Source organism: Onychomys torridus, chromosome 8, assembly GCF_903995425.1.
Source record: "Onychomys torridus chromosome 8, mOncTor1.1, whole genome shotgun sequence".
Taxonomy (NCBI): domain Eukaryota; kingdom Metazoa; phylum Chordata; class Mammalia; order Rodentia; family Cricetidae; genus Onychomys; species Onychomys torridus.
In genome coordinates this window covers 71,860,098-71,932,002 of record NC_050450.1, presented here as the reverse complement: position 1 = coordinate 71,932,002, position 71,905 = coordinate 71,860,098, and the positions used below count along the sequence as shown (strand labels likewise).

The following is a 71,905-nucleotide window of genomic DNA, read 5'->3' as shown; positions in this document are numbered from 1 at the left end:
CTCTGTGTTTGCATGAAGATCAAAATGCTTACTTTTTAAAGTTTGGTTGTCTTCAATGTCTGTCTTATCTGGGAAGGTATTTCTGCCTGGAATTTCCTGGGCTTTTTTTTTTTTTTTTAATCTCTTGGAAGGATGGAGAGAACGTGAGGGCAGGGATGTAGGGGAGGGCTGCTTTCACTCTTATTGTTCTGGGTTTTTTGTTTGTTTGTTTGTTTCCCCAAAACAACAATTGTCGATTATTTTTCACCTCTTGGTGTTCTCTGGACAGTTGGGATCTTACAATGGTCATAGCTCTCTTGCTTGACCTAACCCAAATCCTGCCTTGCTTAGACTATGGCCTTGATTCTGCCTTTATGTTTTTCTTTTGAATTATGATTTACACACATTGAAAAGTTCACACACACACACACAGCGTTCGTGTGGAGGACAGAAGACGACTTGGGGGCCAGTTCCTGCCTGCTACCACGTGGATCCTGAAGATCAGACTCAGGCCCTGTGGTTTGGTAGCAAGCGTCTGTACTCAGTGAGCCATGCCACTGGCCCATTACACATATATTACTACTTCATTTGTATCTTCAAGTTCATAGCCATCTGCTCTGGGCTTTTCCAAGGGTAGGCACAGGCTAGGGAGGAGGTAGACCTTCCATATGACATGGCAGTAGCAAGATCCCAATCCGAAGGGCCTACTCTGTCACCGCACCTGTACTCCAGCTGTTAGGAAAACGCTGGCAGGTACGTGGTACTTGGGTTCTTGGCGGCGCTCTGTCGGGAAAGGTGCGCTACTGAATGGGCTGGAGGGTTTCTACTTAATCATTACACTGCTGACATCAATGAAAAGCAAGGAATGTGAGTCCCCAGCATAGGGCCCACAATGAGTGGAAAGAAGGACAGATTCTGAGTAAGAGGGTGGTGGGGGTGAGCAGAGGCTGGGGAAGCAGTGTGGCGTGAACTTACCTGCAGTCGTCTGTCATGGTTAAAGGTTGCCAGTGGCCCCGGCTATTTCAAAACCCCAGCAGGAGAGCGGAGGTGTGCTTCCCGCCATCAAGAGGGTGAGCAGGACTCAAGGCAGCCTTGAGAGCAAACACATCTTTCCTCCAAATAGGAAGCCAGTTATTTACTTATGCTTACAGAATGCTATAAAAAGGCTGTATAAGCAGTCATGGCTCCTGAGCTTTGGACTGACCCCTAGGTATGTTTCCAGGGGAAGGAAGGAGAATGCTGGGCTCTTGGGTTGAGTGCTGGTCCAACTAGTTAAGTGGAAGTGGCCCAGCAAATGACGCAAGATCTGCTTTCTTACGTGGGTGATAAGTACATTTGGGGGCCTGGAAAACTTCAAAATTACCAGCCTGAAGTGACCCAGGCAAAGCAGAGGCTACTATAATCTAGCTTCAAAATTCATTTTGTGACATGTTAAAAACTGGACAGGGGGGCTGGAGAGATGGCTCAGTGGTGATGAGTACTGGCTGCTCTTCTAGAGAATCAAGATCAATTCCCAGCACCCACATGGTGACTTACAATGGTCTATAACTCCAGTTCCAGGAGATCCAATGCCCTCTTCTGACCTCCGAGGGCACCAACATGTACTTGGTGCACAGACATACATGCAGACAAAACATTATGAAAAACAAACAAACAAACAAGCTGTCCAGTAGCACCATGGAAGCAGAAGTAGTCAGATCTCTGTGAGTTCAAGGCGAGCCTGGTCTACACAGTGAGTTCAAGGACAGCCAAGGCAGTTACACAGAGAAACCCTGTCTTGAAAAACCAAACCAAATCAAACCAAACCAAACCAAACAAAAGAACAACAAAACCCAAAAACTATTTATTCAGCCAACAACACTGAGTAGGATGTGGCAATGTGAGGTGCCTAGGGATGTGCAGTGTGCTGGCATAAGGGCCCACGGTTGGGAGTTTAAAGTGAGAGCAGCCTGCACAGATCTTGTTCAGCTAGCCACATGGGTGAGGTGTAAGGGGGGGAGTGAGGCTTAACAAGGATGGTGCACTGTGCTGAAGGAAAGGGCTAGAGGGTTGAAACATGACACCCAAAAGATGTGATCTGACCTCCACATGTGTCAAATATCACACATAGGAAGGAAGGAGGGAGGGAGGGAGGAAAAGGAGGGAGGGAGGAAGGAAGGAAGGGTGATCATGGTGTTTAAAAGTAACCTTTAATCCTTTTTTAATTTTAAAAGTTGTGTGTGTGTGTGTGTGTGTGTGTGTGTGTGTGTGCCCTCATGTCACAAGTTTTGTGTGGAGGTCAGAGGACAATTTGCAGGAGTCATTTCTCTCCTTCTCCTGGGTCATCAGGCTGGGCAGCAAGTGCCTTTACCTGCTGAGCCATCGGGTCAACCCCAACCTCTTTTTTTCTCTCTTTTTAAATGAGCACTAGCCTTGCATTCTGGTCCTGGCATGGCTGCTTCTCAGTCAGAGGAGAAGCCAGTCCTGCTTCCTCTTGGTCCTCCATCATCTCTTTAAGATGAAGGGCCTGGAACAAAGAGATGGTCTGTGTGGATCTGTCCAGATGAGTGCTACAGAGTCCCCCCTCTGCTGAAGTCCATGTATCTGTGATTCTTCTTGGGGTCCCCACAGCTGGGTGGACAGGTCCCTGAAGTGTCAAGAACCTGAAGAGAAACACTCCCATGACATCTGGTCTCTGCTGTGTGTGCCTCAGATCGCAGTTTTTGATCTTGTAGGTCGAAAAGTGTAAAAAGGACTCCTCAGCTGGCTGAGGAGGAAGGAAGACATCAGACGGGGCGTTAGACCCGGGTTCTAACCCAAGCAGGGTCACTAATCTTCCCATTCAGTTGTCAGTTTCCTCATCTGTGTGCAGGGTGGATGCAAACTCACTCAACTGGAAAAACAATTCTTATTTATTTTATGTGTATGTGAGCATATGCTTGTGTGTGTGTGTGTATGTGAATTGTATATGTGCAAGAGTCTACAGATGTCAGAAGAGGCATTGGATCCCTGAAATTGGAGATAAAGATGGTTGTGAGCCACTATGTTAGTGTTGGGAACCAAACCCGTGTCCTCTGTAACATCAGTAAGTGCTCTTGGCCGCTGCACAACTCTCCAGCCTCTCAACTTTTTTTTTTTATAACCATTAAAAATTTACTTGTGTAAACTGTGTGTGTATGTGGGGGAGGGCATGCCATGGCATGTGTGTAGATGTCTAAGAACAACTTGCACAAGTTCTGTCTTTCCCCCATGTGGGTGCCAGGGATCGAACTCAGGTCATCAGGCTTGACTGCAAGCACCTTTACCTGCTGAGCCAGTTTGCTGGCCTTCCACTTGGATCTGGCTTTCACTGTTTCCCTGAACTGGTGGCCGTCTTTTGTCCCCTTTAACTTGCCCAGCCTGTTTCAGACTCAGGACTGGCACAGGCCTGACAACTTTATGGGTTTACAGACCCCGGAATGTAAACACACGGTGAAGACACCAAAGATGATCGTGGACAAACACCTAGTTCTTGGACAAGGGGGCCCTTTGGGGCTTTAAGAGGAATGGAAAGGTGCTGGCAGTAGAAACATCTGTCCCCAAGTTTGAAACCAGGTGGGCAAGTGAACTGCGCTCTCCAGGATGCTGGGTTTGCACGGCAGGTGGGTGAATCACTAAAAAATAACCCCAAATCTGCAGTGAGGAGCTCAGGCTTTCTGAGACTGTAGGCGTGTGTTGCTGAAATGTTTTAGTGACTCCTTACGCATCTCATCGGCCTCTTCCTCTCCACAAACCCAGGCTTGCCTTCTGCGAGAGGAGGAAACAGGGGCCCTGTGCAGAAGCCTTACCACGCTACCATTCTATAATATCATTTTGTGTTACTAAGTTTGTTTTTGTGGTTACTTCTAATTAATGGCAAGTAATATCATCTTTTTATTCCATTTAGAATAGTTTAAAAGTCCTTTTGAATACACATTCAAGTTAAAACACAACAACAACAACAACAAAGTCTTGCTGGGGGTGGTGAAGCACACCTTTAATCTCTGTACTTGGGAGGCAGAGGTAGGAGGATCTCTGAGTTTGAGGCCAGCCTGGTTTACAGAGCAAGTTCCAGGATAGCCAAGGCTGTTACACAGAGAATAACAAACAAACAAACAAACAAACAAACAAACAAAAGCAACGTCTCTCTATAAAAATGTTAATAATGTAGGTTCTTCACAGATATTACAAATGCTTCCTGGAGTCTGGAAGACAGCAGTGGTGGCACTCCCTAACACGGGTAGACCAGTTAGCTCCACTGGGTCCTGACACTTCCCAGTAACTCAGCTCTTGATCTTTTAAGATAATTTCCTTATCACTTAGGAATACAGAAAAGTATTAGCATATGGAGGAAATGTAGACAAATATGTAGATGAGAAAGACAAAAATAGGGGCTGGACAGTTGGCTCAGTAGTTAAAAGCACTAAATTAAATCGGGCATAGTGGTGCACACCTTTTATCCCAGCACTTGAGAAGGAAGTACAGGTGGATCTCTGTGAGCCAATTTGGTCTATATAATGAGGTCCAGGCCAGCCAAGGCTACATAATGAGATCCTGTCTCAAAATATAAAAAAGAGCATTGGCTGCTCTTGCAGAGGACCCGGCATCCACATAGTGGCTTATGATCACCTGTAGCTCCAGTCCCAGGGCCTCTGATGGTGTCTTCTGGACTTCATGGACTTGCACACAGTGTACATATACACACTCAGGCAAACACCCATACACATACCATTTTAAAAAGAAAGACAAAAATCACTCGTTGTCTCTGCTCTCAGAAATAACCACTTCTAATATGTTGGGGAAAAATATCTTTGTGTCAGAGTTGTTGTTACTATATGCATGTAAATGTGTGTGTGTATGTGTGTGTGTGTGTGTGTGTGTGTGTGTGTTGTTCTATTTCCTTAACATTATAGTCCAAGCATATTCCATATTTTTAAAAATCTGTTTGTTTATTATTTTATTTAGAGACACAGTCTATGTAGGCCTGTCTGTCCTGGAATCCACTATATATATCCAGGCTGCTCTTGGACTCAGAGATCCTGCCTGCCTCTGCCTCCAGAGTGCTGAGATTTAAGGTATACACTACCATGCCTGGCAATTTACAAGTTTTTCTTTTTTTCTAAATAGTTCTAACATATTTAAAGTAGAGAAACCTCATAAGGAGTTTAACCTCAGCTGTTGGACTGTCTTTGATTTCATCCACTTAAACGTCATGAAGTGTGTGTTCACACAAACTTCTCTGTCTTCATTTCTGGAAGATGCTGGAAGAAGTGTTTCTGGGTGAAAGGATGTATTTTTTAAGCATTGGGATGCATGTTGGCAGGCTTTTCTCAGAAGTAATGGGACCTGAGGTTCCTCAGACCTGAAGGTCACGGTAGGAAACATTCTGTGTGCTGGTGGGGCTGGTGCTGAACGTGGCTCAGACCCTGTAGTTTTGGCCCATCCATCACCTTCACCATCTCCTGCTGGTGCAAAACCAACACCACCACCCCTTCTCAGAAGTCCTGGAGTGAGTGTGCTCCCTTCTCATAGCTGGAAAGTGCATGAGCCATCAGCCACACTTGGGGAAACTTTCCCTTCATGTAAAGGGGTCAAAAGGATCTTCTGGAAAGGAACCTGCCATGGCCCAAGATGCTTCGGTGTCAGCTGATGGTGGCGGAGGAGGGAGGTTTGAAAAGCCTCCCATTTGAGGGGGAAAGTTCAAAAAGATCTCACACTGGCTGATGCTCACTGTGCAAGTGTCAGGGGCTGGAGCTGTGCCAACTGGACTCTACTTAGTGGCCTAGCAGTCTCCAAGCAGCTCCCCTGCCCTGTGTTATAGAGATAATTATCTCAGGACACAAATTAGACATCTCAGAGAGACAGAGGCAACACAGAGACACACATGGAAAGAGACGGGGCAAGACAGAGACAGACAGAGACAGAGAGACAGAGGCAAAACAGAGACACACACAGAGAAACAGACAGACACAGTCAGACAGACAAATGGACACAGAAAGAGTTGCTTGGAAAAGATTGTGGGTACGATCCCTTGGATTCATATGGCAGAAGGAGAGAGCCATCTCCTATATGTTGTCATCCGACCTGTGCAGGCATGCTGTGCCCACCCCCTCCATAGCCAAGTAAAATTGATATTAACAAGCATTATGATTTAAGAAATAGTCCCACCCCAAGTGTCTGGAATTTACTCCTCATCTAAACCCCACCCAAGCAGCCGGGGCATTTGCTCCATTTCCCAGTCCCACTTCCACCTGCACTGCCCTCAAAGCTAAGGACAAACCACTCTTGGAACTTCAAGGAGAGAGCAGTAGGCCTTGGCATTAAGGAGCATGCGTCTTGACAGTGATCTGATAATGTTACTCAGAAGTTTCCCAATCTGTGAGGCATGGAACAGGAAAGGAATATTTGCCCTCCCTGTGAAAATTTGTTTTCACATGATGCCATGTTAGTGAAACTGCCTCATATATAGAAGACAGTCACAAAATGACCCAGTAATCCATGAGCATCCCTCCCAGATGACCAGGATTCACTCTCCTGCTTCTTCCCCCTTTCTTCCCAATACTATTGTCTTTCTATGCTTGTGAGGTGGGCTAAAAGCTCAAGTGATTCTTCTGGTACCTTCTCTAGCACCTTACCCACAACCCTTTATCAAGGAATTAAACTTAACCAAGCCTTTGGGCATTGCTCCTTTTCTTCTGTGACACCCACCCCAGGGTGTGCAGATTGCTGAACTCTGTCTCACTGCTTGAGAGACACCTTGACCTATAGGTCTCGTGGCCACCTCAAATCCTGCCTTTCAGAACCAGAGCTCCCTGGGCCCATGCCCCCTATAACCTAGAGGAATGGTTCTCCACTGTGGATGTCTTAGCCCTCCAGAGGACATTTTGGAAGGTGTGAGACTCTTTGGGTTGTCACAGCTGAGGGGCAGGGGTTCTTACCTGCTTCTGGTAGGTCAGAGGTCTGAGATGTTGTCGGGTCTCCCACAATGCATCACAAGGAGCCAACCTGCCCCAGGTGTCACTGGTGCCATGACTGAAAACCTTGACTTAGAGAGCCTTCCATAAGGAGGGGTCTGGTCACGGCAAACTCTGCTTACTGCCCATGGTTCCCATGTTTCTCCTCTTCATGGTGGGGGACAAGGCCAGTAGGGTCCCACACCCCAGCTGTCATGCTCACCCTCTCCTTGGCCCTCCTTCCCATCTGCAGCTCTGCTCTTCTGCCTGCTGTCCCTCCAACATGTCCCATGTGCTCTACATGCCATCTGCCTGTACCATTCTTCTGTGGTCACCCCCAAGTTCATTTCCTGCCTGTCTCTGCTCAAAGATCGTCTTCCCAGGGAGGCCTTCCCTAACACATCAACCTGCTATAATCTGCCCAGAGCTTTCCAACCTCCCTTGATCTGTTTTTCCATGGCTCTGATCCCTTGACACCCCCAGTTCACTGATGGTGTTATTTTATTGTCTTGCTGAAGTGTGAGATCTGCAGGGAGGGATTTTTTTGAGGAGGGGTCTTGTTTTCTGATATTTTCACCTGCCTGGTTCTCATGATATATTTATTAAATTCTTCTGGTATCTTCTTCTCCAGTGAATGAATGAATGAATGAATGAATGAATGAATGAGTGAGTGAGTGAGTGAGTGAAAATCACACTGTTCCCCAGCTGCTCTTTTGACCATGTTTCTTTATCAAGTCATGGTTGTCTGACACCTAAGTATCATGTGAGTACAGTTGCCCTCAGAGTCCAGAAGAGGGCCCTGGATCCCCTGGAGCTGACGTGACAGGTGGCTTTGAGCCACTGTACATGGGTGCTGGGAACCCAGTTCAGGTACTTCCCCCTTTCATCCCCAACACCTGTTTCGCCTAGGCCCAGGCAACCGCTTATCTGTTTCCGCCTGTGGGGCTTGCCATTTCTGAACTTCTCATGTAAATGAAAACCTACAATATATGTGACAGGCTTCTTTGACTTAGCATTTCAGGGCCCACCCATGATGTGGAGTACATTAGTATTTCACCTTTTCTATAGTCTAATAATATTCCATTGAGCAGACACGCAACACGCCATTCTCCAGTCATCAGCGGGCCAGCTGTTTCTAGTTTGGGGCTGGCCGACACGATGCTTGCTATGGGCATTCTGTACTTGCTCACATCCTCACTTCTTGGGGTGTCACTTGGAGTTGCTAAGCCACATGGTGACTGTGTGCAAACTTCGGGTGCCACTGCCAGCTGCGCTTTCCCCCTAGCTTCATGAATCCACACCCAGCCAAGGGCTGGGCTTCTTCAGTCCATGCTGCCTGTGGCTCCACCTAACCTCTTCTGCATTGCCCATCTGGGAGGCTCCTGTGCCTTTTGAGGGGATCCCTCTATGGCCAACACCTCACAAGGGAGGAGGTTTCAATATCCCAGGGCTCAGCCACACCTGCAGCAGGTGACAGGCATTCCCTTAGGGTGGGACTGGGCACAGGAACTTCCTCACACCTTGTGTGATTTTTGCAACCTCAGCTGGGAACCCTCTTCTCCTCCCTTCTGTCCACGCTCCATCTGCTACCTGGGTGTTTCCTAGAGCAAATCTGTCCGGGGTACTTCTAGAAAGCCTCCCCAACATCGCCATGACCTCTACCCTCTCACCAAGCCAGCACCACACACTAACCTAGCGGAGCCTATCTGCTAGGCCACTTGCCTCCTCCTTGCCTTGCACCCTCAGGCAGGAAGAACTGCCTGACTGACTGCCTCTCCTACTCAGTCCTGTGCTGGTCTCTGTCCCGCCCTCACTGCCCTCATCTGGGAGTGCCTCTTGCCTTGAACTGGCTTAACATTCACTGTTGAATCTGCAAAACCCTGCATCTGCCTGGTTTTCAGCAGGTGATTCTTGCTGTGCATTGGGGGAGGGGCGGAGGGAGACACATGAAGGGATGAAGTGTCTTCCACTGCTTGGGTATGGGTACGAGAGGGGCCATCGATTCCCAGCACCCACATGGCAGCTCACAACCACCTGTAACTCAAGTTCCAGGGGATCCAATGGCCTTTTGTGGCCTCTGTGTACACTGCATACATGTGGCACACAGTCACACAGAAAGCAAAACACCCATACACGTAAAATAAAGTGTGTGTGTGTGTGTGTGTGTGTGTGTGTGTGTGTGTGTGTCCCTCTCAAGGTTTGCTTTATGATGACAGGAGGCAGGAGAGACTGGGATGACCCAGGAGGCTGGGCTCAACTTCACTGGCTTTATTTCAGCACTAACCTTTGTGACAGCTTTAATCTCAGGTCCCGAGTGCTCAGAAGAGCCCTGTTTGGGAAGACCATAGTTAGATGTGGCAAAAACAAAAAGAAAGCCCCAAGCTTGGAAACTGTGTTCTTTGTATGCTGAATTCCCTTGTGAACCTGGTCACAGGGGCCACCATTTCCCGCTCTGAGGCCTCAGTGCTCATCTGTACAAGGGGATATTTGATGTCTTTCCAATTCACTCAACAGACTTCCCAGAGCCTGTTTGATGCCTGGCTGGGCTGGTCAGGCAAGAAAAGCCATCAAGACATGAAGTGACAGATATCCAGATGAATAAACACACCAGGGTGGTAAAGGATGTTCTTAAAGATGGGAACTGGAGGTAGAGAGAAGAGTATGTTTTCCCCTCAGTTGGGAAGAGTGACTTTGCAAGCCAACACTGAATGTTCAGTGACAACTACCTCAGTGGGTATTTCCAAGCAGGACGGGCTCTGGGAAGGTAAGGATGTGATTTGGAGCAAGGGGCGTTCCACTAGACCAGTGGTATGGGGACAATCAGTGAGGTGCTTAGAAACTTGGTTACATTTCTACCTCAGACCAGTGTATGGAAAGAGCCAAATGCCTACTGAAGAGTCATATAGCTGGGTGTGCAGCTGGAGATCCTAATACAGGGGAGGCTAAGGCAGGAGGGTCATGAACTTAAATCCAGCCTGTGCACACAATGACACACCATCTCAAAACAAAAACAACCCCTCCCCCCGCCAAAAAAAAAAAATCCAAAGCCGGGGGCTGGAGAGGTGGCTCAGTAGTTAAGAGCACTTGCTGTTCTTGCAGAGGACCTGGGTTTGGTTCCCAGCACCCAAATCAGATGGCTCCCAATGCCTGTAATTTCAATTTCAGAGGATCCAACACCCTCTTCTGGCCTCCTCGGGTATGTGCACATATAAGCAGGTACACACACATAAAATAAACAGGAAAGTAAAAGTTTTTAGATAATGTTTTTTTTTTTTTTAAAAAAAAACAAACCAAATTAAATGACACTACCAAAAATTCTCCCCACAAATGACAAAAAAACAGAGTTATGTGTAAATCACCCCGAGGTTGGAAAATAGCATCCCACCGGAAGAATCTGGTTAAATGACTGTGTTTCGGAGCAGAGGACTTCAGGCTAGTCTTTAAAGTCATGTTTTAGAAGAATCACTGATGCTCACTGCCTGGTAAGCAAAACATAACACTGTAAACAATATATTGTGAATCCCCAGTTGTGGACATTAGTTATCCACAGTGTATACAGGATCACGTGCACATGCACACACACGTATCCTCAAACAAGCCTGTAATAAAATGTATCAAAATGAGAGTCATGATGGCCTCAGCATTTTTACCTCCAGCCCTCTGATTTTGTCTTTTCCACACGAAGATTTGTCACTTTTGAAATGTGGAAGGCAATAGATGTTATTTGGAAATTAAGTTATAATGGCTGTAATATAAAAATAATGCACACACTTTTGTACAAGGAAGTGAAGATATAAGCCTTGGGGAGCAGAGCCCATAAAGACTGGGAGGTCACTGGGCTGAGCTATCTGGTTTCCCTGTAACACTCCATCACAGGGCGACAAACAAGGTACCACAGAGGAAAGCTTGTGGCACTTGGGTGGCACAAGGTGGTCCAGGCTTGCCAGACTGCTCATATCTCCATTTCCAGGGGGAAAATAAAGCTGCTAATTTTTTCTTTCTTTTTCTTTTTCTTTCTTTCTTTTTTTTTCTCCGAGACAGGGTTTCTCTGTGTAGCTTTGGAGCCTGTCTTGGATCTCGCTCTGTAGACCAGGCTGGCCTCAAACTCACAGAGATCCACCTGCCTCTATCTCCAAGTGCTGGGATTAAAGGCGTGTGCCACCGCCGCCCAGCCTAACTTTTCTTTATCAAAAATTTCCCATATGATGTTGTTGGGGGCTGGGGAGACATCTCTGTGATAGAAGATTTCCTCAGCATGTGTGAGAACCTGGCTTCCATCCTCAGCACCACAGGGAAAAACTTCTTGTTAAATATCATAGTCACTGTCCTATATAGGAAGCTCGTGTGGGAATGAGGTTAGTACAAACTACATTTTTTTTCTTTAATTTTTTGTTGTTAACGAAATTCTTATTTATTTATTTGTACACAGGGTCTCACTATGTAACCTTGGCTGGCCTGGAACTTGTTATAGAGAACCCACTGGCCTTGAATTGAGAGATCCACCTGCCTCTGCCTTCTGAGTGCTGGGGTCATAGACCCAGCCTGATTATGTTGTTAACTCAGGTTTACTATATCATCATTTTAGAATACACTGATTTTTGAGGACAAAGACTACCACAGCCAGGGTTTCATAAGACATCCAGAAGATAATGTAACACACCAACTTGAGACCTGCCATTGTTGCATGTTCTGAAGTCTTAGACTTTGCTGGAAGTAGAGGCAATAATACAGCCAAACAAAAACTCCCAAAGGCAACGTCATGTATACCTCAGACCACTAAACTCAGAATCTGTGGACTGTCATGTTATTAAAGTTGTCCCAGGTGATTTCAATGTAAAGTCGGGCCACGCCATTGTTTCTAAGGAGAGCAACCTGATACCCACTCCCACCCAATCCCCACATCTAAATGACTTTGTGTTCTCTGTCTCCATCTGCTGGCCATTACTCTAAACTGCAGGTGTTCAACTGTGCACTTTGTATACATTTCATGTATATTTGCTAAATACTTCTTTAAAAAAATTATTTTCGAGACAGGATTCTTTATGTAGCCCTGACTGTCTGTCCTGGAACTCAATTTGTAGATCAGGCTGGTCTGGAACTCAGAGATCTTCCTGCTCTTGCCTCCTGAGTTCTGGATTAAGGCATGTGCCACTACCACCGGCTGCTATCTGTACTTTAAAAAAAAATTTGCTGAATGGATAAAAAACAAAACAAAACAAAACAAAACAAAACAAAACAACAACAACAACAAAACAGAGTCAAAAGTCTTAAGTAATAAAAATATGTACAAATCATATCCTTTCCTATAATGAGGTTGTCTAAGTTTTTAAATACATTAGTCTGGGGAGTATTTGGAAAATAAAAAGCAGCCAGTAAGTGCCACTCAACTGCCATTATAATTAGGCATGAGTTATGCTCCCTCTGTTGGGTACCAGCGATTCTTTTTCAGTGAATTGTTTTAATGCATTCAAAGTATATTTAGTCCTATTTTGCCTGATATATTGCTGGTTATGGGTACTTTGTGGTGAGGGGTGGTGGTAAATACAGGTCTTGGAGCTGTAGAGATGGCTTAGTGGTTAAAAGCATGTGTTGCTCTTGCAGAGGACCCAGGTTTAGTTCCCGGCCTCCACACAGCAGCTCACAACCTCTTGTAACTTCTATCCGAGGGGCAAATCTGATGCCCTCTTCTGGCTGCTGCAGGCACTGCAATACTATGCACGGCATACAAGTGGGCAAACACCCACACACATACAGAACAAAATGGGGGTGTGTGATCTAATTTGGGTGGCTGGGGAGATGGCTCAGGGAGTAAGAGCACTTGCTATGCAAGCTTGAGGATCTGAGTTCAGATCCCCAGCACACATAGTCAAGTGCATGTAACCCCAGTGCTGTGAGGAGTGGAAACTGGAGGAGGATCACTTTAGGTTCAGCGAGAGGCTCAGTTTCAAAGGAATAATGCAGAGAATGAGTGGAGAACGCCTTTCTCTGACCAACGTCTACAGGTGCACGCCCCCCCCTTACCACACACATACACCACACACACACACACACACACACACACCTACCAATAAAGACACCCACAGATACACTACCGCACACATACACAACCACACAATACATACCTACCAATACACATACCCACAGACACACCTACCACACACAGACACATCTACCACACACACAGACACACCCACTACATACACATACACAGACACCCACAGATACACCTACCACACACACACACAACCACCACACACAAACCTACTACATACACACAGACACATGCCTACCACACACACATACACAGACACCTACAGACACACCTACCACACACATACACAACCACCACACACACACACACACACACACACACACCTACAACACACATATACAGACACACCTACCACACACATTTACCACATATACACAACCACCACACGCACCTGACACACACACCACCACCACCACACACACAACAAAGATATGCACACAAAAAAAATCTAATTTTGATGCTGATAAAAATATAAATTTATAGATTTTTTTTATACTATTGAGTTCTTCAGCCTGGGAACATGATATATTTTCTCTTGTGTTTTCTTTTATGACCTTCAGGAACATTTTTTATTTCCATCATAAAATATATACAAAGCTTTCATTGTATTATTTCTTGGTATTTTATTATTCATGTTACCACTGTGAATGTCAATCTAAAATATCAAATTGCCGATATATAGAAAGGCTACAGATTTTGGCATATTTTTTAGCCAGCTACCTTATGAGCCCTTTTATATTTTCTTGGTTGTCTGCATATGTTGTATCTCAGGCTGGCTTTATACAAGAAACGATTATTTAGAATCTTTTGTAAAATGTTTTTTAGATGTTATTTTGTTTTAATCACATTGGCCATTAATTCTTTTTGTTTGTTTTGTTTTGTTTATTTGTTTGTTTTGAGACAGGGTTTCTTTTGTGTTTTTTGTAGACAGAGTGTCACAATGCAGTCCTGAATGGCCTGGAACTCACTCTGTAGACCAGGCTGGCCTCAAACTCACAGAGATCTGCCTGCCTCTGCCTCCTGAGTGCTGGGATTAGAGGCATGCACCACCATACCCAGCTAATGGACTACTTTTTTTTTTTTTTTTTTTTTGAGCTGAGGATTGAACCCAGGGCCTTGCACTTGCTAGGCAAGCACTCTACCACTGAGCTAAATCCCCAACCCCTGGACTACCTTTTAATCCTTCCTATCTTTATATATATTAAAAATAGATTCCAACTGAAAATTTAAATTGCATGTATGTGTGTGTGTATGTGTGTATGTGTGTGTGTGTGTGTGTGTGTGTGTGTGTGTGTGTGTGCACGTGTGCAAGAGTTACAGAGCCAGAAAAGAGTACTGAATTCATCTCCTGGAGCTGCAGTTACAGGAGGCTGTGAACTGTCAGATGTGGGTGCTGGGAACCGAACTCATGTTCTCTACAAGAACACACAGTATTCCCGCCTAAGTCGTCTCTCCAATCCCTCCTCTCTAGTTTTGAAGAGGAATTTTAAGTGGAAAAGGACTCTGCACTTTACTGATTTAGCACCCACAAAGATGAGTGTTTGGTTTCTCCTTCTTGCCATGCTAATATGGTAATATTCACTGAGAGAATATGTCTGCATTCCCACAGTAACACCTCATTGCCATGTCTTAGACCAGTACAAGAGTCCACATGAATCTGCCCCAGAGCTGTGTCCCACCATAGCTCCCCTCTTCTCACCCCTTCCATGGGCCACTGTCTCCGACAGCCATGTTGTGGTCCTCAGCTGTGTGAACAGAGATGGCAAAACCATGAGCATTCATTACTGGAGACTCAGTCCAATCATCCCTAGTGTTATGTCCTCGTCTACTGGAGCTGAGGTGCCCTTTAGAGGCTGGAAGACTGGAGGAGGACTGTGAGAACCGGAGGAGTGGAGGACTGGAGGAGTGGAGGAGTGGAGGAGTGGAGGAGTGGAAGGACTGGAGGAGTGGAGGAGTGGAGGAGTGGAGGAGTGGAGGAGTGGAGGAGTGGAGGAGTGGAAGGACTGGAGGACTGGAGGACTGGAGGACTGGAGGACTGGAGGATGGGAGGATGGGAGGACTGTGAGAACCGGAGGACTGGAGGACTGGAGGACTGGAGGACTGGAAGGACTGGAGGACTGGAGGACGGGAGGATTGGAGGACTGGAGGACGGGAGGATGGGAGGACTGTGAGAACCGGAGGACTGGAGGACTGGAGGACTGGAGGACTGGAGGACTGGAGGACTAGGGGCAGACAGACTTTCTTCCCCAGGATCTGGTACCGAGGACCAAGGATAATCAAGTGTAAAAAGGAATCCAAAGAAAACAAGGCTGAGGCAGCATTAATACTGAGTGCTGCTGTCAGGCTATGTCACATGACCTGCTCCTCAACACCTCTTCAAAGTTTCCCCAAATGTCCTAATATCTAAGTGGACAAGTAATTTTCCAGATGACACTGTGGGGAACCTGGCATTTGCCAGCACATAGGCCCATGGCATGTTGACTGTTTCTGTCCAGTGCTCTGTAAGGGTGAGGTATGGCATCAGTCAGGGGCTGTTGTTCTGTTTTTAAAAATATAATTTATTTATTTTTACTTTATATCAATCAGTGTTTTGCCTGCAAGTCTGTCTGTCTGTGGTAATCAGATCCCCTGGAACAGGAGTTACAGACAGCAGTGAGCTGTTATGTGGTTGCTGGGAATTGAACCTGGATCCTCTGGAAAAGCAGCCAGTGCTCTTAACCACTGAGCTATTGATCCAGCCCCCAGGGGCTGTTTTAAAGGGTTTCCCTTGTACTGACTAATCGCCATGGCAACTCCCTTATGAGGTCAGTGCCTGTTTTGTATTACAGATGAAGAAATGAGAAGGAGGGTGTTAAATAATTGGCAGATAGAAACACAGAGCTAGGACTTCCCTCACTGAACTGTACCAAAAATCTGTAATAGTCAGCAAGCTTACATTGGGAAGATGGGGAGGTGTGGCTGGCCCAAACCATCAAAATCCAGGAATTCTTTCCTCAGCATGCCAGATTTCCATCCACTAGATCACCATAGGACACCTCTTTTCCCATTCACTAATACTGCTCAGGTGACAAGTGGGTGCCTTCGGGGGTTCTACAAGTGGGCAGTTGACAGGTTCCCTGGACAAAGGAAAGGTGAGAAGTGACGTCACACTGCTGTTCGTCTAATGAAGGAGGTCACTGCACCTCTTTTATTTAAAAAAAAAAAAAATAAAGACTTATTTTTATTTTCTGTGTCTGTGTGCCTGGTGCTTGCAGAGACCAGAGGAAAGCTTTGGGTTCCCTGGGACTGGAGTTTACAAATGGTTGTGAGCTGCTGTGTGGGTCCTGGGAATCAAACCGGGGTACTTTGGAAGGGCAACAAATGCCCTTAACTATTAAATACCTAAGAGTCTAGAGGCTTTGTTGTATTAGGCGGTGTTCTCTAGAGTCAAAGAATGTACATGCCATAAAAAAATACATGAGAATGGCCTCTGCAGAAGGGACTAGATGGTCGATGGCCATCTTCACAGTGTAGAGGCTGAGAACTCAGTCCCTGCTCACTCCATGAAGCTGAATGCCTGAGTCCCAATCTGGTGCTGAAGGCTGGAAGATCCTGGAGAGCTGTGGTCTTCCGTCCATGTTGGGAGGCTGGAGTCTTGACACCAGCAAGGAGTGGCAGGAGCAGGGAGGGGATTGTGGGGAGAGGAGGAGACAGCCGCTAAGCCAGACAGCAAGCAGGCGGGCAGGCAGGTGAGCAGCACTATTTCCCCTCAGCTCTCTGTACCTGGGTTCTGCCCTCTGTGGGAGAGGCCCGAGTTAATTCTCCCTGCACCTCCCCTCAGAGACCTGCTCCAGGTGGCAAGGTGACAGGATTACCCATGTCTTATGTGGTACTGGGGATCAATCCCAGGGCCTCACAGCGGGGAGGTAAGCACGGATCCACACTGGAGTCTGGAGCTTCAGTGCTATCCCAAATCGGCCACCTTTCTGCTGTCTTGGTATTACAGCAAAGTCTATTGCTGCAGTCTGAGTGGCCGAGGGCCGTACCCACTGCTCCTGTACCAGGTGGCCTGGGAAAAGCATTTCCTTGTGCTACAGGTCCAGGATGCTCGAGTGAGAACCTGTCCCCTGAAGACAGAGGTGGGGACCCAGACACCTGAAATATCTTCGAGGTACTTGTACATTTTTCCTTTAAGGGGACACTGACATCCATTCCATAGACCCAAAAACCATAGGGTTACAAAGAAATGTGAAATTTTATTCAAGATAAGCCAAGGACAGGAGCAGATCATCAAACAAACCCATTAGATCCTGTTTCACAAATATTTTCACCAAGAAACACACCGGCAAAAGCTCAAAGAACCAGAGGTATACGGCAAATTCTCACTCTTATGAAAATGTGTTAAAGAAGTCGTTGAGACTGCATGGAGGAGATGGAAGTCCCAAGGATGGTCTCAAGCTCGCCATTCTTCTACCTCAGTCTCCAGAGTGCTGGGATTAAAGAAATGTGCAACCACGCCTAGCTTACGTCTCAATAATTAAACAAATATCACCAGAACTAAATCTCTACATTTTAAAATGTATCCCACAGCAAATATATGTGTGGTTTGTTTTTATATAACCCTTTTATATAACCCTTCCTTCCTTCCTTCCTCCCTTCCTTCCTTCCTTTTCCTTCCTTCCTCCCTCCCTCCCTCCCTCCCTCTCCCTTCTTTGAGACGGAGTTTCTCTGTGTAACAGCCTTGGCTGTCCTGGAACTCACTCTGTAGACCAGACTGGCCTTGAACTCATGGAGATCTTCTGCCTCCCAAGTGCTGGGGTTAAAGGCGTGTGCCACCACTACCTGGCTATAACCCTACATTTCTCTTTCTTTTATTATTATTATTATTATTATTATTATTATTATTATTATTATTATTGTTTGTTTTTCAAGACAGTTTCTCTGTGTACTTTTGATTCCTGTCCTGGATCTCACTCTGTAGACTAGGTTGGCTTTGAACTCAGAGATTGATCTAGCTCTGCCTCCTGAGTGCTAGAGTTAAAGGTGTGCAACACCGTCGCCCTGTTAACCCTACATTTCTGATGAAAGTAATTTTACTAAATTGTTGGTGGTCAAGAGACCAAGTGCAAAGTCTAAATGTAGATTTATTCAGCAAGAAATTAACAGACAGCCGGGCGGTGGTGGCACATGCCTTTAATCCCAGCACTTGGGAGGCAGAGGCAGGCGGATCTCTGTGAGTTTGAGGCCAGCCTGGTCTACAGAGTGAGATCCAGGAAAGGCGCAAAGCTACATAGAGAAACCTTGTCTTGAAAAACCAAAAACCAAAACAAAATTTAACAGATGCTTCATATTAATAAATATAATTTAAAAAATCTTTGAAACCATCTAAATTACACAAATAACCTTTTTGGAAGATACAAATTAAAAGGTGGCTAGTCAAACAGTCATATTTAGTGTAAAGAGCCATGTTATTCTGAAGGTCAGTTGTGAATACAGACAAAAGTTGGTACTGAGGGTCAGGGTCCTGGACCAGGGGAAGGTGGAAGGGGCCTTGGGATGCATGCCGATGCCGGGTGGGCAGCTGCACACTCATCAAGGGGGTCTCCTGAAGGAGTTCTGCAGCTGTGCCAACACACGGCACAGGCACCTCTTCCACTTGTTGCTACTTTTTGTTTTGTTTTGAATCAGTTTATTATTAAAACCAATTTTGAAAACACAATTCTAATACAATTCTAGTTTTTAAACATCTTTCTTTCTGAGACTAAACACTTCAAGATCTCCTGTAGGTGGAAGTTTCTGTTCTGTCAGCAGCTCCCAAATAAACACACGGAGGCTTAGATTAATTACAAATGCTCGGCCAATAGACCAGGCTTGTTACTAACTAGCTCCTACAACTTAAATTAACCCATTTCTATTAATCTATGTATTGCCATGTAGCTTGTGGCTTTACCTGTCCTCCAGCATGTCTTGCTCCCTCTGTGTCTCTTGGCAACTCCACTGACTCCGCCCTTCTTCCTCCCATCATTCTTAGTATAGCTGTCCCGCCTATACTTCCTGCCTGGCTACTGGCCAGTCAGTTCTTTATTAACCAGTGAGAGTAATATATATTCACAGTGTACAGAATGATTATTCCATAGCAACCTCCAATTGTCTGGGCCCACACTATATATACCTTGACTCCTCATATTTTGGATGTCTGGGTTAGAATGGCCAGTAATGGGACCACGTCCCAAAGTGACTGAGCCCTTTTGAGAAAAAGTTAAATAGCCACTAATCCATTCTAAATAAATGCTGACAGGATGTTCCTGCCCTAGAATTAACCTCCACAAGCTTGGTCTCTGACTCCCATTAATTACATGTGAAGGTCACTGATCTGGAGTGCCACTTGTCCTCCTGAGGAGTCACAGTGAACAGCCAGGATGTCCTCTAAGAAGGCCACGATGACCCTCTTGGCCGTGTCTCCAGCCAGTGCCTGCACTCTGCATATGTGCTTCAGGGCCACTCTGACCATCTGGTCTCTTTGCTGTGGGGTGTGGACTGCTCCGGGATCATCTCCCTCTGCTCCTGATTTTAGGAACTGTAGGATGTAGGACCGGATCATATCCCCATTCAGCTCAAGAGTTTCTAGAATGCAGGGGAGGTCAGAGGCACTGGCGAGGCTCAAGAGGTGAACCAGTGCCTGGCAGATGTGGGTCCGTAGGCTGGCACAGTACTTGAACTCCAGGAAGTCTGTGGTGTCCTCACTCTTCTGCAAGGCAGTGACCAATGCATTCCAGATCTGGACGAACTGTTCTAGAGACCCGTATTGTGCTCTCTGGCTTGGGATGGAAAGGGCTGCGGCAGATCTGATGCGCACTTTGAAGTTCTTGCATGACATCACAACCGATGTCAGGGCCTTGTAGGCCTGGGAAGTCCATGGGGCTGACCCTGGGAAGAATTCAGACACTGAAACTAGTGAAGGCTTAAAGATAGGCAGGGTGGGCAGGAGAGGAGTGGAGGAAGCATGCATTTTGTGTTTACTCCACTCTCATAACCCCACGTGGCAGTCTGGGTAAGAATGGCCCCCCTGGCTCATATATTTCAATACTTAGTCATCAGGAGAGTGTCACTATTTGAGAAAGATTAGGAGGTTTGGCCTTGCTGGACAAAGTGTGTCACTCGGGATGGGCTTTGAGGTTTCAAAAGCCCATGTCAGGCCTAGCCTTTCTCTCTGCTTGTGGATCAGGATGTAGCTCTCAGCTACTGCTCCAGCTCCATGAGTGCCACCACAATCCCGCTTTAATGATAATGGACTGACCTCTGAAGCTGTAAGCAAGCCCCAATTAAATACTTCTCTTTCTAAGAGTTGCTTTGGTCATGGTGTCTCTTCACAGCAAGAGAACAGAGACTAAGACTCCTCCTAAGAGCAGGGCAGTGAAAGCAACCTGTGAGATCCCAGGGAAAGGGACTGAATACTGACCTTTGGCTTCCCTCTTTCCCTAGACAAGCCTGCAACATAATCAAAGCCCCTGCTACCCAAATACCCTGTCCAGAGGGGCAAAGCTTGGTGGGAGATGTATGGATGGCACTGTACCCAAAGTGTTCCTGGCAGTGCATGGCTGCACACTGCATGCAACAGCCCCATTCCTGCTAGCAAAAAGAGTATTCCCTTCCCAGACTAGCACTAGACACCGCTTACTGCAGCACGTTGTGCATTTTATTGTTATGACATAAGAATACTTCTAATGTCAAGAATAAGATGCTTACGTGGTCTTTTTCCCATTTCTGTCCCCCCCCTCCCCCCACCAAATTAGTACATTTTCCACTCCCTCAGAGGTGCTGTTAACCACTCTGGCTTATGTGTCTCACTCCTTAAGACGGATGGCAATTCTCTCAGCCTGTTCCCTTCTTTGCTGCCCCAGAAAAACAGACTCTTCCCATTCTGTGAACACCAGTGCCAGCCATTTACAAGGGCCTCAGATCTTACTGTCCAGCCTGTTTCTGCTCCATTCTTACATGCTTCCTCACAGCTCTGCAGCCCCCAGGCAACTTCTCACTGTCTCCCAGGTTCTGCCTGGACATCCTGGGAGGTAAGGACACTGGGCCAGCTTCCCCTCACATGGTGCCTGCTCTGCGGGCCCACGTGGTTTTCCCCTCTCCAGGGACACACCCTTAGCTCTCCAGGCCTGTCAGAGGCAGAGATGTAGGGCCAGTGCCGGCATTCCCAGAAGCTAGTGTGTGTGCACAGAAGAAATTACTAGCCCAAGATGACATGCCAACCAAGGCGCATGGTATTCGGGACAGTATGATGGGGACAGAAACCTATAGCATGTATTTCTGATCCCAGGACTTGTGAGATTTGAACCTGTGCCTTCTCTGCCAGAGGTAACACTGTAGATTTGGCCAATTTCCTTCCCATCTTTTCTCTTAAGTGTATAATGAGATGACATTGTAAAAACAAGTTAATATCCTGTTTTAGTTTGCTTAACATATGAAGTATTTTCTCAGATTATAAAAATGATCTTTGTAAATATACTTTAAAAATGGCAATAAAACACCTCATCAAACACAATGACTCATTTCATCTTTCCACTAAACTTGCTTCCTGCTGTTTTCTAGTCCTGGGACAAAAACCATTGTCACAAATGTTTTTAACAACAGCACAGACTGGCATATGGCCTCCCGAAGAGGGCAAGAGAGGGAACACAGCTTACCGAGTGGAAGAGCAGGGTTTTTAAAGACATTCCCTATGGCGTAGCAAGCATTCCACCGCACTTTCATGGCGGCCTCATTTACAACAGTGGAAATCAGAGTCTGGATCGACTCCTCGATGATTTCGGCAAACCTGGGTCTCTCTATGTGAGAGGGCTGTAGAAAGTGAAGCAAATTCCCAAGGGCCCGGACTGCATTGCTTTTGACCTAGAATAAAACATAAAAGGCCTCAGAGTTATTTTGCTGGAGATGTTTCAGAAAGTAGAAATTCCACCTTAAAAAAGACCCTCCATGTCGTAAAGCAAGGGAATAAATGAGACATGGAACTGTGCATGCTCAGCTGACCCAGTGTCTGAGCCCACGCTTTTTAAATGTACCACGTAACAGCCACATGCAAGCTCTTTCTTTCTTACCAATTCCATTTAAGGATTTATTTTCTTTCTTTCTTCTTCTTTTTTTTTTTTTTTCCCCGGAGCTGAGGACTGAACCCAGGACCTTGTGCTTGCTAGACAAGCGCTCTACCACTGAGCTAAGTCCCCACCCCCCTTTCTTTCTCTTTTGAATAACAGATAAGCATGAATCTGTCATGCAGTGTGATGACGAGGGAATGCTGGTACTTTCTATGGGACAGAAGGCACTAGAATAGACTGTACAAGTATGGAGTGGGCAGCACTCCACTCTGAGGCCTGTGAACACTGCTGAATGGTTGATGGCCGTCAGACCACTCTGCTGGAGCAGCGCTGCTGCAAGTGTGCACCCTCAACATCTTGTGAGTGAGTACCTTGTCTTTGTCCGTGGAGGCCTGTATGGCAGACTGCAGCATTTTCAAGAGCAGGAGCCCAGAGAACTCATCCTGAAAGCTTGGGTCTGGCGAGTCCCTGTTCCACCCATGGCCCACGGTGGAGTAAAAAGAAAACATCACTTAAATGTGTGCACACAAAGGTACAGCCACCAAGTATACGAGCATAAAAACTTCAGGAAAACAGCTTGACAGATCTTTTCACATCTTTTTGTTTGTTTGTTTTTGAGACAGGGCCTCATTACAGAGCTTAGGCTGGCCTGGAACTTGGTCTGGTGATCCTCCTGCTTCAGCTTCCTGAGTGCTGGGATTGCAGGCATGTGCCACCACACCTAGGTTCCAATCAGACAGTTCCCCATTTAAGAATGTAACCACAGGGGTATCTCAGGATGGACATTTCACGCCTGGAAGTATTCACTGCATATAGACGCCCAGAAGCCCAAGGCAGAACAACCATTCCAGAAGAGGATGGAAAAGGATGTGTCCCGCAGTGGGCTCTGTGTCACACGTGTTCATTAAACATCTGGTGCAGAGAATGTCTCTGTGTGCTACACACATCTCTTGTGCACAAATAGGTAACAGAAAGTACACCAGCAGCCACCGTCGGGATGTGACGGGTGTTATAGGAAGGAGGCGGATTTTACACTACATACCCCTTTGTACTGTTCCAATTCTTTTGACCTGTGAATATATTCCTTAAAAAAATATAACCCGCTTTCTCCAGTGGACTGTCACTGGGTGTATCAACTGCACTCCAGGGCAGACTCCGTCTACGCCCAGGAGCAGCTGATAACACAATATGGACTCCGTGGGGGTTTGTGGGTAATTTTTGTCTTATTGTTTTTTTGTTTGTTTTGATTTGTGTTTCTTGGTTTTTGTTTGTTTGTGAGAGAGAGAGAGAGAGAGAGAGAGAGAGAGAGAGAAGAAGGAAGGAAGGAGGGAGGGAGGAAGGGAAGGAGAAAGAAAGAGAACAAACATAAAATTGGGTGGATAGGGAGGTGGGAAAGATCTGGGAGGAGTTAAGGGAAAACGTGATTAAAATATATTGTATGTAAACATATTTAATAACAAACAAACAAAAAAACCTCTGTATCCTAAGAGCAGGCAACTGTTACTAAGGTTTCAGATTTCTACTGTGATACTTTCTACAATGTGGGTATACAGTTATGTCAGCACATGGTATTTTTGAATATATATACTGTTATAGAATAATAAGTATTTTAATACATAGTAAGAACCTATTAGATTTATTGCTTAAAGGAATATCAAAGCAAAGTAAAACTATCTGCATAATATGGGGGAATTCTTGCTAATTCTTTCATAGTAAGGATGAAAAAAACCTTTTAGAAATTCTGAAGCAGATGCCACCCAGGGAAAGCAAGCTGCGCCACTTACATGTTGACGATCAGAGTGTCTGTCAGGTTGCCCAGGGACCAGGCTGCTTTGGCCCGCACGTTTAGCGACTTATCTTGAAGTGACATCAATACAGCATTCGCTGCATCTGCAACAAATATGACATCCTGGGCGACAAACCAGGCTCTGTTACTCGGGTCCCAGTGCTGCCTCTGAACTTCACGGCTTATTTTCAGAGAAGGCTACCGGCCTTTACGATAACTTTGTATGGACTCAACATGAGCCTGTGACAATTACCTGTGTGTTCTGTGCTTGGGTTCATTTCCACCTTCTGCAACATTATTCTGACAGGGAAAGCATTTGCCAAACCCACTCTTGTACTACACACCCTTCTTAGAGATGAACATCACACTTGAGAATAAAGGAAAACTTCCCTGCCATCTTAGAAAACTGGCTATTTGCTTTCTCAATCATTACTTCCACATGGTAATGTCCTCTTTTTCATCTTTAGTTAATCATCCATTAATTAAACATTTGCTACACACTACAGTCCCAGGTAGTGTGTCAAATAATTAACAAACAAAGCACAGCTACTGCACACTGTAGTAGCAATTAAGGAAATCCGATTATACAGCAGGTTCATTTCCTTCGCTGTTCAATGTGGAAGCTACATGCCCACAAATCAACTATGGTAAAGAATCTAATGGGAGAGAGGAGGGCAAGCCGGCTAACTCTCACCTGCCTGAGACAGGGGAAGAGCACATAGACGCCAAGGGCCCTGGAGGTCGCAGCTTTCACTAAATGGTTCTTGCTGTCGTTCAGGCCGAGCAACATTGTAATGCACAAAATCTGCTTGTCATTCTGCAGCGAGAAGGTTCACAAAAGGAGAAGTCAGATGCAATCACTGTGACCCGAAGTCTTCCACAAGCAACTGAACACTGTCACCTTCGGCTGACTAAAGGGCAGGTGCCTGGACACTGGGGCAGGGATCTGATGCATGATTTTGGGCAAGGCACACACAACATCTCATCATGTTGCACCTTTTAACTGTGTAACAAGGCCATTTTTATCCTTTGCTTCATTAGAGCCGCCTCCTTTATAAAAGCTAATTTATATAGCTAAGAACAGACCAATAAAGATCAGGAGCAGAATGAATATGCTTGTGTACCCCAAATCAGACATGGAATCCTCACCCAAAGCAACGGGATTAGGAGGCGACAGGCTAAGCAAATACCCTGTGTGGAGACCTTACACCTAAGTGTTTCCATACACTGCTGTTTCTCATGTGACTCCTCTGCTAAGTGGATAATACAAAGCTTTAAAGAAATCCAAGGCATCAAAGAGCTGGTGCAGAAAGGCTAGGATTCGGACTCAAGACTTCCAACTCTGCACACGAGGGATTTCAGAGCTTTGTCTTCAGAGCTGGGCCATTCACACCCACACTTGTGTCTAAGGCTCAGGAAGCAAGGCTTGCGGGGGGGAGAAGGTGTCACTGCCCTCACTGCAAACTCAACAGAAAGAGTTCTAGAGCAGAGGCTGAAAGATTTCAAAACAAAGAGTCACACTGGAGCCCTGCTGCCCAGGACATGGTCCAAGAGTGAGGACATGTGGCTACGTTACCGGCAGACTGCTGAAGGCCTCTGGCAAGATGGAGGACAGGGCATCACAGGCGCTCGCCTGGAGAGTTGGGTGCTCTGAATTCTGCAAGGCTCGGGGCAAAGGACCATTCAACATCGCAGTCCAGAACTTCACCACCTGGAAGGGAGGCACAGTGAGCCACAGCACAACACCCACAGTAGAACCTACTGAAGCCTCGCCCATCAGATGGCGCCTTGAGATGAGACGTTTGCTGAAGTAGTAGCTTTCTGTGAGTGTTTTCACTGGCCACCTTCCACAGTGATGGAAACAACTTCCGGAAAACTGGCCAGACCCAGCAGGACATAGAATGTAATGGAGTTGATAGTAACAGTGATGATGAATACGGTGATGATGGTGGGGGAGATGACGGATGGTGAGATGATGATGATGTTGATATGGTGATGATGGTGATGGTGGGGATGATGATGGTGATATGGTGATGATGGTGATGGTGGGGATGATGATGGTGATATGGTGATGATGGTGATGGTGGGGATGATGGTGATATGGTGATGATGGTGATGGTGGGGATGATGATGGTGATATGGTGATGATGGTGATATGGTGATGATGGTGATATGGTGACAGCGGCAACAACAGCAGAAGCGGCTGTTTTTTGGAGGCCTTATCACAGGCCAGGCATTGTTCTAAGTGACTGTCATACATCAACCCATTTTAATCCTCAGCACAACTAAATGAAGTCTATACCACTATCAGAATTTCTACCAAGAAAACAGAGGCCCAAAATACATTATAACATGCTAGTCAGCAGCAAGGGGCCATCCTGCTAGGCTCTTTCAGTGTGACCCTATTTGAGCAGGGAGGCTGTGTACACCAGTCAATGGACCAGAGAGGGAGCTGGAGCTGTTTCCTGTTGTTCCTGTCTGCAGCACTGCCTGTGACTTAACCTCTGTAAGCTTGGGCTCCTCTTCAACCACATGGGGCAGAGCCATCTCCCTAAGTCTATACTAAGTCATGACACCGTGCTGAGTCCCAGCACTAGGTCACGATAGCCTCTAGCTTGAGAAGCAGGCTCTGCTGCAGGCACCTGCAGACTCTTCTTATCCTGACCCCCTCAGGCAGGTGTCTACGGTGTCCTTCTCATCCTTTATGACCTGGTCTCGGGCTTTGCTGTGTACCTGTGCACTGTCTTTGTCCAAGCCCTATCTCAGCTCCTGCAAACCCAGTCTGGACCCTCCCTACCTCAGAATGTGTGAACAGGATGGCTGCACTCTCTAGGGTGGGCCAGTTACTCTCACCTCTAAATATTTACATGTGTGGAGTCCCAGCCTACTTTGAATAGGGCTTATCTGTGTAAACTCTGGAAGCTAGGCCACAAAACATATATCTTCCAGCTTCTCTTTCTCTCAGATCTTGATGTGGGAAAGATGGATGCCATGTTAGCAGGCCACCCAAGAGTCCCATTGAGATGTTCCCCAAGGAGAAAATAAGTGGACCTTTCACAAACAACCTGCTTAACTTGCTAGGTACATGGGTGAGTCACCTGGTCCTCCAACTCCAGGCAAGGCCACAATTGACTGCAGCCCTGGTGGCATCTTGACTCATGAGAGACCTCTATTAAGCTGACACGGCCCAGCCACTTGAATTCCTGACCAGCAGAGACTGTAGAGAACAAATGTACACTGTCTGAAGATGCTATGTGCTTAGGTTTATTCTTTTGTTTGATGAATGCCAGTAATACAGGAAGTCTGTCTCTCTAGGTGAGGCAATATTGAAATTGTAAGCAGTTAAGAGGCTTCCCACAAGGACTGGAAAGATGGCTCAGTGCTTAAGGGCACTGGCTGCTCTTTCAGAGGTCTTGAGTTCAATTCCCAGTAACCATATGGTAGCTCACAACCATTTATAATGCCCTCTTCTGGCATGCAGGTATACATGCAGATATGGCACTCATATATATAAAATAAATCTAAAAAATTATTATTACTTTTTTTAAAAAAGAAGCTTGCCCACAGCCACTTGTCTAACAAGAGGAGAAATGTGGATTCCCACCCAAGTTCTATCTGATGTCCAAACTCAGTCCATCTCCTTGCAAGTGGTTTCATGAAAGCTTGTGCTGCAGCCTTGGAAAAGAGTTTGGGTATTTAATTCACTGCAAGGATGATGGACATGTAAACGATAAAGAAGAGACAGGATGAGGGCGTCACAGATAGAACCACAGCACAACACCCGCAGTAGAACCTCTGGAGGAGAAAGCTTCACCAACACTGAGTTCATTTGGCTTTTGGCACCAAGTAGAGGCTGTTTTGGTTACATATCTCATTCAAAGAAGTGGCACAGTATAGGGGCAACAGAAATATTATGACATAGATTTAGTTTTAAACTTGGGTGAAGGACAGAGGACAAACTTGGTGACATATTTAGGAATACTGTCCACCTCCTTTGAGATGGTTTCTTTCTTTCTTTGTCCCACCCCCTCCCCCGAGACGGGGTTTCTCTGTGTAGCCTGTCTTGGAACTCACTCTGTAGACCAGGCTGGCCTCAAACTCACAGAGATCCGCCTGGCTCTGCCTCCCAAGTGCTGGGATTAAAGGCGTGCGCCACCACCGCCTGGCTGACATAGTTTCTTATAGGCTAGACTGTCTGGCCAGTGAGCCCCAGGGATCCTCCTGGCTCTGCTCCAGGACTGGGGTAGGGTGAGCACTTGCCACCATGCCTGGCATCTATTTGACGTGGTTCTGGGGACTGAACAAGCACTTTACCGATGAGCGCTTGCGCTTGCTCGCGCTCTCTCGCTCTCTCTCTCTCTCTCTCTCTCTCTCTCTCTCAAGTTTTAATAGGAGCCATAGAGAGAAGTGGGAGAGTTAAAGAAATTCATATTCCCTGAGCAGCAACTATGTGCCAGAATCTTCTCACTTTAAACCTCTTTAAAAAGAGTCAGTTTTGTGATTTAAGGATTATTATTTCTGTTCACAGCAGCAAACTAAGCTCACAAACACATGCCCACTGAACAATGCTTCCCTTTCTCACTCAAACTCCATACCTCTTTCCACAATCCTAGTTTGTTTCTTAAGCTTTCTGTAAGCAAACATTGGGTTTATCATCGCTGGTTGGTTGTGTAAATAATCCTGCTACATACTGACTTGTAAAGGAAACTTATTCTGGTTAGTTTCATGTCATGCTAGATTATATACTAGTTCCTTTTAAAGAAACATTAGCATGCACATGTCTACTGAAGTATGCTTCACAATAGCCAAGGCATGTAAACAACTGATAAGATTAAAAAAAAAAATGTGGTACATACATACAATCACATAAGATTCAGCCTCAGAAAAGAATGAAATCCTGTCACTGACTGCACCATGAATGGAAGTAATAATATTAAGTGAAATAAGCCAGGCATGGAAATATAAGTATCACACAGCATCTTCATTCTTGGAGCCTATACAAGTTAACCTCACAGGAGTTGAGAGCGGAGAGTGGGTCCTAGGGTTCATCAACAGGTAGCAGGTCACCTGTTGATTAGACAGAAGGAATAAGAAGTCCTGGGGCTGGTGAGATGGCTCAGTGGGTAGAGGCACTTGCTGTGCAAGCCTGGTGACCTGAGTTCAACCTCTGGAACCCACAGAAATGTGGAAGGAGAGAACCAACTCCACACTTCTAACCTCCACATGTAGCCGTGGCAAACATGCCATACCCAGTAATAACAAATAAACAATTCAATAAAAATTTAAAAATTAAAAAGTTCTGTTGTGCTATTCCACAACAGGAACACCATGGTCTTGTTCTGAATTTCATTTAATATTATTACTAGTGTGCACACGTATGACATATGTAGACATATCTATCACTGTGCACATGGGGACGTCAGAGAAAAACTTTGTGGAGCTGGTTCTTTACGTGGGTTCTAGGGACCACACTCAGGTTGTCAGGTTTGCATCCTTGGTTAGCAAGCACCTCTACCCACAGCGCCAATTTGCTGGCACACCATGGTTTTTGACACTGGAAGAAATGATAATATCTGTTCCATTTTATTACTGAGTCTCAAAATCAAAAGCACACTAGAGCACTTCGGAGAGAACATTGGGAATGGTGGCGTACTTACCATGTCGACCGGTACTCTCTGCTCAGGAGCCACACTGGAATCTGGCTTGTACTGCTGTATCAAGCCTGTACTCAGTTCTTCTAGAAGCTACCAAGATACAAGAAATGAGCTGTCAGAGCAGCATTAGCACTATGGAGGCCACAAACACCACGCCTTCAGTTTGGAGATCCCTCAAATCAAGAGGAAAAATTATTTCTCTTTCTTTCCTTTTTGGATTGGTTTTTTGGAGACAGGGTCTCATTATGTGCAGCCCTGGCTGGCCTCAAACTTAGAGACCCGCCTGTGTCTGCCTCCCTCGCGCTGGGGCTAAAGGCATGCACACAACTTAGGAAAAGTAATTTCTAACTAGTTTTTTCTCTTCTCAGCAACTATGTGAGATATTCTTTGAGGCGGTAAAACTGACCCTGCACGTAAGAACCAGGAGAGGAGTGCACCCCTCCTTACCCGAAACCTGGGAAACCACAGAAGAAACCAGGTCACTCGTAATGAAATTACCTTCACGCCATGGAGCTGAATGGACGGGTTTGCTTCGCCCATGCACTTGCAGATCACCTCGCCAAGCTCCATCAGGTACAGCGGAGCCATTGAAAAATAGCCCCTTGCCAGGTGAGCCAGAACCTGCACAGAGAGCAGGCGATGAGCTCATCGGGAAAACAGGCAGGGCTGCGCAATCCAGAAGTTCAACATTTTGGCAGCCGCTCACCCCTAACACGGACCTTAGGTCTGGCACTGAGGAAGTGGGAAGCAGCCACAATCTAGCTACTGCTGGCATCACTTCCATGATGCTTTGCTGGCTGGGGAAGTCTAACTCAAGCCGCAGGGTAAGCCTTTGACATAGATTTTCTGGAATGTATAGCTGAAAGGACCAAGGCTGAAGGGTAAAAGGGTGTGCTCAGTGTCCTCAGACAAACAGCAGAACTGAGCTGTGATGGCTGTTCTTGGCTGTCACCTTGGCACATCTGGAGTTAACTAAAACCCAAGTGGCTGGGCATGCCTGTGAGGGATTTTTTTTTTTTTTTTTTAAATTAAACCATCTGAAGTGGGGAGACCCACTTTTAATTTGGATTTTTTTTTACCCCCAAGACAGGGTTTCTCTGTGTAGTTTTGGTGCCTGTCCTCGATCTCACTCTGTAGCCCAGGCTGACCTCGAACTCGCAGAGATCCACCTGGCTCTGACTCCTGAGTGTTGGGATTAAAGGTGTGTGCTACACTGCCTGACTTAATCTGGATCTTCTGAAGTGGGCAGATCCACCTTTAAGCTGGGCCACATCTTTTGCTGGCAGCCTGTATGAAGGACATGGAAGAAGGAAGCATTTGCTCTTTGCCAGCTTGCTCTCACTTTCACTAAAAAGTCCATTCCTTCACTGGCATTAGAGCCTACTTTTTTGGGATTCTGGTGTACGCCAAGGACCAGCTGAGACATCCAGCCTTGTGGATTGAACAACTATTAAATTCTTGGCCCTTTTGTTGGTAGACTGCCATTGTTGGGCTAGCTGGACCACAGCTTGTAAGCCATTCTAATAAATCCTACATATGTATGAAATGGAGATATATGTTCACTCTATCAGTTCTGTTCCTCTCTAGCAGTGGTTCTCAACCTTCCTAAAGCTGCGACCCTTTAATACAGTTCCTCATGTTATGGTGACCCCAACCATAAAATTCCTTTGTTGTTACTGCATAACTGTAATTTTGCTACTGTTACAAATTGTAATGTAAATATCTGACATGCAGGATATCTGATATATAACCCCCAAAAGGGTCGCAACCCACAGGTTGAGAAACTCTGCTCTAGAGAACCCTGACTATACACAAGCCTGTGTCTTAGACTACATCTGTGTAAGGCGGTATTTTCTTTTCTTTCCTTTTAAAATTTTTTATTTGTTTATTTATTTACTTTGTGATGAGTTCTTACTATGTAAACCTGGGTGGTCTGGAACTTGCTATGGCCTTGAACTTGCAGAGATGCAGAGCCTGCCTCTGCTTCCCAAGTGTTGTAATTAAATACACAGGCCAACATGCCCTGAAAGGGGTATTTTCTTCCTTTCAAGGAGCAATCATTTTGTTTCAATAAATAGATACAAGATGACAACAAAGAATTTATAGAGAGTTAACTTGAAGTTGCTGAAGTCCAACAGTCTGTAACAAGAGAACAGAAAGGAACATACTCAAGTTTACAAGGACTGCCCCAAACAAAACAAGAAGGAAAGCCCACACCTAAAGGTGAGGCCACTCCTGCCCCTCCTGAGAAGGAATGGTCCCTTCCAGACAGACAGGAACATGGTGCTTCCTTCCTACCTGCAGAGCCTCCAGCCGCATGGGGGACGGTTCATAGGTGCTCCCTGGGGCAGAGCCAGCATCGCTACCTGAGCAGGAGTCCTCCTTTGGCAGCACCACGGTGGAGATGCAGAGTCGGATGAGCCAGCAGGGCTCCGAAGACGCTTTGGGCGAGCTGACCAGCGACGCTTCCTCCAGAGAGGGCCCTGCAGGGGCTTTCTTCCAGCAGTCAGGAGTGCTGAGGTGAGGGGTTGCTGAATTGCTGCTGCTGAGCCCAGAGGAGCAGGGCTGCTGCAGGAGCAGCTGGACTTCTGGCAAAGGTGCGTGAGTGGACACTATAGCTCCTAAGAGTGTGAGGCTCGACACTCGAACGTTAACATCTGCCCAAAGAAAGTCAGAGCGTATCACCACGGAACCACTGTCATAAGTGCCGTAGTTACCCCTGCCGGCAATTAAGAATTGCTAGATTCTTCTTTAATTAGGTGTAAGTAACTCCTAATTTCAGTTCATAGAAAATATGGGACAGTATCATGAAGAAACAATATAAGAAATCAAGAACATTATCTAGAAGACAACTGACTAGGAGCATCCAAATGTGAATACAGAAAAAAAAAAATCAAAATAGGTGGTGAGGTCTTGATTTAAAAAGACCACAGAACCCAGGCATGGAGGTGCATATTTGAAATCCTAGCACTTGGGGATGGGAGAGATGGCTCATTGGTAAGAGCACGTGCTGCTCTTGCAGAGGACTAAAGGTTGGCTCCCAGCACTCACACAGCACAGCTCACAAATGCCTGTAACTCCAGTTCCTGGGGATTCTGTGCCCTCCGCTGGCCTCCGAGGTACCCACATACACATGCACATACTTACCTACAGTCACAAAAATAAAAACCATGTATCGTTACAATCCTAGCTCTCTGGAAGCTGAGGTGGGAGGACATTTGAGGCCAACCTGGGCTACATAGGGAGACCTCATTTCCAAAACAAAACAGAAACACTATAGTGGTATACATAGTAATAAAATGTAATTAATCCATGAACTTGAATGATCCCAGGATTTAAAAGAAAAAAGCTATTAGAAACAAAAACCAGGGTTGAGGGTATCTCAGTGACTGAAGCTCATAAGCATAGGACTGGAGTTCAGGTCCCAAGAATCCATATAAATGCTGAGTGGGCATGGCAGCCCACACATAATTCCAGTGCTCAGAACACAAGTGACAGGATCCCAGGAACAAAGTGTCTAGTCAGAGATCTGGGTACAACTGAGAAACACTGCTCAGTGAATGACATGGAGAGGCTGAAGAATGTGCCTGATGTCAACCTTGGGCCTTCCCATGTGTGTGCCCCCCCCCCCTACAAAAGCCCATACACACATACAATCACACCACACACACATAACAAAGGAGACAAAGAAAAAGCTAAAAGGCCTGCATTCTGGTTTAGTTTTTCTCATGTGGCTGTCTAGCAGCACCAGTGCTGCAGGCCGCAGGAATATATCATAATAACTCAGCTGGTTATGGCAAAGTCACTACCTGGAGGGATCAAGGAATTCCTCCAGAGGAAGCCAAATTCCAAGGAGCTTTTGGTGTTATTAGGCTTGTTATATATCAGCTGCCTTCTGTTATGAAAATCATGTGTGCCTTCATAGTTTTCCCAATTGACTTTTCCCTAAGAAGGGCTAACAGTGTGGACTGATCACTCTCTGGACATACACATTCAAGGTATTTGGAGAACAGCTTCAGGAAAGGCTTCCTCTGGAATCAGATATCTCCCTTAGCCACTTTTAAGGACTAAGAGTAATAACAGTCCACATGCAAGTCTCCTCATTTAAGATAAATTCCACAAGGAGACACTACCTAGGTCAGGTGGATGTTAAGTAATAGCTTTACACAATTTAGCTCAGACCTTCCCTTGTTACAGCCTTACTAACTTTATAGACCTCTAACTCCTTACCTAACCACTTCTAGGAATATTTAGATAACCTTCTGCGATGACAGTTATGCTCAGCCAGAACCCCAGTTCAAGCCTCCTGTAATTATCATCGTTGGCAGCATCTGGTCAGGTCCATCCCCAGATGGAGGAAAGCACCCTGTCAGAGATACCTCTGTACTCTCTAAGAACAGACTTAAGCATCCAGGCTACCTGTTTGAGAAGGCCTGGCGGATGTGCCAATTAAACTTAACTTCCTCCTTTCCAAAACCTTACCTCCAATTCCAGATCTCCCTTTAACTATCACCAGAGGTACACAGGTTGCCTAGCGACAGAGCATACTTTCCCCCACCCTGCAGAAAAAACGGCAGGGAGATAGCTTGGACAGATAGGAGCCACAGGAAAAAAGAAGGCAGTTTTATTTTCTCCCATTGACCTAGCAACTTATAGATTCTTAACATTTTCTACTAATCACGTTTAAGACTATAGTGAAGCATATAGGATCCATCTTCTTAGATATTACCCGAATTTAGTCTTTAGTTAATTCATTTCCCCATTGGTCACTTCCCTTTGGGGTTGCAAATGATAATTAATGGTTATTGCCTCTCTATGTGATTCTTATTACCCCTCCGTTTGACCCTGGAAGCCTGGCTTTGCACTGCTAAGGGAATACTGCTTGTACACCAGGACTTCCAGGGCACTGAAGGACGGAGAAGAGAAAAGAGAATGGAAGAACTAGATGGGTAAGAACTTGAGAGGAACAAACTGAGATGGGGAAGAACTAGATTGAAGGGCTAGAAGAGAGAACTAGAGGAACAAGATGGAAGATGAGGAAGAGCCAGATGGGGAAGAACAAGATGAGAGAGAAAGGAGATGGGAGAGGAGCTGAGATGGGAAAGAACAAGATGGATGAGAACCTAGAAGGGGCAGAACTAGATGAAGAAATTAAGATAGAACCTGGAGGGGACAGTAGATAAATATAGAGAGAAATCAGGCACGAAAGGAGCTAGACATGAGAGCAGAGTATAAGCTTGTAGAGAGAGAACTGACACAGAATAATAAAGTGTGTGGACTAAGGAGTTTCGTGTACATAGATTCATTTCCTGTCTTTAAAGATGAATTATCAGCTGGTTGTAGATTCTTCCTGGATCCCGGGAGGGAACTATCGAGGGGCTGGACCCCTGTGGTCCTTGATACTCCAGCACCATTTCTTGTAGTTATCTTGGCTCTTTTGCTGTGATCAGTGGACGACGATGAATTCGGGTATGTGTCTAGCCTCCACTCTCATCTACTGATCTATGTTCTACACTGTCTTTACTGTAGTTTTATAGGAGGTTTGAGGTGTTGACACCCTCAGATCTTTATTTTTTTTTTCCTTCCCAGAAAATGCTGGGGCTCGAACCTGGGGCCTTGCACATTCTAGGCAAGTGCTGCAACCCTGGACTTGACCTCCAGCCTAACTTCTTCTTCTCTATCAGTACTGTGTTTCCTAGTCTAGGTCTTTTGCCTGATAAACATGAGAACCTTCTTGCTGATGTTATAAAAAATGATCTGCTGGGCTTTCGATTGGGATTTATTAGATCAAGTCTGGAAAAGCTGACACAGAACCCTATCCACGAACAAAGACTCTTCCACTTCATCCCACACTTTCTAGTGTTCATGTGAAACTTTGACACATTTTGTTAGATTCACTCCTGAGCATTTTAGAGTTTGAACATTTTAACAACGAAAACATTCAAGTACAAAGTCAAACGTTAGAAAGGGGCTGTTGAGATGTGTCCATTCTCCTGGGGCTGAAGATGCAACTAAAGGGAAGCAGGTCCAGTTAGATGAGCGACCGCCTGTACTGGGAGCCTTGGGCTCTAAACTGCACTCACCCATCACTTAAGACAGGACTTATCTGTGTCCTGATTTACTGACTGGTGTAAGGAGTTGGTTGAACTTGGCCTCTCATTCAAGCCTCATGAGAACCTTACAGAATAGGTGCAAGTCTTCATGTTATGAGGAAATCGGGGTTCTAGAAGGGCCAGAGGGGTAAGGATAGGAGATGTGGGAGTGGGCTACAGATCCTCAGAATGACACCAGGGCCAGGGTCCCCCCTATAATGTTCCAGAAACCACTGCACATTCCAGAAAAACTCTGCAACTCTGACTGAAAACCCGGATGTAAGAGGGAGCCTGATCTGAAATCTTGTGAACAAACAAAAAGGAGCATTCTAAAGGCAGGTGCTTATAGCCAGCCCATACATATGTGTGGGAAAAGCCAAGACACACAAACAGGAAGTCTGCAGTTAGAGATGTAAATCAAGTTCATAGGACTTTACATAAACTACACAGATCATGTTACAGAAATTAAGCTTTTGTATTATGGTTTTTCTCTCCAGTGCACAATATCATCCACCCATCCCTCCCATCCCTCCCTCTCTCCCTCCCTCTTACTAAAGATGCAGTTTGTTCACTCTCCTGAGAAGTTGAAGCAGCACTCAGTCAGTTCTCCAGCTTATTCCCTTCCCCAAAATGGCTGTCTAGTAATAGTTGATACCCTTGACAAGCTGAGACTAAGCAAAGATCTTAGAGCCGGAGAAATGCTCTGAATACTTACTTCTCTCTCTCTCTCTCTCTCTCTCTCTCTCTCTCTCTGTCAAAAACTGACCATCTACATTTGACACAGAGAAAGAAGGAGTTAGCACTACCAACCTTTGTGGCGGATGTAAGGCTTTATGTGGTTCCAGACTTTGGTCAGCAAGCTGAGTTTCAGGCGGTTATAGGGGGCGTTTGACACTAGGTTTGCAAGGCACTGCAACAGAACAGAAACATATGTTCACACACACAAATATTTTTTCCTATTGATTTTTGTGAGTGTGTATGTGTATGTGGAGGTCAGAGGGCAATTGTGGGATTCTATTCTCTCCTTCTACCATATGGATTCTGGGGATCAAACTTGGCTTGGTGGCAAGAGCCTTTACCCATGTAGCCATCCCACCAGCCTCCTCACCCAATTTTAAAGGGCTATTTACTAAAAGAAAAGCAGTCTTTTTAATGTCTATAGTTAGATTAGCTAAATAGGTACAGATTTCCAAACAGGTGTCTTTAATATATTTATCACTTATACTCTTAGGTCAAATTACTTTTAGGTGATGTGAAACATACAAAGTGAAGCCTCTCTGAAGCTGGAGGTAACTTGGGACTTACCTTAATTATCTGAGTAAGGGTCTGGGACGAAGACTCTGCCACCAAAGCTAACAAAAGACATCTGTGCAACTCTCTAATGCTGGACGCAATCGTTACAGAGAAGGGGGTGAAAGCCATTTTGTGATCAGTGGTGTCTTCAGCGACAGAAAGAAACTGCTTTGAGCCTTCCAAGATGGCAGATAAAACTTGCAAGGCACAGGCACGTGTCTGGAAATTCAAGATGATTCACACCGATCAGTTAGAAGTTGGGATCCAGGCTCCCTTCCTTCCATACAGGCTCAATTCTCCAAGTATCCAGAGCCATCTTATTAGAAAAATGAAGGCAAGGATGGATGTGTCATGTACTGAGGGCAGCTACAAGGTGGGCCACTTGCACCACACCTAAAGAAACCCTCCACCACTCCACCATGGGACAGCAGTGAGATAGAACTCAATTCTACCACAACACATGGATCTGAAGTCCTAAGTGTGGAACTGATTACAGACATTCATACCTAAGCACAAGGCCAATGAAAGGAGAACTGAACAGCTCCCGAGAGTATCCACTTACTTTCTACCCTGAAGCATCAGTGTGTTTGTGTATACTAACAATGGTAATTCAACACTTAGAAACACCTGGTATAGGAAGTAACAGTTTGCAGTGGTGTCTCTGATAAAGAACGTAAGGTGTAATGTATATGTATATGTATATGTGTATGTATATGTGTGTACACAGGTATGTGCTCACTTGCTCTCCACTTTATATTTTGAGACAGACAGACCAGGTCTCCCACTGAACCTGGAGCTCACTGATTTGGCTAGGCTGGCTGGCCGGCAAGCTTGAGGGATCCACCTGTCTTCACTACCCAACTTCTGTATGGATGCTGAGAATCTGAACTCACGTCCTCATGCTTGCACAGCAAACATTTTATAACACGGACCCTGAACACAATCTTATAGATGGAAAGGGGGAAAGATGCACCTTAGTTAAGGACTGCTGTTTATTTAAGGAAGACTCAGCTACAGATGATTGTGAGCTGACATGTAGGTTCTGGAAATCAACCCTGGGTCCTCTGGAAGAGCAGTTAGTGCTCTTAACCAGAGCCATCTCTCTAGCCCCTGTCTTATACTATAACTAGCTACTCAAATGATTATGGAGTATTCCAATCTACTGTGGATTATACTTTCCTTTTAGAAAGAAACCTTGAAAGTAGGTAAAATATACGCTAGGGCTAATTAAAATACTCACTGTCAGTGGGTATGTGGGTATTTCCACCTAAGGAAAGCCAGGTGCTCCTCAGCGAGACTTTTTAATATTCACTACTGTAAGGCTGAGAACAGACTCCTTTCCTTCCTTGATTAAGAGCTAGTTTCCAGAGAGGAATGAACAGATCTAAACAGGGGCAGGCTCTCCATCTGCCATGGGATAGTTGCTGATGCTATCCAGACTGCCAAACCATTGTTTTTTTCTTTAATGAAATTGCTTTTTTTTCTCATTAAAATATGTAAATTAGTCATGATATTTTAAGATATGGGAAAATTATTAGGTACTTATTGTATATAAAACACTATTTTGGTGCCAGGCGGTGGTGGCGCACGCCTTTAATCCCAGCACTTGGGAAGCAGAGCCAGGCAGATCTCTGTGAGTTCGAGGCCAGCCTGGTCTGCAAAGTGAGTTCCAGGAAAGGCGCAAAACTACACAGCAAAACCCTGTCTCAAAAAATCAAAAAGCAAACAAACAAACAAAAAAACCAACAAAAATGTTCCTAATACCACAGCTTCAGTGGGGCTCACAGGAGACACCAAAATTATGGCTCCGTGTGCTCTGACTTCAAGCAAAGCCCTGGGGGTAAGATATAATCTTAACATTGGGTCCACAGAAGCCTGTCCCAGCTTCATTTCCTGCCTATTAAGGTTCTCAAGTCAGGACCTGGGCGGTATGAGTAAGAGCAGTGTTCAGAGAAGGTCAGACGGGGCAAAGGGAGAAAAGGACATAAAAATGCATCTTACCTTGGGAGATGGGTCCTTTAATGTGAGTGTCATTAAGGACACAGACTGTGGGCTTCCAAGCTCGGGTGTGTCAGGAACAAAGGCTGACCAGTAGCCATACAGAACTTTTTTTTCTATCGATTTGATAGTAGAAAGAAAGCAAGCTAATGCCCCTTGGCGAACCTTGGCTTGGTATGACCTTTGATAGTGAGAAGAAAGTTTAATAAGTTTTTAAAAATGCAAACGGAAAGGCTATTTATTCCAATCGGTTCACATGATTTGAGAAATTAAGCAACATGAGTATCCCTAAGGATGTTACCATCTCTTTCAAAGTATGATCAAAACATGTTAGGTAGTTTTGCTACAAGCTATTACTAATAAGGCTGATTGAAAACCAAGCAGAGAATAAACCAAGTAACATCTTGGTTAGGAAACCAGAGTTAGACAATAAACAGTGCAGAGTATCCATGCATCTACTTAACGGATCCCCCGAATGACCTTACGTGGGCCACAGCACTTGAGGTGGTCGCACACACACAGACCTTGCCCTTGACAGGCTTTTTAGTGGAAGTGACAGATGGTTCAGGAAAAAACTGTAACACACTTTCCATGACACCAGGGCAAAAGTAAATAACAGGCATGTAACAGAGAGCCTAAGTCAGAATGGAGGTGTTGGAAAAGTTTCCCAGGAAACATGACTTGTGAGCTCATTTTGAAGAGGTCTAGTGGTTAACAAGATGAAAAGTTCAGAGAGAAGTAAAGAGTCACAGTAGCAGATCCAGCAAGTAGCCATGGGTCAATGGGATGCAAAGACCCCGTGCGAAGGAGACCTTCAAGGTCAATGCCACATGGCAGACAGCTTAAGTCACATGCAACTGCAAATACCAGGTAGAACATTATAACAAAATACTACTACCTCATTTTACCCTGCATGCCTCCTTCCGAATCGGAATAGTCTGACTCACTGCTGCTGACTCTCTTCCAGCTGGAGGAGGCGAAGGGCCGGGAGACCTGCTCTCTTCCTGCAGCTCTGCCCCCATCCACAGGCAAACTCTGGGAGCCCCGGGGGGAGGAGCACCAAGCATTCTCGCCACACGTGTTTACCCTGCCCGTGCTGAGGCCTGGGGCTGCTTCCACTTCACCACTGGATTCTTCTTCTTCCTCCTCCTCTTTCTCTCCTTGCTGGATTTTCTTTGGTTTTACTTTGTGTTTTTTCTTTTTGTTCTGATTTTGGAAGCAAAGACATAATATATACATACATATATACACACATACACATATATACATACTTAAATACATTTATATATATATAAATGTTCCCGAAATGCAGTTTGAAGAAAGGAGGCAAAAAGGACAAAATTAAAGAGTGGCAGGATGTGCCAGGCATGATGCATGATGTACAGTACTGAACTCCTAGAAACAAGGAATGAGGTTCATGGACACAGCGGACACTTGGGCTTCTCCCAAATGACTCTGGAATCACTTCTATGAGCATCACCTCCCTCACCTGCAAGTACCAGGCAGAGCTATAGAAAAACAGGCCTTCTCCAAAGCTCCTGCCAGAGCTCCAAAGCCTGGGGAACACGAGCACAGCACCTGTCACCCCAGGCCTCAAGTGTCCCTCTACACAGAAGCATGGAAGGTGGCGGGCGTTGCACACGATGCCTGGTAAGCCCTTGGGTTATGCAGTAAAGATACTAAGTAAAGACACTTTCTTTCTGTTGTACTTCTTTCTATCTGGCATCCAAGTATCCTTGGGATCTGTACCTTCCCCTCGTCTACTACTTATAGTGGTCCTGACCTACCCTTTCTAGCTGCAAAACTATGTGGTTTTTCTCAGTCACAGATCTGACCACGTCAGTTTTCTATATGACATCACCTACAAGATAAACCCCAGACTGTAGCATCCTGTGTAAGACCCCTCCACACACCTGTAATGGGGCTCTGCTGGCTCAGGAGCCACACACGCTCTTACTCCATGTGTCTATGTGGCTCTGCTTCCCTTCATCTCCATCCCGTTAGTCATTCTGGAGCCTCCATTTAGCCATCACATTTTTTTTTTTTTAAGATTTATTTTATTTATTTTTATTATGTATACAGTGTTCTGCCTACATGCATGCTTGCAGGCCAGAAGAGGGCACCAGATCTCATTATGGATGGTTGTGAGCCACCATGTGGTTGCTGGGAATTGAACTCAGGACCTCTGGAAGAGCAGTCGGTGCTCTTAACCACTGAGCCATCTCTCCAGCTCTAACCATCACATCTTAAGCAAACCTCTTTCTCCTCCACTTGGACTGTGTGCTCTGGATGTGCTCTCAGAGTACTTTGTGGGTGTTTTGGTGAGCGAAATTACAGGACTGTAATGGTTTATTCATCTTTATCCAAAATTCCTAAGGATGGGCAGAATCTCTGTGTGTGTGTGTTTAACATGTATACACCATGCATGGGTGTATGGAGGCCAGAGGTCTACCTTGTATGCCTTGTTTAACCCTTCCCACCTCATTTTTTTGAGACAGGTTCTCTCAGTGAACCTGGAACTCACTGAACAGCCAGACTGGGTGGCCAGTGAGCCCTCAGGATCCACTTGTCTCCACACTTGCAGTGCTGGGGTTACAGAAGTGTGGCAGCAGGTTTGTCTGTTTGTTTGATATAGGTGGCAGCGACGGGAACTCAGATCCTTGTGTTTGTGCAGGTGGTCCTTTACCCACCGAGCCATCCCTCCAGCCTCCAGGTGCTGGCATTCTTCATGCTTTCCCAGTGTCTTAGTACATGTTTAATAAATAAACCGATGAAGGAGTTTCCAACTGAAGCATTCTTTGTCTGCTAGCACATTTCTATTTGTTTTTTTTTTTTTTTTTTCGAGACAGAGTTTCTCTGTGTAGCTTTGCGCCTTTCCTGGAACTCACTCTGTAGCCCAGGCTGGCCTTGAACTCACAGAGATCCGCTTGACTATGCCTCCTGAGTGCTGGGATTAAAGGCGTGCGCCACCACCGCCCGATGGTGTCACATTTCTAGATAGAAATCCTGGCCACACATCTGTATGCTCCAGAGGCTCCAAGGGAACCGAGGGAGAAAAACAGCTGTCTACAAAGGCTGGGAAATATGACTGTAGCATCGTGGCGACAGTGACCTGACAGGCAGTGGGGCTTCCGTGGCTCTAGAGAAGAACCGCCGCGTTATGGCCCGTAGCCTGCTTCTATAATTAAGCTTTACTGGCACTGCAGCCCATCTGCTTCACAGAGAATCCCTGGTTGTTTTGCACTATGGTACTGTGATAGCCAGCCCTTTACCAAAGAAGTGTATTGATTCTTCTTGGTTTTGGGAGGCCTAGGAGTGAGCCTTCACAGCACTGTATATAAAGCAAACGCTTGCTTGAAGTGGTTAAACTGCCTAGACCTCTCAGAAGTACAAAGTGCTCTAACTGGTATTCTCAGCAATCTGATCAATTTAACATTTCCATATTAACTACACTAACTTGAAAACAAACTCACAGTGGCCTTTTGAGGCAGCTGAGAAAAAAAATCACAGAACCAAGCACTCAAGTGAGCCACAGCTGAAATCTCAATGGACAGAGACGTACCGCAGATGGTCGAGCAGCATTGGGTTCCGGCTGCTGTGGTCTAACAGGCGATCGCCCATCATACTGAGGGAGCGGAGTTGGATACAGCACCGAGGGCATCTCTATGTTTAATCCAGGGAGTCCATGAAACATGGCTTTCTAACAGTGAGAAGCGAGGAAGAACAAACACCACATGAATCATAAACAGAATCAAAATGTTTAAAAACTACTACAGAATAAAAGAGACAAAGGAGATACCTAAGGCTAGTGCTCAAAGAAGTGCTTAGTCTCATCTGTATTCATGCCCCCTGAATGTTCCTGAACTCATCTGATTTCGGAAGCCTGCAGGGTTAGGTGTGGCAAGTACTTGAATGAGTGAGGAGCTTAACCTTATCTACATGTAGCTGGATCTGCATGGGCCACGCCAGATTAGGCTTGGTTTTAGTTCATCTATAATTTTTGTTTATCAAATCACTTTTATCCCGTTATTTTATTGATCACAAATTGTTTGAACTAATTTATTTTTTAAAATCCCAATACTTTATATTATTATTATTATTATTATTATTATTATTATTATTATATTTATTTACGTGCATGAGTATTTTGCTTGCATGTATGTGTGTGTACCATATATGTACTAAGTGTCTAAGGAGGTCAAAAGAGGGGTTGGATCCCCTGGAACTGGAGTTGTAAATAATTGTGACTGACAAAGTATGTGCTGGGTTCCCTGTGAAAGGAACAAGTACCCTTAACCACTGAGCCATCTCTCCAGGCCCCAATTTATCGTTTTTTTTATTTGTTCATCTATATCCCCATCTGTTTGTCCCTATTTAGGGATTAAGAGAAAATAATTAAAATATTGGTCACAAAGCTAGCCTGTCACAGACGACTTTGACCTGAGGTGAACACTGAGCTTCTTCTGACCCTTCCTGGCTGAACTGAAGATCACGGGGTCTCACAGGGTGACCTGACTTTCCCGTTGTGTGCAGGCTCAGAAGCTAGTAATGGCAGCCTGCTGCTGCTGCCTACAGTACAAAAAGGTGAAGGCAGGTTCAAGAAAATCTGTAATTAAATCATCTGCAGATCATATCTCACCACTGATTCCTTTCTGAGATGCGAAAGGAATTCTTAAAACTTTGATCTATTGATTGTGTTTTTCTCTGCTTTAACTGAGCACGCTTGAATATGAACATTTTATTGTGTTCTTATTATCCATATATGAACTTCTAATACCTTACAGCTAGCCACAGAGCTGAGAGGATATAGGACAGCCCCCACACTTGGGGAGTGTGTCCCTCACACTTGGGGTGTGAAACTGTGAAGAGGTGCCTCACCTTTAGCACAGCGAGGAGCGCTCCCAGGTGCTCAGTCTGTGTCATCCTCATCTTCCCACCGTTAAGAAGTGACTGTATGCCTTTCAGTGCATTCTGTAACAACTGAGGGTGGGAGGCAGAGACGCAAGTTAGAAGGCAGAACAAGACCTGGATCTGCAGGGACCAACGCTGTAGCAGTTAGAAGAGAAGAGAAAAAAGTCTTCTAGATGAAGGAAAACTTCATGAGGCATACAGAGCAGAGATGGGAATCCAGAGAACAGAGCTGAGGAGCACTCTGGGCAGCCTTCTAGAAGAGCTCTCTTATTGTACACACTTAGGAACCAGCAAGTGTAAGTGATGAGCAAGAAAGAGGGTGGATGAGACGGTAGAAATGGTACAGAGGGCCTGTGAGACGGCTCAGTAGGTACAGCCATCTGCCGCCAAGCCTGACAACCTGAGTTCAGTTCCCAGGACCCACTCAGTGAGAGGAGAGAACCAACTTCTCCAGCATGTCCTCTGAGCTCCACACAAGCGCTATGGCATGCCTACATGCTCACATACATATAACATAATGTGCCATTTAAAAGTTTTTTAGCTGGGCAGTGGTGCTGCATGCTCTTAATCCCAGCACTTGGGAGGCAGAGGCAGGCAGATCTCTGAGTTCGAGTTCCAGTACAGCCAGAACTGTTACACAGAGAAACCCTGTCTCAAAAAGAAAAAAAAAAAATTTTTTTTAAAAGAAGCAGAGAAAAATGAGGAGTTCTGTAATAAATGTATCTCAGACAGGTACCAAAAATAACTTTTACTATCTTGGATCTATAATTTTTAAAATATATGCTTCTGAATTTAAAACATCACATTTGTCATTAAGAAAAGATTATTGAACAGGTTTTCTTCCATCTTACCTTAAAATCAATCATAATCATTATATTGTTTTTAGATTCGGGAGGAGAAAGAATATGGGCTTTTAAGAGTTGTCAAAACAAAACTCAAAGCAAACCAAATGGTTCCTTATCAGCACTGACTTACAGACACCATTTACACACATATGCAGCTCTGTCTTTCCAGACCAAACTAATGCATCAGTCAATCCTCTAGCCTTTGTTCAATGCCTGCAATGTTTGCATGTTAATAGCGGTCCCACCTACCATGCAAAATGTTATATCATCCATATCAGATGATTTTGGAGACTGTAAAATGGTCAAGAAAGCTTGGAAACAGATGTTCTGGTAGGACTCCTCCAGGTATGGCTGTCCTGGCACACTAAAACACATGTAGAGAAATGTAAATGGAGATGGAGCTTTTCTGTCTTGTACACCTGTTCCCAAATACCAGGCAGCCGCTTCCCAAATTACCGGAGACTTATATTAATTATAAATGCTTGGCCATTAGCTCAGGCTTATTACTAACTAGCTCTTACAATGTACCCATTTCTATTATTCCACGTACTGCCCTGAGGCTCATAGCCTTTACCTCTGTTCTCTGTCTGGCTCATGACTCTTCTGACTCTGCCCTTCTTTATCTCCTCCTTAGTTTGGTTTTTCCACCAAACCTTATTCTGCCTGGCTATTGGCCAAAACAGATTTATTATTAACCAATGAGAGCAACACACATTCACAGTGTATAGAAGGATCATCCCACACCAGAGAAAACAATTCAAGTGGTCTCCTTTGAAACAATGCTTATCGATAGATAAGTATTAACAACAGCAATGCAGACTGCTAAGTCTAGAACACATCTCTGAATACTTCTGTGCACCAGAAATGACATTTTGGCTGATTACTGTTGGACTAGCACAGGCCTGAACACATATGAAGGGGGAAGAGAAGTTTCTATTTCACCAGAGTCTAAATTCACATGAATATTCTTTCCAAAAGAATGATTAAAATGTACCCTAACAGGAAATAAACTGACATATTGCACACCTTTCACTTCTACCGTGTTTATCTCCCTTCATTCTTGATAGGTTTTCTTTAATTAAAAACAAACAATATAAGATAACCTTGTTAAATGGCATGGAAAAGTTTCTTTCTCTTTTTGTTTATTGAGACACAGTCTTACAGCTTTTGCCCAAGCTGGTCTGGAACTTGCTGTGTAGGATAGCCTGAAGCTAAGGATCCTCTTGCCTCAGCTTCCTGAGCACTGGGATCACAGGCACATGTCACTAGGCATAGCTTAAGCTAGGTTATTTTCTAAGTTGGTTTGGCTTCAGGCAGACAGAACAATCTACAAAGGGCCCAGGAGAGGTCCTTCCTTCTACTGTTGGGAAGCCTGGTTGCATCCACATACCTGAGACATAAATTTGCCATACAGTGCACTGCAGCTCTCCGGACTTCAGGATCAGAGTGAGCTGAGTCACTCAACTTCATCAAGAGGCCGCTCTTGCCTAGCAAGTCTGGGAGATACTGAAACAAGTATCAACAGTGTGGGTACAAGAACAGCTTCTAGGAAGACGGCACTTGTTAGACAATATTTTCTTAGCTAAAGGGCAGTTAAATATCAAAAACAATTAGCTGTTAGGAAAATCCATCAATGGCTATCGAAACATATGTCAGGAATCAGTAGTAAGAATCATTGCTAGGTAATTGCTGGGGCTCTTTAGTCTTGGATACATGGATGAAGGATGATGATGAGGAGGATGATGATAACAATAGTCAACAGTACTGTTTCACTTCATCCTCAGAGCGACATCTTACACATGAGTAAATAAGGCTCCCAGGGACTCAGTAAGTAAGGCTATACATGCAGTTAGTGGCAGCATGGATACTTGGAAACAGGTATCTTGACTCTCAAGTCTGTGCTACTAGCCTTTCAAAGGAAAGACATAATAGTTTAAATTACCTGTCATAGTTAGATTCAGTAATCAACCTGACAAAGCTAGAGTCACCTAGGAAGAGGGGACCTCAACTGAGGAATTGACTCCATCAGATTGAAAATATTTGTGGGGCATCTTCTTAATTGCTAACTCATGTAGAAGGTTTCAGCCCACTGTAGGTGGCACCATCTCTAGGCAGTTGGGCCTGCACTGTATAAAAAAGAGAGCTGAGCAAGCCAGAGGAAGCAAGCTAGTAAGCAGCCTCTCTCTGTGGTTTCTGCTACAGTTCCTGCCCCGGCTTCTCTGGATGATAGGTTATGAGCTGTCAAATGAAATAAACCCTTCCTTCCTATGGTTGCTTTTGGTTGTGGTGTTTATCACAGCAACGGAACACAACCCAAGACACTACCTTTTGACATTTTGAACCATTGCAGTAAACCAGAGCTGCCAGGGCTTGAAGAATTTCCATGTGTGTCCAAGAGCTACACTGCCGAATAGCTGAGATTGTATAGGTCAACAGGAAATCCAGGTTCTGCTCATCCACAACCACCTAACGAGAAAGGAGAAAATACAGGCGATCTAACATAAGAGAGTACACGTTCATCTTTTGGTACCAAAGCATTGGCTCTATGTTTGATCAAGATAGGGGAGACTGTCTCCTTGCTACAGAGTCTCTGTCCCCTTTGATATCTCCAAAGTAGAACCTGGTAGTCCTGGAACTTTTCCTGGAACTAATCAGTAACTGACAACTGTAAGTACAGATACAAGATTCAATACACTGAAATATCTTAATTCAATTAAATTGATTTAATACATAGAAATTGTTCAACTAACACACAGCAAATATACACATCTGCTAACTATGTATCTGTCACAATGTGAGAAATACACCAAGAAGATATGACACATCCCTGTTCCTAAGAGTTTATAATCTTCTTGAGAAAGAATGGTCAAATAAAAAACCAATTTATGGACATTCAAGTCCAAATTTAGTGTCATCAAGTGCTAGAAAGCTGGTTATGGGCTGTAGACGCCACAGGTGATATGAAGTTATCCAACTGCCAGTGACACAGAGATGAAACACATGACAACAGTAAAAATTCAGAAGCCACTCTACATCTGTGACATTCTAAACTGGGAAGCAACCTCATCTCATCTAACACGCACAGCTGGATACACACCAGCATTAACACACACAGCAGTTACACACCAGCATTTAACACACACATCAGTTACACACCAGCATTTAACACACACATCAGTTACACACCAGCATCTAACACACGCAGCTGGTTACACACCAGCATCTAATACACGCAGCTGGTTACACATCAGCATCCATCCTCTTGCCCGGCAGCAGGTTCTGGTTTTATTTGAATGTCCTCCTTTCCTGCAGTCTGAAGGATTCTGGTTGACACAATGCCAACTGATATGCATACATTCATCTACTCAAGGATTTACTTAGTTTTACAGATAGAGAACTGCAGAACAGACCTTGATAGAAATAACTGTGGACTTTTTATTCTGGGGCTCTCTGTTCTCAAGATACTTGTGGGGTTTTATGTAGATCACAAAAATAATGGTTTTAGGAAAAGGGAAAAATATTGGTAGGAAAGAAATAGGGAATCGTGTAATTGTGTTCTGGGATATATGTTGGTCATTCCATTTTCCATGAAAAAAAAAATCTAAGATATGCTCTTAGTTAAGCATTGCTTTTTTTGGTGGTACTGTTGCTGTGATTGAACCCATGGACTCATGGGTGCCAGGCCTTGCAAGGCGTTACATTCCCAGCTCAGGGCATTTTGCTTTTCCAAAGATAGGATAACTGACCTGGGCATGGTGGCAAACATCTGTAATCTCAACACTTTAAACATGAACAAAAAGATCAGAAGGGTCAAGGTCTTTCTCAGGCCAACCTGACCAAAGATCCTGTCTCCAAACAAAACCATATGTGCATTCACAATCTGAGTCTTAAAGTTACATACGTTATTACCTGTAATCTGTTAAGTAGAAGATGGATCAGCTGAGACACTTTGCTGACAAGGTGATTCTGATTAAAAGGCACCAACTGACAAGCCCGCACAAGAAGAGCACTGACATCCTATTAAAAAAAAAAAGATCAATGCACTGGTCAGCCAAGTGAACACCCCAAAGCACAGTCAAATAATGGGAAAAGTATAGTGAATGTTCCACACTCGGTGAGGAAAAACATCGGAGTGAAAGTTGAGGCAGAAAATAAGGGTTCGGGGATGATGTAACAAGAATTAGGAAGGTACTAAAAAGAAGGAAAAGAACTCTCACCATACAGTACAATCAAATAACAAAAGAAGGGCATCCAGCATAGAAAAGCACACACGCTAAAGCTAAAAATACCATGTGAGCCAGACAGTCAATGCTACTGGGCAACTCAGAAACAACTCTTACATGACTCTTATATAAAATCAGAAAAATTACCAAAAAAAAAAAAAGAAAAAGAAAAAAGAAGACACTATGCACAAATTATACCAGCTACTGCTGATTGCTAAATAAAAAGGCTCTGAGCCAGGTTAAAAGGCTAGCTCTTTTAACTTCAAAGGTGAAACAAACATTTCCCTGAACCACCAAGAATCTAGTGAGGGAGACAGAAAACACAAATAATGCCAATAAATGAAGAACAGAAAGAATTCCGTATAACCTTGGTAGGAAGGATTCCTGAAGATGAATTTTAAGCAGAATTTGGATTGGTCTGAAGAATGAACAAACAAGTAATCAAAAAGTAGATGATGGGAATGGAGTGTGGGAAGCCTGGAGATGTGAAAGCCCTCAGGTGCTTGAATGACTGCACCCAGGGTCCAAGAGGAGAGAAAAGTGGAAAGGCATACATGTTGCTGTGGCATAAAACATCAAAGCATATAAATTAAATTCCCTTAACTTCACTCTTAATTCCACTCTGCTCCCTTATCCGTGGTGAGCTCTTCTAGATTTTTCCCCTTCATATGTAAATGTACACTTATTTTAAAAATTCTCCTCTCTCCTTGAGCCCCACACTTGTCTCTTATTCTATAGACTGTTTTATTAAGCAGCCTGCTTCTGCCATTTGTCAATATACATTGAAAATCTCTAATTAGGTTTACACTTTAATGGTTTTGTTTCATTATTTTTTTTAACCAAATAGTAGATTCTGGCAAAGAATAGTCTGGAAAGGGGCTAGACGGGAGGAAGATAAGTGAGGGAACAGGGGAATAGTCTAGGCAAGAATTATTTTGCCTAAAGCACAGACAATGGAAATGAAGAAGAGAGAGCGAAATACTGAGAAACATGTTTGAGACAGACTCTAAAGAAATTTAATCTGATAGTCTCCAGGATAAAGGGGGAGAAGCAGCGTGTGCGCCTTGTGAGTATTTGAGGCGGGGTGGGGTAGAATGAATTGGGGGCGGGAGTGTGGGAGACAAAGTATTCACCTTTGAGAGCTATCAAGTTGGAGGTGTTTGTGGGCCACGGGAGGACTGGCTCAAGGACTCAGGGAATTAGTGATATACAAGGTCTGATGTGTATGAGTAAGATTACTCGCAGTGGAAGTGAGGCAAACGAGGAGGAGTTAGAGCGAGGAAGGCAACAAAACAGAAAACACAGGCACTAAGGCAAACTTAGGCTCCAATTCTAGCTTTGCCATTTGCCCAAAACCGTGACGCTGGCACTGAGTTTCAGTGTGTTCATCAATGAAACCAACTAAACATTAACCTCGACATTCCTGGAATCGTTCACCGGGGTTGGCAGATGAGGGCGTTAGAACAGAAGCTCTTGGAAGATGCTAGCTTGCAAACTTCCGATGGAGGGCAGAGACTATGACACCGACAGAGGGAGAAACCCAGTCGGGAACTAAGCCATCCGGTGTACTGGTGACACCCGGAGGGAGGAACCAGCCGTTGTCCCGGAAGGCGCCGCCTACCTCGGGGGCCACGCCGCCTCCTTCGCCGTAGTTCTCGGAGATGAGCTGGTCGAAGAGCAGGTGGATCTCCATGCGGGACGCGGTGCTGTCATCCGGCTGTAGCGCGCGGAGCCTGGCAGACAAGCGACGGAACCCGTCGTCTCGCTCGGGCGACAGCTCCCGCCGGGCCTCTCGCGACTGCCCACAAGGAAGCGAGGAAGCGACCTGCACCGCCGCCATTTTTCCTACGTGAGCTAGCTGGGAAATACTTCCGGCGCACCGCTAGGGGCAGGGCCTCTCTGTGTGCTCTAGTTCCGGAAAGCTTTATTGAGCTATAGGTTTGCAAGCGGTGGTGTTGGGATATCGTTCTTTCAGCCTGATGCCTTGTAAAAGGTGGCAGAAATAAGGCTTGGAAACTTCGTCATCCACACCTCCTTATCCTCTCACAAAGTTTGATCCTGGACAGGGCTGACATAGCTAGAGTTTGAAGTTTCGGACTGGAGTTGGAAAGCGCTCCTGTAGATGGCAGTGTCAGAAGTGCTAACTATGTGACATCTTCCATTCTTACATCGTATGAGAATCCTTGATCTCCTTTACCCTCAGGCAGAAAAGTACCCCCACCCAGTGAGATAAACTGTTATAGCAATGGTTCTCTTTGCTTGACACCAAGAATCTGAAGCAGTACTTAAGACATGTTCAAACATTGCTCGGAGCTGAAAGGATGTAGGGCCTCGTTCTTACCACAATAGAGGTATGAAGAGACTGAACAGTCTGGGTTTAGCAACATGGATGACCCACATAAAGTATTATTGCAGACAGAATGACCTTGTATTATAGAATGTACTGCTGCTAAGCTGTGAGTTTCCAGTCTGTCTCAGGGTAGGAGTTTGGTGTGTAGGGGCTGCTACCACATAACTCAAGTCAATGCAAGAAGTCTTCAAAGGCCTCTCTGGGAATACATCTATATTTTCCCTTCAGTTGGTGATGACCACAGAATAGGAATGTTCATTTTCTTGGTGGACTCATATTGCCATCCACAAGGATAGATACTATCAGAACTCACCATATTGGCATTAGTAGCTTTTCCACTGTTAGGATTAGATATCTGAGAGAAACAGTTTACAGGAAGGAGGATTTATTTTGGCTCACTATTTCAGAGGTTTAGAGTTGTGCTTGGCTGAATCTCCTGCTTTGCTCTGTAGTAAAGCAGAATTTATCATGACAACAAGTGTGTTTGGTTGAGGTCTGTCTAAATCAACCAGGAAGTGGCAAGAAACAAGGTGGGACCAGGGCAAAATGCCCCAGTGACCGACCTCCTCCAGTAATGCCCCTGTTTCCTAAACAGTGCCATCAACTATGGAGCGATTGCCCTCAATGTCATATTCAAACCATAACAACCTCCAACCAAATAATTCAAGTAGCATGGAGACTTTTACAATAATGATTTAATAAGAAACACTTTCTGGTCCCTCTGCACTGTGCTCCTTGTAATCTTCATCCACGGCCTCCATTTTCAACTGCTTTCTTGGGCACGAAGCTCCAGACAGCATATTTTTTCCAGGCAGAAGCTATAGAAAGAGAGACGCAATTATGAGAGAAGATGGTCCTTGAGACAATTCTCTGTTGGAGAAATAAGTATAAAAGTTATACTTGCGACCTGCTGTTTGGGGGTGCCTGGTTACCCAGAATGCAATGAGAAACAGTAGTTTTTGGTGCTGGAAATCCAAAGCCCTGTCAAGAAGCCAGCAAGCACTACAGGTGGGCAGGATACATACAACATTCTGAACATGTACAGCTGGGGTTTGTTTTAATTTATTAGTATTTGTGTGCATGTTTATGTTTGTGTATATGCAGTTATGTGCATGTTATGGCATACATGTGAGAAGACAGACGACAAATTTTGGGAGTGGATTCTAGGGCTCAACTCACATTGACAGTCTTGGCAGGAGGAGCCACTGATCAATCTGTTGGCCCAAGCAGTTTGGTGTTTAGAATACATTCTAAATCTGCTAATATAATTTAACCATATTAATACAACTTAATCACAGTAGTGCTTTATTATTCTTTTTTCAATTAGTGGGTACTGAAAATTAAAAAGGGAAATTTATGCAATAATATGATTCCCATCAAATTTTAAACAGAGAAAGCATCTGCTTATGCCGATATGACAATGTGAATCAAAGGCCTCATATGAGAATATTCTTTGGTCATTGATTATGTATGTCACGTTGTATCCCAAAGGAATTAATAAGGGTGTGCACATTTGAATAGTCATTACGATCATGTTAATATTATAAGACAAAGATCTTAAATGTACATTTACAGAGATTGCTGGTAGAAGAGTCTATACAAAGGACTACATAGAAGGCAAAGATGGTGGGATGGGACTGAGGATAAGTACTGATATTAAAATTGTTGATTCATTATTTTTAAATTAAATAGATAAGGAATCAAAAGGCTACAAGATTCTTGTTTTTAAATATATTTTTATATTTGTGCATAGTTAAATATGTACCATAGTCATAAAAAGACATCATTTTGGGGTGATGAATAATGGGTGATTATTATCTTCTTGCTCAAATATTGTCTGATTTTTCTCCTGGGTAGCCTGGGTTGGAAAATTATTCTAAAGGTTTGGAAAGCAACTATCCTGTGGTAGGTGCATCTTCTTCATGGAGGAAAAAAAAGGGAGAAGCTATAGGGAGACACATAGGATCCTATCCTACCAATTTCTGGAAAGTCCCATGGGGGGTCAAATGTATAACCTGCCCGATTTAGGCAAGATTTCAGGTAACAGTAAGGGCCAGATGTTTTTACCTGTTCTTAATTTGTAGCACAGATGCTACTGCATCCACTGCTGAGACATTTCTCCCCTGGCTCACAGTCCCAGTCACCTCTGCAGAGCTCAGCGCAGGTGCCTAAGTCAGGAAAAAAATCATTTGAAAGCCAGGCAGGTGGGATAAACCTATAATCCCAGCACTCATAGGCCGAGGCAGGCAGATCATCAGCTAAAGGCCAACCTGGACTACACGATGAATTTACCCTCTCACAGACAGACAAAGAAACAAATTTCATTAGTTTCTTTTAGCTCAATACATAGTCTAATTTGTAAACTATTATTGTTTATTTCTGTTAAAAACAAGGCATACACACAATCTTATTAAAGCAAGCCTACTTTAGAGATGTGGACAGAGGGGCTGTATTGTGGAAAGGGAGGCTGAACATTGCTTAAATGGAATCTCTTCCTCACACCACAAGACATGGAGAAGGGAGATTCTGACCTGATGGTGGCCTTGCAGCCACTCTGTGAGGTTAGTCTCCCTAGCTCTGCTTTGTAACATAACCTCCAAGTGTTCTGGGTGCTATTGTTGCTCTGGGATGAGAACATTGAAGACCCCTTGTCCCTATTCACAGTAGTTTGGTCAATCATTAAGTATTTAGATGCTGAGCTCAGAAAGTACAGTGGCATAACTCTGAGCTTCCTTTCTTTCTCTCTTTTTAAAAAAAGATTTATTTATTTGTTTGTTTATTTATTTATTTATTGATTGATTGATTATGTATACAGTGTTCTATCTGCACATATCTCTGCAGGCCAGAAGAGGGCACCGGATCTCATTACAGATGGTTGTGAGCCACCATGTGGTTGCTGGGAATTGAACTCAGGACCTTTGGAAGAGCAAGCAGTGCTCTTAACCTTTGAGCCATCTCTCCAGCCCAACTCTGAGCTTTCTAATGCAAGTAAGACTTATATTTAAGGTCCTAAAAACAAAGCAGTGTTTCACAAGTGTCCTGCAAGGTAGATCCAGAGGGCTCAAAGGGATCGGAGGAGACAGACATTATTTCTTGTTCATCAGAAAAAGTAAGCCTTGAAGTGCAGGAATATTCTCAAGGAAGAGTAGTAGGAAAAGCGGATAGAGTGCTCTGAGGAAAGATGCAAAACTTCACCGGGGGAAATGTAATAGGACAGAGCTGAGGGGCCAGTGTGTTTCCTAGGACACAGGACCTACAGACACACACTCCCACAACTCGAGACTGACTCTTCAAGTCTTGTCCCTTAGACATACCATTTGCCTCTCTGTGTGCCCTGGAATATGGGGGGCCAGGAGGAATGGCTGGGCATGTTTGGGAGCGGCTGGAAGTGAAGCAGAAGCAAATACTGCCGAGGACAGGTAGGTGGCCAAGACCTGCGGATTTGGGATTCCACTTGACTGACTGAGAGAACGAGGTGGCTGTGAAAGCATAGACAGAGAGGATTCAACTAGTCACCACACTGAAGAAGGAAGAGAGGGACAGGGAGAGCTCTGGGGGAAGCTATTGCAATGGCAGGGCCATGGAGTAATCAGGGCTGGACACAGTGAGGCTACGGGAGGGCAAAGGCCAGAAGAGATGCAATGTTTCAAAAACAGGAAGCTGATGGAGTGGGGAAGAGAGTAAAGAAGAGATGCCTAAGCTGGCTCTAAAGACGTTTCACAGCAAGAGCAGGCTGCAGGATCAGGGGAGAAGCAGACAGTGTCAGGGCTGCAAAGGTGAGACACTGCTACTGAGAAGAGTCAGGAGTCTCATCCAGAGGACCCAAGAGGAATGCATCAGGAGTTTAATGGGACAGGACTTGAGGAGGTGGTAACCAAAGGGTTAAGGGAAGAATGGTCTGAGAATTAAGAATACTCCTCTGCTTGTATGCAGCATAGATGGAAGAGGCAGGAAGATTGCCATGGGTTTGAGTTCAGCCTAGGCTACACAGTAAGTTCCCGGCCAGCTTGGGCTATAGTCTGAGACTGTCTCAAAACAAACAAACAAACAAACAAACAAACAAGCAAGCAACAATAAAAACCCTATGGCAACAAAACCCTTTTTGAGAATATTGTTGGTAAATATTCTCAAAGAAGATTGAGACTGACCCGTGTTTAACATCAAGAGATATTTTCAATAGACAGTTCAAGGAAGAAGCTGGTAGAGAGGGAGATGAGGGTAGATGGAGACTGGCTGTGGAGCAAGCAGGAGCAGAGAGTCCAGGTAGGTGACCCAGCAAATGAAGAGAGAGAAGGAAGAGGCAGAAGAGGGATTCTGTTCTAGGGAACTAAGAGGTGACCATCAAGGAGGATCCGAAAGAATCTTTACTTCCTTTCCACCCCACTTCCTGTGCGCATGCGCACTGGTTCTGGAAGTCCTGATACCTTCATTCAAGGCAGAACAATGGCTACTTTTTGCCGGGACTTACCTAAAAGTTGCAGTGGTCTCACTGCTGCCTGAAGCTCCTGTACCTCCAGGCTGAGGGTGACAAGGGACACCAAGAGAAGGAAGGCTCCCAGCTTCATGCCGCTGGTGGAGGATTTCAGCCAACACGCAGCAGAGCTGAGAGCTGCTGGAATTTAAACCTTTCCACCCACTGAGCTAGAATGCAAAGTCAGGGGCGGTTCTGCACACCACGGAAGCCAAAGCCCCACCCGGAAACTAGAATTGCTAGAAATACACACCATGTGCGTCCTGGGTAGTGCCATGTTACCTAAGCCAGGCTCTGTGCCAAGAACACCCTCCTCTGCCCCACAAATAGGACTCCTAAAGCTGGAAAGCTGGGGTGGCTGAGGGGCTTTCATTCATTTTCAACTCTGGGCCAGGACCATGCTGGGATAAGCAACGTGTCCTGGGGAATTACAGCCGGGGAGCTGGGTGTCGGTAGGAAGGACCTCATCTGCTTTTCCACTCCTCCCTTCCTTGCTCTGTGATAATTGTTCTTGTTTGATTTATTTATTTATTTATTTATTTATTTATTTATTTATTTATTTAGCTGAGGATCGAACCCAGGGCTGCTAGGCAAGCACTCTACCACTGAGCTAAATTCCCAACCCGATAATTGTTCTTGTAACTGAGGTCAGGGGGAGGCAGCGGGAGAGCTAGTGGGGTGCGGCCACCTGTTGATGAGACAGTAAGCCACTGTAGTTTTCCTCTGCTTGGATGTGATTATCTCTGCTGCTTGGAACCTGTATTTTTGGGAACCCTAGCTGGCAATATCCATGTTAAACTCTCCCAGAATGCCTCTCAGGCTGCACCACTGCTGTGGGACTTGGAATGGGGTAACAGTGACAACCAGCCTCGGTGTGAACTTTCATTTCCTCCTTCTTGTAGACATGCCTACCAATCTAGATTGTGTACCTCAGACTACCCTTAATTTGGGTGTCAGGGGAATATACCCTCTTTTTTCCCTAGTAGTGGGGGAGGGGCACACATAATGTTTGGCCATGAACACTGTGTCTCATAAAAGACCTTAACACGAAAGGAGGTGGAAGTGTGTGTGTGTGTGTGTGTGTGTGTGTGTGTGTGTGTGTGTGTGTGTGTATGTGAAGTAAGGGGTAGCAGGGTCAGTTTGTTGTAGGACCCTGGGAAGATGGCTAATATCAGTTTAGAGAGTCAAGTACTTGGGCTGGGATGAGAGCTTAATGGTAGTAGGCATGAAGCCCTAAGTTCGATTCCTAGGAACACACACAGACAGACAGACACAGACACACACAGACACACACACACACACACACAGAGACACATACACACACACACACACACACACACACACACACACGCACGCACATGCGCACATAAAAGGGGAGAAGGGAGGAAGAGAGAACTTGATGTTTTGCAAGGACCCTGTTTCCTAATTCTGGGGCTACAGGGAGAGTGTCTTCCTTTCATTTGTCACAGTTCTTAAATGCCACAAGTTGGAGGTCCTTTGGATAAACAACTGACTCCATACACTACTTGCCCTCCCTATAGGGGTTTAAAGGTAGTTATGGGCCATGCATAAAGTTTTTTTGCAAGCTGCTTTAACCCCACTCTGACTAGCCCAAAGGGAAGGCCGTTGGTGTACAGTTGTAGTGGGTAGCCATTCAGCTTTGACCTGGAAGTTCCAGCCCCCACTGAGGCTTTGGTAATGTCATGCTTACAAGGCAGGGCTGAGAGAGGACACTGAAGACCCGGGATTTGGATGTGGAGGCTCTCTTGGTTGCTGGACCCTGGACGCTGGAGGTAGACCAAGCAGAGTTCTCCAAAGAACACTGCTGAACTGCGCCACACCTTTCCCAGACCCTGCAGCCTAACTTGTAAGGTACCCCCACAAAATAAACCTCCCTTTTAACTATGTGGAGTGGCCTTAATAATTTCACCAATATACAGTTTCTGCAATAGGTCTAAAGCCTGGCACACCATTGACTTCTCGTCACTGTGATAAAATACCTGGCTAATGTAACTGGAAGGAGGAAGGATTTACTCCAGTTCACTGTTCACTGTTTGAGGGTACTGTTATCATGGTGGAGAAGGTATGGCAAAGTATGTAGCTGAGATTTCTCACAGCTTGCAGATGAGAGAGAGAGAGAGAGAGAGAGAGAGAGAGAGAGAGAGAGAGAGAGATGGGGGAATGCCTTTCTGTATGCTGTGAAAATATGTTGCTCTGATTGGTTGATAAATAAAGCCGTTTGGCCTATGGCAAGGCAGCTTAGAGGCAGGTAAAAAATCCAAACAGATAGACAGGAAGAGAAAGGAGAGGCAAAGCAGATACCAGCTGCCACCAAAGGAACAACATGCCAGCAGACTGGTAAGCCATGGCCATGTGGCCACTTATAGATGAACAGAAATGGGTTAATTTAAGATATAAGAGCCAGCTAGCAAGAATCTTGACTCATAGGCCATGCAGTTTGTAATTGACATAAGCCTCTGTGTGTTTACTTGGATCTGAGCAGTTGCAGGACCAGGTAAAACACAGGAATTTTATAAATGGCCATGGGACCTTGGTGCTGAGTAAGACCAGGAAAACTTCCAACTACAAGACAGATGGACAGACACAGACACAGAGATCAAGTCATAATTCCTATGTCCCATCCCCAGTACCCTACCTCCCTCAGCCAAATTCCAGCTTCTCAAGTTTCTGAATCCTCCCCAGTCATCACCACCCATTAGGGATCAAGTGGTCCAAACACCTAACCCATGGTGCAGGCATTTTATGTTCTACTCATAACACCCAGGAAAGATTTTAGAGCTCTTAAACGCTGAGGAGATCACACAGCTCGTTTCCACGTGATTCCATATATATTTTTTAACAATACTGAGGCATGAGATAAAAATATATTTTCTGAAATTGCACAAAAGTCAAAGGTATGTTGAAATCATTCTCATTTCTTTTCATATAGCCTCACTTTGACTTTATTTTTGGGACACTCAGAGCTGAGTGGGCACTTCTGAGTTTGAGTGATGAGTTCCATCCTGCCCCCTCATCTCATCCCTCGGGCCCCACTTGTCTCTGCTGTCCAGGCAGTCCTGGTTGCTCTGCTCCATGCACATTCGTGAGTATGGTAACTTTTAACTTGCCCAGCTCGGCTGTGCCTGGAACAAGGAGTTCCTTTCCCTTTCTTCTCTGAATGTGGGCATTCTTGTTTGTCAAAAGTCAAGTCCTTATCTATCAATCATCCTATCTCAAATGTCACCTCCAGAACTTTCCTAAGCCCAAGCCCTAGGAGCGTGTGACTCGGTCTTTGGACTCGTCATAGTTCTTACTGAGCCCTGTTAATGAATAATACTAATTACTGCTGTCACTGCCTTACACTCTCTCCTGGGAGGGTCTGGACACCTAGGAGGGGTTTGTCTTTAGTGCTGCATGACAGACGTTCATCGTCCTTAGTGATGATTGGGCCTGGGCCTGGTTATTTGATCTTTTCTAACAAAATGATGAAGTTAGAGAGAAGAATAAGAATGGGAGAATGGTAGGGATTTGGGGGAGGACAGGAAGTTGAGGGTGGGCCTACCCAGGACCCCATACTGGGATCTTGAATTTGCCAAACTGGGTATTCCATGGTGCACACTCTAAAGTGACAGCCCTGGAGCTCAATAAACCCCCATTGGAATCCCACCATGTTGCCACTAAAAGTGTGAGTGTAGATGAGAATTCATGCTAGCAAAAAGCAGCTATATTAATATGAACCCTGCTTATGAGTCTGCTACTGTGCAACCCAGCTAGTGTTCAGTGCAGGGATTATAGAGGCAACAGGTATGGGGCTTGTTCTCAAGGAAGCTCCTACTTTAAAAGAAGGGAGCTGGAGACAAGCAAATAGCCTGTGATGAAAGCAAGTTTACAGAAACCCTGCTGGCCGAGAACAAAGGCAGTGTCAGGTTGACACAGGCTTGAGTCCTTTTAGAAGACGGGTCCTCAATTGAGAAAAACCGCAGTTGAGAAAATGCCCTCGCCAGATTGGCCTGTAGAAAAGTTTGTAGTACTTATTTATTTATTTATTTATTTATTTATTTTTGGTTTTTCAAGACAGGGTTTCTCTGTGTAGCTTTGTGCCTTTCCTGGAACTTGCTTTGGAGACCAGGCTGGCCTTGAACTCTGCCTCCCTGGTGCTGGGATTAAAGGCGTGCGTCACCACCGCCCGGCTGTAGGACATTTTTAAAATTAGTAATTCATGGAAGAGGGCCCAACCCACTGCGAGGGGGTGCTACCCCTGGACTGGTGGTCCTGGGTTCTATAAGAAGGCAGGCTGAACAAGCTATAAGGAGCAAGCGAATCTGTAAGCAGCACCCCTCCATGGCCTCTGCGTCAGCTCTTGCCTCCAGGTCCCTGCCATTTGATTTCCTGCCCTGGCTTCCTTCAGCAATGGAGTATAACCTGAGAGTTATAAGCTGAAATAAACCCTTTCCTCCGTGAGTCATTTACAGTCATGGTGTTTCACCACAGTAATAGAAACCCCAGCTAAGACAGAAAGTATTTTAATTACCAAAATAAAAGTAGAAACCAAAAGTCTTGCTTGCCCAGGACCAGGGGTGACTCCATTTGCATTCTGTCTGAGTGACTGGGCTCTCCAACTTGCAAAAAGAGACTGGGTTCTCCACCAGCTCTCAGCTCTTGGTGCACAAATGCCCTTGCTATATTTAACTTGTGCTGAATTGTTTTAGGCTGCCAATTAAATAGCTACTTAAACTTTGTGAGTCTATAGTGCCTCAAGAAATTCCATTTTCTCTTGTGTAGACCAAGAAGACTGGTGCTCCAGTGAAGGCTCCCTCCAGATGTGAGCCAAGGGAGTGACCATTCACCTGCACTCACTGAACACTTGCATTTTTCCAGGCTACAGACATTCCCTTCCCTCCCCTCTTCTCTCCTCCCCTCCCCTCCCCTGCCCTTCCCTCCCCTCCTCCCCTCTCCTTTTGTTTCTCTCTCTCTCTCTCTCTGGTTTGGTTTTTCGAGACAGGTCTCTCTGTAGCTTTGTAGCATGTCCTGGACCTCACTCTGTAGACCAGGCTGGCCTTGACCTCACAGAGACCCACCTGTCTCGAGTGCTGGGATTAAAGGCGTGTACTACTACCTTCGAGCCTCCCAGCACTGGAGACATTCTGTGTCTAATGCTCAGACAGACAGTAAGGTGATTTGTCAGTTATAGTGTTGATTATCCAGAGGGAGACTTTGTGTGAGGACGTGCCAGAGCCCTGTCTGCTTCACTGTCTTTCACTCTCTGCTAACCGCCTTCATCTGCCTCGAACCATGTGGAGGGAGTGATCCCCAGGATACTGAAGGTGAGAATTTGATCAGTGTAGTTTTAGTCAGTTTTAGTTTTAGTACAGGTAGAGCAGCTGAGCCTCAGGGGTCTCATCTGTGAAGTGGGGATGAAGCAGGATAGGAAGAGGGAAAGGTCATAGGAAGGGAAAGGAGCTCCTCACCTTGGGAGCTAGTTTGCACCTCCTGTCATCAAGGATGTTTAAAAGAACAAATTCTGCTTATTTGGGGCCAGAGTGTTTGTGGCCCTCCATTTTCATCTCTAAATCTAAACAACACACCTCACAAACCATCTTATAATTTCATTTACATAGAGTTTTACTTTAATGTTGGGAGCTGGAGAGATGGCTCAGAGGACCTGGGTTTGAGTCCCAGCCCCCACATGGTGGCTCACAACTGTCTGTCACTCTAGTTTCCAAGGAATCTAATGTTCCCTGCTGGCCTCTGTGGATACCATGCACACGCATGGCACACAGACATATGTACACGCCAAACATCCATATATAATAAATACTTTTTAAAAAAAATTTACTTGATTTAAAAAACATTACTTGTCTCTCAACCTTTTGAAAATGGTATTCTTTGAATAATATAATGTAGAAATCACAAAACCACATCGAAAGATGTTGCAAAGACACATAAGCGTGACTCTTGCCTTGAGAAGCCCACACTTATGTCTATGTCCTGTACCATCCTTTCCCTGTCCATCTTCCTGTCTGAATACTTAAACTCACTAATCTTGTCCTCTTCTGGCTTATCCTGAAGTTCTTTTCTGTGGTAGAGTCAGAGATCTGGCTTTACTTGGGTGGAAATCTCTAAGTGGGAGGGGAACTCTTCAGGTTGCTGATGGCATTTCTGGGTTGTTTGCCCTGCTGCCACTGACAGAGGTCATCCTTTATTGGTTATATGAGATGAGAAAAAAATACATAGTATGTATGTATTTGTACTCTGGCACAACATCCTTTAAACTGTCAGCTCTTGGTACTATGAACATCTACAAAAGGGATTGCTGTTTTGTCTCTGGTCTCTGGAACAGGCCACTTATGGGCAACTTGTGCAAAAGTGTGTGAGGTACTAAGGAAATACTACAAAGTGAATAATAAAAAAGAGTCAGGATGGGTGCATGTTTTATTCCACTGGACATTATAATTAAGCCATGAAGAGACTCCATGCTTAATCTAGCATTGCTGTTGGCTCTGTGATCACACATGGATTCATGGTTCCTATACAGAAATGTAGTCAAGAAGTGTAGCATGTGAACTATTTCTGATAAAGTGCCATTCGTTGGGGCAAAATCAAAAGAAAAGTTACAGGCAATAAAGAGCACCATATTGTCTAGAGGGGACTGTGCTGGGGGATGTCTTTCTGTATGCTGTGAATATATGTTGTTCCCATTGGTTAGTAAATAAGTTGCTTTGGCCTATGGCAAGGCAGCTTAGAGGCAAGTGGGAAATCTGAGGAGAGAGATAGGAAAGAGAAAGGCAGAGTCTGAGAGAGACCCCAGACGCCAGCAAGCACCGCCAGGAGAAGCAAGATGTGAAAGTACCAGTGAGCCACAGCCACATAGCAACTTATAGATGAATAGAAATGGGTTAAGTTGTAAGAGCTAACTAGCAAGAGGCCTGCCATAGGCCATGCAATTATTAAGTAATATAAGCCTCTGTGTGTTTACTTGGGTCTGAGTGGCTGAGGGACTAGTTGGGACACAGGAAAACTTCTGACTACAGGACTGTCACCACCCAGAGTGCCTCCGTTCTTGATAAGAATGCTTGCAGGACAAAGGGGTTGTTGCCAACATTGATTAGTGAGAACTGAACTGTCCCAAATACCAGCTTTCATGCTCCTTAAGCTCTGAAATGAGAGCGTGAGACCTGGCAGGGACCATAGTGTAAGGTCCGCGCCCCAGGAGAATGAGAAGCACGTGTCCTCCCACTACACTGGCTCACTGAAACCAGATCTAGATAGTGTAGCTGCTGAGAGTCTGCTGGGCTTCTGAGCCAGACCAGACATCTGCACTTGACCCCAACGCCAGCCTACCAGACACCTGTGCAACTGAGGACACATTCTTTAACTCCAGCATCATGTTGCTGAGTGAAGTCTCCTTTGATACAGCTTAGATGCTCCGGGATGGAGAGAGGATGACACATTCCCCCACTGAACCAGACTGGCACCTGCAACCTGGGTCAAGACAGGCATTTGATACCTAACCCTGATGGATATCTGACATCTGGATGAAAGATCTTTTCTTAGTGTTGAGTAATGACATTCTTTCATACCAGCATGCCAAGTGGAGGAAAATAGCCCCTCTGCCTCATAATTGAGACTACTAAAGAATGGAGGCTACTTTGAGAGTGACAGTGAGAAATGTGGTGGGGAGAAAGGGAGTTGGCACACACTGGACACTTGTACATGCTGCATTTTACACATACGCATACCAGCGCTATCCCTGTTATTAAGTTATTAATATTAGTAATGTTATTATTATCCCTGTTATTAAAAATTCTCAAGGGCTAGCTCCATTGTACACATGGCCATACCTAGTCCAATTTTACACAGCGGCTGCATCTTCCTTTTCCTTCTCCTTTTCATGTTTGTGGGCTGTATGTGCATTGGTGTATGCATGTGTGTATTTGCAGATACACATACCTATGTACTCATGGAAACAGGCAAAAAGAGGGCATCCGATGTCCCATTCCATCACTCTCTGCCTTATTCCCATGAGACAGGGTCTCTCATTGAAGTAGAGCTATACCGGCAGCCAGCAAACCACCATGGTCCTCCTGTCTCCATCCCATATGGTGCCCTAAATTTATAGGCACAAGGATGGCTACACCTGCCTTTTAGTGTAGATGAGGGATTTGAACTCACACCATCATATTTGTGCAGCAAGAGCTTTTACCCACTGAGTCATTTCCCTAGCTCCTATTCAGCTTCTTGCTTACCTGTCTTTCTGTCTCCAAGCTCTCTCCTCCACATCTTCCCTCTGTGAATTTACGTATCCACACCTTACCTCTGTAACTTGAATAGAGCCCCCGCTTGTGTTCACATGGCACTAGATCCACATCTCAGTTAGGTGGCGCACAGAGCCTAGCCTAGGAATAGGGACTGGCGTCCTCTTTGTTTCAATGTCCAATATGCCTAGAATTCCTCACTTGGTTAAACTACATGAGATCCTAACAGTGCCCCACACTGCACTCCTAGGGGGAACAGGTGGTTTGGAGATTTCATTTCTGAGTAATAGTGGTGGGTGGGGCAGCCCCTGAGGAACATCACATTCTTATTATGTTTAAATAGCACCAACCTGTACTGTAATTCTGTTGTAATTCCGTGCCTGCCTGTTAGATCATTTTCTGTGATTGTGATGGCACATATCTAAAGGTAAACAACTTACAAAGAGGCAAAGTTTATTCTGGTTCATGGTTTCACAAGTTTCCATCCATAGTTAGTTTGCTCCATTGCTTGTGTGGCCTGGAGCAAAACTGCACCTCACAATTGGACCACGTGGCAGAGGAAACTGCCTACTTCAGGGCAGGCAACAGGTAGAAAGGAAGCAGCACTCAGTGGTCCTGACACCTGCTTCAAGTTCATGCCTCCAATGCTCCAACCTCCTCCTATGGTATGGTACCTCCAAAAGGCTCCACTGTGTCTGAACAATGCCAGGGCCTAAGGACCATACCTTTATCACATGGGTCTTTGGGTGGACATTTGTCAAAAATCATAGTACTTTCAGGCAGGGGTGGGTGGATGGGGAATGGGGGTTATACCATTATAATTATTTTGTCACACAAGAGAGGGAATATTTGTGACCCTCCAAGATTTCAGCACAAGAATGAGGCTGTGAAGTTCAGAGAGAAGGGTGGGGTTGACAAATGCTTTGCAGTTAGCTTACAATAGGAACAGACTCACAGGCCACCACGATCTGTCTGTTGCACAGATTCTTTGGAAGAAATGAAGGTTCTTAGGTTCCACATCAGACCTACTAAAGCAGGAACCCTGGGTTTGGGGTGCAGGCTAGAGTTTAATAAGACTCCCCTCAGTAATGATTCTTGCGCATGCCCTTCTACACAGCAACCCTTTAAAAGCCATCTTACTCTGACAAGTCAGCAGTGTGGAAGATGCGTGCTGGACATTACACTCACATAATTAAGTGAATACTTTGGGTGGATCTAGTTGGTACTTCGAGATACCTCTTCATCAGTAGGATCCCCTTACATAGTCCTTATCACCCACACATCTAAGCTTGGCCTGGAAGCCTGAGATAATAAATATGTGTTTGCAAGCTGTTCTTGGATTACATGTTCAACCTCTGCTCCTCTGATCTTAGTTCCCTGGTCATTTTGACGCACCTTCTAGATTTATGGTGGCAACAATCAATCCTAGGCTTTCAGTTCTTAAAGAAAGCCAGGAGTCGAGTGGCGCAGTGACACAGTCCCATCCACCAGGTGGCAGTATGAATGGTGGCATGTTGGCAGGATGAATGAAAGGCCGGCATGCAAGGTTTGGGCTAACTTCCTTACAAGTCTGTTCTTTTCGGCACTTGTTGAGAATAAGTTGACACCCTAATGCTATTTACACATGCGTTTACTGAGAACATTCCCAACTTATTTAAGTTTGTAAAGGCTTCTAAGCAAAATATTGTCCATTTGTGTCTTCATGGTCTTCTGACCATGGAGAAATGATATGTTTCCTAATTCTCAGATGCTGTAGCTGCCTTCTTTCTCTTTGCATCTAGTGTCCAGACAGGGATTACTGCTATTATGATGTTTTTGACGTCAGCAGGTAGGGTTGTGTCCAGCCATGAGCACATAGTATAGGATGTGTGTGTGTGTGTGTGTGTGTGTGTGTGTGTGTGTGTGTAAAAGCTTTCATATAGGATGCCAATGTGGCTTTCTATGTGAGAAGACTATGGATAATACATTTTCTGAATTTTCCACACTGAACATATATGGCTTGAACAATAAGATAAAAGCAGGGCTTAGTGCTTCTACCTGAGTCCTAGGCTGGAGGACAGGACCATGTTCCTTCTTGATATAATGACTCCACAGTCCTGGGTCCCTTAGCAGCAGCCTTCATAGATTCCTCAAGACAGAAAAGCCTCCATGAACACAGATAAACCTCAGAGATGTGTCTCTGGATGTATGATGGCAATTAGGCAATGGGTCTACTCCTAGACAGTACATATCATATATTGTAATGGAATATGAAATAGGATGTGCATAAAGGTACATGATTACTGCTGTACTATAGAAGAAATGGGAATGATGTCTACCAAACTATAAATGGTGATTATTTCAAAGAGATGAACTTATAGACATATCTAGTCTTTTGACTTATATTTCTTTAACCCTTTAACTTTTGAACGAAATTTAAGTTATAAATGAACATGTATATGTATACATATTTATGAGTACTGATAGTTCAGTTTACATATACAACTTGTAGTGATCAAATAGGATAATCATCATTTATGTCACCTCAAACACTGATCACTCTGTGTTTTAGGAGCCTTCAATCTTTTCTAGTTATTTGAAATAGATAAGAAATCAATGTAGACTGCAGAGTGAGCTGGTGTGCTATGGAATCAAGGACTCATTTCCTCCACTGTTTTTTGACATCCATTATCCAAACTCTTTCTCCTGTGTAGTTTTCCTAGATAGCCTCCGATAACCACTGTTCTACTCTCTTCTTCCATGACATCAATATTTTCCTCTCTATAAATGAGTGAGAACACACAGTATCTCTCTTTCTAAGCTTGGCTTACTTCGCTTAGCACAGTGTCTTTAGGCTTCATCCATGTTGCAAATTTAGTCATTCTTTTCATGACTAAATACTGTTCTACCACCAATATATGTGCCATTTCACTTATCTGTCCATCCATCCATCTGTGGACACCTTGGTTGATTCCATATCTTGGCCATTGTGGATAATGCTGTAACAGGGAATGTAGGTATGTCTTTGATATGATTTCTTTTCCTCCGTGTAGACACCCAGCGGTGGGATTGGTGAATCAGATGGCAGTCTTGTTTCATGTATTTGAGGAACTCTAGTGCTGTTTTCTCTAATAGCTGCACTAATATACATTTCTGCTGAGATTTCCCAATGGGAGTTCCCCTTTCTCTACAGTCTCACTAGTCTTTTCTATTTTGGGATTTTGTATAATAGTTATTCTAACTGGGGTGAGGTGATGTCTCTCATGGTTTTGGTTTGCACTTCTGTGATGACTGCTGACATTGAACATTGCTATTTCTTGTACCTTTACAAAGGCAAAAGCTGCTTTGTGTCACTACAACAATAAACCTAAAGCAGGCAAAGATACTTAAGTCGAGGGGTCAAGGCCTCTGTCCCCATGTCATCTCAATTAGAGTGCCTGATTTTCTTCTTGACAGTGGGGCCAAGGGCTGCACTTGAGAAACAGGGGCATGGGACTGAGGAGTGGTTCTCGTGCCACACATGCGCCCTCTCGAAGAAATGGCTTCCCTTGCTTTAGTATTTGGCTGATTCTGTTACTTATACTTAGAGGGTCAAATGTCAGGACCAAGCCTTTCATTACCCATCTAGAAAGTCTGTGGAGGCCCTCCCCCCAAAATAAAAGCCAGGAGGTGGTTGCTATGCCTTTAATCCCAGCACTTGAGGGGGCAGAGGCAGGTGGATCTCTGAGTTAGAGACCAGCCTGGTTTACAGAGTGAGTTCCAGGACAGCCAGGGCTACACAGAGGGGCCCTGTCTCAAAAACAAAACACAAAACAAAGCAAGCAAACAAACAAAAACAAAGCTAAAGACTTTGTCATCAATTTAGATATGAAGAAATTACATAGGGCAGGAAAGAAAATCTGAGAAATAGCCTATGAGTGACAATCTGGGGCTGTAGCTTACATAATGTCCCGGATGTCCAGAGAATGCAGGGGGAAAGTTACTAGGGAGATGGAAGCAGGACAGAGGAAGCCAAATTAAAGGATGTTCCAATCAGTCTTTTTGGAGTGCAGAGTAGGACAATGCTTTCATGCCCCAGCTTCAGAGGGCAAGCATAAGAAGTATTCTCCTGCAGGAGAAGTGGGGACTTCGTCTATCAGAAGAGAGACTGGTAATCTCATGGTGTTGGGAAAGCAGGCCAGAGTTCACACAGGTCCCCCATCCCACCCAGTGGCCTGGCTATGAGGCTCCTGTGTCTAAAGGGATGAGATCCAAGTGTTCTGAATGCCAGCCTGTGGCTAAATGATGGCTTCACCTTGCACACACTTATTCTCTAGACTGACAAGATGCTCAGGGACAGACTTGTCATCTACGATTCTGATCATGGAGACCGTGGAGCTTTCCTGACCATGGAGAAAGAGAGACAGTATGAAGCAGAAGAGAAGAGCACTCTGCTGTGGCTCCACAGTGCTTGGGTGCTGCCTTCCTAGGGTGTCTGTGATTTTCCAGTTTCTTTGCTGGAAATGGGAAGCCCTTTAATTAAAGGGAGTAGAAGCCAGAGCGTATCAAACATTCATTATGCCAGGGCTAAGAGTCTGACCTGCTTTCCATTTCAGGTTCATCTCCTCCTTCTAAGTGACAGGAATACGGCTGAATAGAAGGAGTGTGTGTGTGTGTTGGGGGGGTGATGGACCACGGCTTTCCTTGCATCCCAGCTCCTATGGAGCCAGCTGCTATTTTAGAGGGATAGAGGTCACCTGATGTGGGGTCATGAGAGTTTGATGACACATGCTGGAAGCTCCGATTACTTCCTAACCACTAAGCATCTTTCCCCTGCTCCTCAGCCATTTGGAAACTCTCTCTTCAGGGAGATGAGATCTCTACCTGTCTCCATCCTTGGACATCTCCTCATTTCTCTTTTGTAAATCCCTTCATTTCAGAGTTTGTGTAGTGGGGACAAAGCAAGCCCAGTTTGGTAACACATTCACAGTGCACATGCCACACTGGGGAGAATATTCTGAGGTTTAAGTCCAGTGGGCTTTTTGTTCTTATTCTTCATTCTAGTTGTCCTGGGGCTCCTCTACTCAGTGGAGCTGCCAAGGGGGTGCCACAGCCTGGAATAAAGGGGCCGGGGCTCAGTAGGGAACTTCGGGTTAGCCTTGGTTGAATCAGACATCACTACGCCTAATTGAGAAAGAAAGGGCTTTTAAAGCTGCGGAAGCACAAGAGTTAGCCGAGTCAATGTACAGAAGGATGCAGGATGTGATCGGGCTTTCGTCCCAGGGAAAGCGGAAGTGCTTCCAGCTAGCAAGGAAGAGGGCAGAGTTACTGGAACAATGTCCTCTGAGTGGTTCATTTATAAATCCTCTGACACCCCCTGCAAAGGAAACTTATGGCTTATGTAACTTAATGTCCTAACCCTCTGACTCTTCATGGAAACATTCACCAGTCTGGGTGTAAATAAAGAGAAAATATTAGAAAAACTTAAACGTTCAATGGTGGAAAGTAAACACATTAATCTCTCTCTCTCTCTCTCTCTCTCTCTCTCTCTCTCTCTCTCTCTCTCTGTGTGTGTGTGTGTGTGTGTGTGTGTGTGTGTGTGTGTGTGCATGTGCCTACATTTACAAATATATTGTTTGGAAATAATGTTGGTGTATGTGGCAGGCCTGAGAAAATGGTTCAATATATACTAGTTAAAAAAAAATCTAGGAAAATCAGGGGCTGGAAAGATGGCTCAGTGGTTAAGAGCACTAGCTGTTCTTCCAGAGGTCCTGAGTTCAATTCTCAGCAACCACATGGTGGCTCACAACCATCTGTAATGTGATCTGGTGCCTCTTAAAAAAAAATCTAGGAAAATCACAAACTGTAACCACGTGTGGTTATTCTGTGCATTAGGAGAGAACATAAGAAGCACATGGCCCAACAAGGTAAGGATGGCTCTCTTTTCATGTGGCATTATAGCTTTTTTCCCTGTAGATTCTGATGAATATAAATAAATATGTATTCACAGAGAAATTAAGATGTTAACCACCTCCAAAGGTTCTTATATTTGAAAAAGATGATTCTGAGACAGATTTTTGCTTTGAGAAGGGCAGGGTGATTCACATGGATTCAGGGAGATTACTGCTACATTTTTAGTAACCACATGATAGAGGAACAACAATCTTGGCCAACCCCAAGCTAGTAGTTCTGTAATGTTTAAATGGGACGTAGTTTGTTTGCTATATCCAATGTATATACCTTAATAGAAATCTAGTCTACATTGTAATGTCTTCGTTCTAGAGAAAACTTATACATAATGTTATAGTTATACATTATAGTGTACATTTACTGTATTATGATTATTCTTCTGGGAAAAATAAAAGGTATAAGAAGGAGGCAATTGTCTGCAGGGTACAGTAATCAGAATCCTTCCTTAAGTCCTGAATTTAGATACAATGTTCTAAATAGATATATAAGTAAATGTGGTATATGACCAGTCACATGGGAGGTCAAAGCAGAAGGATCAAAAGTTCAAAGTCATCCTCACCTACATAGTAAGGTTTATAGGTTTGAGGTCAGCTTGGGCTGCATAAAACTATGGCTCACCCTCCCCAAACTCCCAAAAGAAAGAAAATGGTATTCTTAATAAATTATTTGGTGGGCATCAGAAAAAATAGTGAGTGGCCTGTAACCACAACATCCAACTGATGAAATAGTTCTCTGTTGAAAGGCTTAATTTGACACTCCTCTCCTCGAAAGAAATGTTTATCTATGAGGGTTACAATAATTCTGGAGCTCACTCAAAGGAGTGTCCCTGTTTCCCACAGGAATCTGACCTGATTTCACGCTACAGGAGACATATATTCTCATGCCCAAAGTACTATGGGAAAGCTCTACTCTTTATGTATCAGAGTTTTATCAACATCGATAGAAACACATGATTTTTCTACATTAAAGACATTAAAGGCTAACGAAATAAACTTTACAAAGCACTTAGACCAGTACCTGGAAAATAAGTCTTTCCTTTATAAAAGTATAAAAGTTTTACTCATTAAATACAATGACTGGAAACCATCTGTGACCAAAACATTTGCTTCCTGGTTTGATAATATTTATGAAATGAATATTTATAATTTCAACCTTACAATTTCATTCCTAGGAATATACAGTAATCATCAATATTAGCTTTACATCACTACAGCAATCAGCACAGTAGGACAATGCCAAGCAAAAGAAATGGTCATTGAAGGCCATTAGTTAAGCGAATTACAGTAGATCCACTCACTAAATTGATATAAAAGCCAAAGAATAAGATTTATTCATAGTCTGGGTATGGTGGTACACTCCTTTAATCCCAGCACTTGGGTGGCAGAGGCAGGCTCATCTCTGAGTTCAAAGCAAGCCTGGTCTATAGAGTGAGTTTCAGGATAGCCAGGGCTACACAGAAAAACCCTGTCTCAAAAGAACATTATTTAATGTTGGCCCAGAAATACACTTGGCAATACTTTTAAATGGAAACAATATAAAGTGTTACATATGATAGGATATGTCAGATTGTAGAGTACACATTAGTTGATGTGAGTGGATTCAAAAGTGGAGGGCTTGTCTTTCTTACTCATTATCTATTGCCTCTGTTTCTTCACTTGTAAAATAATGGCATTAGTACAGGGCAGTGGTGGCATATACCTTTAATGCCAGCACTCAGGAAGCAAAAGCAGGCAGATTTCTGAGAGTTTGAGGCCAGTGTGGTCTACAAAGCAAGTTCCAGAACAGCCAAGGCTGTTATATAGACCCTGTCTTGAAATCAAAAGAAATGAAAACAAACAAATAAACAAAAAACAACAAAAACCCAAAACAAAGCAAAAAATAAACAAAAATAAAAATCAATCAAACAAACAAACAAACAAATAAGTGCATTGGAGGCATTGCATGGAAACTCTGAGAATTAAAAGCAATAATCAGAAAATGCCTAGCAGAAGTATAAGTTTTGAACTCAATGGTGAGCCAAGTGTGGTGGCTTATGCCA

General features: G+C 44.7%; 2 protein-coding genes across 2 annotated transcripts; both read right to left on the bottom strand.

Moving 5' to 3' along the window:
- Window positions 1–19,034: 19,034 nt before the first annotated feature.
- Window positions 19,035–50,735, bottom strand: Heatr6 (HEAT repeat containing 6). The gene is made up of 20 exons (XM_036197152.1): window positions 50,485–50,735; window positions 48,550–48,657; window positions 46,966–47,106; window positions 46,031–46,146; window positions 44,890–45,004; window positions 43,763–43,864; window positions 42,447–42,584; window positions 39,783–40,090; window positions 38,888–39,065; window positions 36,899–37,105; window positions 36,404–36,503; window positions 31,800–32,158; window positions 30,000–30,122; window positions 29,505–29,591; window positions 25,424–25,558; window positions 24,542–24,664; window positions 23,846–23,970; window positions 22,433–22,529; window positions 21,654–21,858; window positions 19,035–19,887 (listed from the first exon to the last, which is right to left on the bottom strand). The coding sequence occupies exons 1-20, from the start codon at window positions 50,701–50,703 to the stop codon at window positions 19,313–19,315; spliced, it is 3,561 nt and encodes a 1,186-aa protein (XP_036053045.1). The 5' UTR covers window positions 50,704–50,735; the 3' UTR covers window positions 19,035–19,312.
- Window positions 50,736–51,925: 1,190 nt separating this feature from the next.
- LOC118589670 (protein Wfdc21) lies at window positions 51,926–55,778 on the bottom strand. Its single transcript, XM_036197150.1, has 3 exons — window positions 55,682–55,778; window positions 53,281–53,381; window positions 51,926–52,031 (listed from the first exon to the last, which is right to left on the bottom strand). The coding sequence occupies exons 1-2, from the start codon at window positions 55,776–55,778 to the stop codon at window positions 53,287–53,289; spliced, it is 192 nt and encodes a 63-aa protein (XP_036053043.1). The 3' UTR covers window positions 51,926–52,031; window positions 53,281–53,286.
- Window positions 55,779–71,905: the final 16,127 nt, after the last annotated feature.

What these genes read in the sequence shown, in the direction of transcription:
- Heatr6 (XM_036197152.1), bottom strand. Translation starts at nt 50,703, where the DNA reads ATGGCGGCGGTGCAGGTCGCTTCCTCGCTTCCTTGTGGGCAGTCGCGA. An exon ending in ATGGTTCAAAATGTCAAAAG is followed by an intron (nt 46,147 to 46,965) that starts GTAGTGTCTTGG and finishes TACTTGTTTCAG; the next exon opens with TATCTCCCAGACTTGCTAGG. An exon ending in CCCTTACTCAGATAATTAAG is followed by an intron (nt 36,504 to 36,898) that starts GTAAGTCCCAAG and finishes GTTCTGTTGCAG; the next exon opens with TGCCTTGCAAACCTAGTGTC.
- LOC118589670 (XM_036197150.1), bottom strand. Translation starts at nt 55,778, where the DNA reads ATGAAGCTGGGAGCCTTCCTTCTCTTGGTGTCCCTTGTCACCCTCAGC. An exon ending in GAGACCACTGCAACTTTTAG is followed by an intron (nt 53,382 to 55,681) that starts GTAAGTCCCGGC and finishes TTCCTGACTTAG; the next exon opens with GCACCTGCGCTGAGCTCTGC.